A 60,948-nucleotide genomic window follows, 5' to 3' on the forward strand; every position below is an offset into this window, starting at 1 on the left:
CTTTGAGTGACTGTAACACATCTGTGCATTCAGGAAAATATTTCACCTTTGCACCAGGACCAGGAATTTTTCTTATCTACATGAGAATCACCTAAACATAACCAAGTTTCCCTCCATTTAACAGCAATTTCTCCAGGCTTTCTCCATGCCTGGAATGCTGTAGCATCTTTTAACCTCCAAAATTCTTTTCATTCACGCTGCAACAATGTCACATGGAGTACCCCAAATTCATGGATGCTTTTAACCTCACACTTTGCACCTTAAATCCAGGGCTGAAATTCTTGGTTATTTCCTCTCCACATGTGGGATAGGCAAAGGAAAAGCTCTCACACCTTCAGACCACTTGGGCACCCTTGAAATGAAGGAAAAACTGAAAAACTGAAAGTTCAGGATCTTGCTGTGGAACAAAGCTGGGAGCTCAGCAACAGGGATAAACCTAAATATTGAATTGTTACTTTGCTGCGCAAGCACTGTGCATCCTGTGCACTTTGGGACACTCAGGCTTTAGTGGGGAGAGGCAGAGCTGAAATGAACCCAAAAGCCTGACAGGGAATGTACACAACAGAGTCACATCCTGAGTGCTGGGGGCCTGGCTCTGCAGCTCACACCACGTCCCTTTCCCCTCATGTGTGATACACATAAAAAGCAGCTCAGGGTGACTCCAGTCATACAAGGGGCCTTTTCAAAATGAGGATTTACTCCAGGGCCAGTGGAGCTCACAATAAAAATGTACATAGAGACAGCAGCATTTACTGCCCTCAAAACCAAGAGCAGAAATCCCTATTGCAGGACATTTTATCCCGCTGGAACTTTAATCCAGCTAATGCTAACAAGTGGTTCAGAATAAATGTGCTGGGAATGAGGACGGGAATGGGAACAGGAATCTCTTTCCATTAGATCTCCACCATGGAGTTATCCCTGTTCTCCCACCCAGCACCAAAATCCTGAGCACCAGGGAGGATCAGCCTGCAGAGCTTTCCCATCCCTGATGAAATTCAATTCCCATTGGGATTTTCTGCTCTGTTCTGCCACAGCTTCCCTCACCTTCAGTGCAGAGCGCTGCCTGAATGTGAACTACTGGATCAGGTTCATATTTTGTAAATATTATTGTTCTTCCATGAACTTTGGCATCAATGAGAGTGAAGCTGGAGAGGCTGGAATATGACACAAGGCTTTGGGGCTTGGCGCTGTTACTTGTCCATTTTTTAAAAAGTGGGGAGGGAAAAGGAAAAGGATAGTTTAGAATTGTGGTTAAACACTTTTTTTTTTTTTTTTTCTTTAGAGACATTGAGGATTTTGGCTTTGCTTTGTTTATTCTTCCCTGGGACTAAGTAAAGCCGTATTTTTAAACATAGGACATCGCCCCCTTTCCTTTTATATGCTGAAATCCTGAGAGTTGCTCTAGACAGGGCTCAGGCTGCTCTGGCTACTTGGAGCCAAATGCATCTTTCAGAGTGTTTTCTTGTGGCCTAAGAACATATTTATTTTTTCAGTCATTCCACTTTGATGTACCTTTGTTCACTTTCCAGGGGCAGATCAGTTTCAGGACTTTTTTTCTTTTAAATCACAATATGTCAATAAAATTTCTAATTTTCCACCTCAATTCTGTTATGAAAGTTCAAGCACATGAGAGATCCTTGTAATTCAGCTATTTAAAATTTGATCAGCACTTTAGGATCTCATTGAATTAGTGCTTCAATATTTCCTTATTTCTCTTTGGGGTGTTTATGATCTTTTTACTTTTTTTGAAAGTGGATGCCTGGTCTTACTCTGACACACAGAACTAAGGACACATTATTACTAAAGCATGTTTTGACAGTGAAAATAATGAAAAAGCATGGATGTACCCCCTCATTCCAGGATGGAAGCCATGGAGCAGCTAATCCCGAGCTACACACACAGAGGCAGTGATGGAAACAACTTCTGTTGGACACAATGAAGGGAAAAAAACCTCAGAAAATCATTCAGGGTGGAGATTTCCCCCTCCCTGGGCTGGCTGCGCCTAAAATCCAAACCCAGGGAGTGAAGATGCAGGAGGAGTCAGCCTCCCTGTGTGGACAGGGTCGAGTATCCCTGAGCTGGAGCTCGGGAATTCCTCGGGCACCGGGGCTGTGCTGGGGAAGGCATCTGGGAAGAAGCACAGCAGAGCCTGACAGCTCAGAGAGGGCCAGATGTTTTCATCATTACGGAAAAAATCTGGTGGTGCCTCTTTGCCCAGAGAAACCCTGGAGGAGGAAATGTCCTCTTGAGCTCTGATCAAGGCTGAACATTAAAGCTGCGCTGGGCCGGGGTCAGGAAAACAACAGAAATCAGAGGGAAGGATCTTTGGTGACTCCAGCTCTAACCTCAAATGTGAAGGTGCCCCAAAAAGCTGCAGTGCCTGCCCAGGGGCCTTTTCCCAGATGGGGAAGCTGGAGAACAAGGCCTGGCCGTGGGGTCCCGGGGGTGTTTGTCCAGCAGCATCATCCCCGTGCTCCCCTCCCTGCCCTGCAGCAGGTGCTGCGATGTGCACTCCACACAAACCCTGGGGATGCTCACGGACCCCGAGCACAGCAAGAGCGCTGCAGATCCCCGTGCTGGCCCCAAACCCAGCTCTGAGCTCTATAAACTCCCCCTCTGCCCCTGGGGGACACAATCCCCCATCCCACGGCCGAGAGCCACCCCAGCCCCTTCTCCGGGGCAGCTCCCCGGGGTTGATCCCTCCTTGGCTCAGATTCCTCCTCTCCCAAACCAGCGCGGCCCCGCCGGCTCCCCGCACTAATTTTAGCTTCCAGGCACGGCAGATACGATGTCACTAAAAACCAAAAGTGACTCCAAAGCACGGCCCGGGAGGAGAGCGGACAGAAGTGCGAGAGAGTGGCAGCAGCCAACCCCAGATCCTTTCGATTCTACAACAAATAAACCCTACCCGCGAAATTAAATGGCGATTTACGTTTTTTGTGTGTTTCACTCCGAATTTTCTTGGGTTTTTTTTGTTATTTAAATGACAAATAGAAAAGGCGGCAGCGGCTGGGCTTGATCGGGGCAGGGATCGCTCAGAGCTGGTAGGGAGGAAAGCACAGAGGCACCCGGGCGCTTCTCCCTCCATTCTGCCAGGTTTTTGGGGGCTTTTTGTTGGATTTCCAGAACTCCGAGAAAAAAAAAAAAAATAAAAGATGCCGTTTAAAAGGTGCTTTCCCCTCTACCGCTGAAAAACGGGCTGATAATTAAGGCAAAATTTAGGGGAACAATTCAGACCTGGTTTTATTTATGAGACATTTCTTTGACAAAAGATATTATTATTATTATTATTATTATTATTATTATTATTATTATTATTATTATTATTATTATTATTATTATTATTATTATATTGTTATTTTATTATTATTTGAACATTTCACTCAGAATAGGAAAAAAAAAGAACTAGGTAAAAAGTTAGAATAACTTTTACAAGATTTTCGTTTCTTTCTACCCTTTTGTTCTTGCCATGCACTTGAGATATTTGTGTTTTACGTACGGTGACTTATAGATTCATCACGCTGATGAAAACCCTTTCTCCTGTGTGTATTTACCGGTTTCTCTTTCTTATATATTTTAATTTTGCAGGGATTTCTTTTCAGACATTTACTTTCTATAAAAGAAGCCGCGGTAGCCCCCGAAATTTTTGCTTTCCGGAGAAGACGTAAAAATGAAACAATTCGGAGAAACCGATCCATTCCCCGTCAGACCTTTGCAAAACCCAACAACGGATAATTTCCCCGCTTTCCAAAAAAAAATAAAACCGGCTCAAAGCCCTGCTCCTGCTCCGGCAGGGCTGAGTTTTTCGCGGTGCCTCCGTTTACGGGATTCAGGAGTGGGGAAGGAGGAGCCGGCTCTGCCAAACGCATCTCGGGGCAAAAATAATCAAATAATCAAATAATCGCGGCTCCGAGAGCTCCGTGGTAGCAGAGAGTATTCCTTTCTTTTTTTAATTTTTTTTTTTTTTTTGTAGTTGTTGATTTGTTGAATTCGGAGGGGATGTTGGTTTTTGAGGAGGGGTTGTTGTGATTTTTCGGAAATTATTTATTATTACCGGAGAGAGGCGCGGCGCTCCCAGCAGGAGCTCACCCCGGAACATTCTCAGGACAGCGGGGAGGCTCCCTCGGGACAGCCCAGAGCCAAGTGCGGCAAAAGCAGCGGGGCCGAAGCGAGAATTCGCTTTTCTGGAGCGAAGGGACGGGCAGGAAGGGCAGAGCGGCCATCCCGGGCCGGCCCCGCGGGAGCCACGGGGATGGGGACAGGGACGGGGACAGGGACACACAGCCCTGGCTCGCCCCAGCACAGCCCATTTCATGGGTCACGGGCTGGGAGCAAAGGGGACACGGCCGGGAGACGCCGGAGCGGAGCCAGGGGTCAGGGCTGGTAACTCAATTCACCCGGGCTCATCCTGCCATCCGTCCGGGGCAGCTGATCCCTCGGGAAGGGCCTTTTCCAGAGGGTAGGGACAGGGATGGATCCTGTTTCGGGAGCTGATCCCTCGGGAAGGGCCTTTTCCAGAGGGCAGGGACCGGGATGGATCCGGGTGCTGCTGCGGGAGCCCCGGGGGAACGCGCAGTGCCCGGCCGGGCTGATCCAGCACTGATGCCGGAACGCGGCCGGTCCCTCACCGCTGCGGGTGTGTGCGGGCGAGGACAGAACGCTTTTAGGACAAATTAAAGCCCGAACAGCCGCTCATGTTAAACGTGGCTCCCCCTGCCCGGCCCGGCCCCCCCAGGAGCGCCGAGCGCGCACGGTGACACCGCAAGACGGATCGGATTTTACATGGCCGGCAGGAAGTACCCGAGCAGCCAGACCTTGATCTCCTCTGGAAAACATCGTGCGGACAGACAAGCCGCAAACACCCTGAAATCTTGCGGCAGTTTCGGGATTCCCGGCCGAGCGCCGCTCCCGTTCCCAGCGGAGCCCCCTCTGCCCGAATGGGGACGAAGCCCCGCCGTGTTTAGAGCTTTTTGTCCTTCCAAGCAGCCCAGACTTCCCAGTGCCCGGAAGGTATTTCGTTCTTGAAACTCTTTTCCTGTCCATCACCGCACACCGGCGCGTCCCGGCGGAGGGACGCGTGTGACAAAACATTGTCACATCAAAATCCCTTCCGTCGTTTAATTCCCCATCCCTAAAAATCACAGAATGGCTCTTGCCCTGAGTGTTTCCCATGGAAACATAACGAACAAGCGCTTCGGGGATTACCTGGACGGGTAAAAAAACTTTTTCAGGAGCGCAGAAAAGCGGCGGGTCCGAAAGGAGCGCAAATAACGCGAGCGCTGCCCGGGGACGGGGAGAGGGCGGCGGGAAGGTCGGAGAATTCCCCCATCGCTCTCTGCTCACCAGCGAACCCAGCACGGTTACAAGCAGAAAGAAAAAAAAAAAAAAAAAACCAAACCTACAGGCAGGGTAAAATTAAAGCTTTTCATTTATCTGCCCAGCTTTCGCTTCAGCCTCGGGGGAAAACACGTCCAGCACCCGAGGTGTAAGGAGCGGCTGAATTGTCAGATTCCAGGCACGGAGCCCAGGGCAGCAGGGGAAACTCCACGGAGGCATTTGCTCCGCAAGAGCTCCTGCCCGAGTCACCGCACCCGAATCACCGAGGGAGGCGGAAAGAGGGGCCCGGGCCAGCGGTGCCCAAAGCGAAGCAGCACCGGGGAGCTTTTACCGGGGGTTCACCGGGGCTCCGCGCCGATTGTGCTGTAATGCAGGGATGCTCCGTGGTGCTGTCCGGCTGCTGTGCCCTGACACCGTCCGCGCTCTCCCCGCGGTTTGCACGGAGGGAAGGGACGCGGTTATTTCCGAAACGCCCGGCGGGGCGAGCTGGGGCTGTGGCAGGGCCACCCGGCTCCCCTGGCTCCGGTCCCGGTACCAGGCTGGTACCGGAGGGAGCCCCGGGCTGGCAGCGCAGCGCTCCGGGCACAGCAGAGGCCCCGCTCCAAGGCCGGCTTCGCATCAAGGTCCAAACTCTTTTTTTTGACGGCCGTTAGAGCTTGAAAAGACCGGGGGAAAAGAAGAAAATAAAAACAAAATATTTTTAAATGGGGGGGGGAAAAATAGGAAGAAAAGGAGGTTTTAGCTGCTGCGGAATGAAGTGCCTGGACAGCTCCGAAGCGTTTTTTTCCCTCTGCAGAATTCCAGAGGAGTGAAAGCAAAACCTTCCCTGGCCCCAGCCATCCCCACTACCCCCAAACCCCCTCCCGGAGCCCCGGTGGGACCCCGACAGGCACGGCAGCATTTATCCAGCCAGGGATCGCCGGTTCTCAGCGCCTTCCCAATGGCTTGGGAAGAATCCCTGCCCAAAGGGCCGTGGGGAGCCCTCGGGGACCCGCAGGGATCGCGGGGTCCCGGCGGCTCCCGGCGCCACGGAGGGAAGCGGGAGATTGGCACCGGTTCCCGCAAGGAAACCCTAATAGGCTATTTCTGGACTACTGGCTCTTAACAAATCTATAGCACCTGAAGTGTTAGCACTCAATTAGTGACAAGGTTTCAAACCCCAGCGTTTACTGGCGAGGTATAAACAGAGTCCTCGGAGATAGCTGGGAATTAGAACGGGAGGGGGCCCTGGACATCTTAACCGGCTGGGATTAAGAGGAAAACTTTTTTAAAAGGTACCATCTCTCTCTCTCTAAACAGTCCGAGGTGTCGAAAGCTCCGAGGGAGAGAGGATGTGCCCTCTGGAGCTAATTGCGGGGTTGGGGATTTTTTTTCTCTTTGTTTGGTTGGTTTCAGAAAGAAAAGTTTTTGGTGCCCCGTTTTTTTTTTTTTTTTTTTTTTTTTTTTTTTTTTTTTTTAAGAAAAAATAGAAAGAAAAAATTACAAAAGCACACTAAACCTAGCATTAATCACATTCAGCAATCCCGGAGAGAAGCAACGGGCGGGTGTGGACGACGACCCTCGCCTGTGAGAGGCCGGGGCAGGCTCAGTCCCGAGGGCGCAGCGAGAGCAACCTGCGAGCAGAGTGAAGGCAGGGGGGGCCAGAACAGGGCACCCCCACTTTGCCCTGACAGCCAGAAAAAACAGCAGCGGGTTTCCGCCCTATCGCCCCCAGTTACAGCCCTGGCTCTACAGAAAGTGTTTCAGGGCCCTCCTCGGGGTCCTGGCTCTCTTTATCCCTTTTTTTTTTTTCTTTCTTTCTTTCTTTCTTTTTTGAGTTATTTAAACGCGGTCAAAAGCGCGTCCGCAGAAGTTAAAGCGATGCGGGAGAGTTGGGGATGCCCCCGGGCTGGGCAGGACCTGCGGGCTGCGAGCAGTGTCCGGAGCTGGGGGAAGCTGTCCCTTTGTCCCTTACACCGGACAGCTGCTGGAGAGCCCCGGCAATGGGGGAGGAATGGGTGCTGAGCCCCGACCCGGAAAGTCCGTGAGCTGCTGTACGTCAGTAACTTATTCATCAATCAGCCGGACACAGAGCAGACCTGGCCTCTCTTTGCCGAGTGTTTGCTTTTTCACCAATTATTGCGGCCCTGCAGCTCTTTTTGTTGATACAGTAGTTCTAAAAAGTGCTAATGTTCATTTATCAGGGGGCCGAGCCCGGGACTCCCACTAGTTGTGATTCTTCCAAAAATATAAACACGAAGAGAAGGGCTGAGGCTAAAGCCCCCATTTGTTTCTAAACCGCAGTATTAAAAGTGATGCATTGTTGAAGATAAAGCGGAGATAACGCTGTCTGTCTCCAATGAATGTCTCCCCGACGCATTAATGACATTCCAAATGATAGCTCCGGCTTATCGTTCAATTAATCACTTCCACCCTGTGCAGCCGGGCCCACATCGATGGGCAGCCGCCGTGAGACCGGGGGGCAGCGGGGAGCCCGGAGTGCTCCGTGAGTGCCGGAGCGGCGGGATGCGCTCCGGGCCAGCCCCGGGGCAGGAGCGGCCGTGCGGGCTCCGAGCCTGACCCGGGAAGGAGCGGGACGGAGGAAGGGAGCGCTGCAAGGCGCTGCTCCCACCCCGCACCACGGGGATGTCGCCAAGGCGAATTGGAGCGGCGGCTCTGCGTTTGGGGAGGGTCGGGACCGCTTCGTTGTTTATCTAACCTACCCCTCTAAGCTTGTAATAAAAAGGAGGCAGCGAGGTTCAGAAAGGCCGCGGAGGGCCAGGGGTGCCAAAAACACTCTGCAAAGCCCCTCCACAGGCCCCTCTCCCCAGGCTGCCTCCACATTCCCGGGGCACTTCACCCTTGCTCCTGCAGCACAGCAGCATCCATCCCCTGCAGTTATTTCCCAGCGAAGCCTGCAGGAAACGCGGCCGCGAAGATCGACCCCTCCCCTCATTAAATCGCAATATTTCAGGCCTCCCCGTTCGCAGGGATCGCTCCGACTGTCATCGCCAGATCCGGGGCTGGCTCGGCAGCAAACCGCTCCCAGCAGCGGCTCCCGCAAAAACATCCGAAATTCAGCTCCCCTGGGATCCAAAACACCAAATCCCGAGGGCAGCGGCGGCTCCGTCCTGCTGGGGGTGGGCAGCGCTTTCCGCCCGCCCCGGAGGGTCCCGTCCTGCGGGAGGAGAAAGGATTTGCACGGCTCTGACCCCGCCGCTCAGCCAAGGGCCCCCCAAACTCACCGCAGCCCTTCGGGGTTTCTCTGCTCTGCTCCCACCGAGCCCATCCCTGTGCCTCTCTCTTTTAGCGCTCCAGCGCCCGGCTGAGATTCTTTATTTATTTCTAATATTTTTTCTCGCCCCCCTAACCCACCAAGCCCCGAACCGCCCCTCCGCAACCTGCGCCTCTGCAGCCGAGGTTTATTTGAGCGGCTCCACGCGAGTTGAATGAACGAGCCCCACCTCTGCTCCATGAGCCGGGGGCCGTGCGCCCACCCGAGCTGCGGGACCCGGCCGGGCACAGCAGCCCCGCGGCCCCTTGCTTTACTTACTCCTCTCTCACCCCTTATATTTGCAACACCTTCACCCGCGCTTGTTTTGATTGATTTTTAAAATTTTTTTCCCCCCAGACAGTGTCGCATTTTTTGTTTGAAAGCTTTACAAACAAACGAGAGGAAAACCCAGTCGGCATTTCCCTCTCCAAAGTCAGCGCAGGGTCTCTCTGCTGTCAGCTGGACTTTGCAATCACTGTGCTGCCTTAGAAAATCTGTATAAACCCTGAGCGCGGATTTCCCCTTCAGCGCGCTTCGCACAGCGGTGAACTCACGTTTTTTAGTTCCTGCCATCGGATATTGCAGAATACTAAAAACGAAACCTCCGTTCTCTCACTTAAAAAAAAAAAAAATCAGCACATATTTGGTTGATGGTTTCCTCCCGGCCTGTTTATTTAATGTGACTGTATGATAGATAGCATCAGATAGTGACTTTGTACGCATTAGGCCATTCTCTTTTTTTTTGTTTCAAATGGATGAACAAACCCTCCGCTGCAAAGCTGGATAAATGCAGTGCCGCCCCTTTAAAAGAGCGGAGCTGTTTTTGAGATGTATTACTATATTAGGTGACATGGAACTTTGCATCTCTCATACCATCACGGCAATGTTGGCCAATAGAAAGCTAAAGTCACCCAAAAACTGCCTAGTCCCTCCTTCCCCGGCCTTATGGTCCGCTCCTACCTGGCGGCAGTGCACAAGGCAGGGCCGCTCTCGGGAATGCTATGTGCCCCCTCCGGGAGCCCACGCTGCACCGCTGCTGCACCTCGGCCGCTGCCCATCTCCTTTTCCATGACCCTGGGCTGCGGCCGCTGCCCCGCTGCCCTCCGCAATGTTCCCTAGCCCTGTGACCAGCACGCCCTTCTCGGTGAAGGACATTCTGAACCTGGAGCAGCAGCAGCAGCAGCACAGCCTGGGCTCCATGGAGCTGGCCGCGCTGGCCTCCCCGTCCTGCATGCTGGCCACCTTCAAGCAGGAGGCGTTCGGCCCGGAGCCCCCGGCCCTGCCCGACCTGCGGGACGAGCTGCCCGAGCCGCCCCCCGGCAAAACCGCGGCCGCCTTCCCCGGCTCCTGCTACGGGAAAAGCTTCGTGGAGATGGACTCGGCCAAGGCGGACAAGAAAGGTAAAGCCGAGTGGGGAGCGAGGGAGGGCAGGGGGATGGGGATCCCCCAGCAGGGTCGGCCGGGGGTGCCCAGGGCTGCGGGGACAGGGGACAGCGCGGGCTGCGCTCGGTGTCGGGGCTCGGGGAGCGGCAGCATCGTTATCAGCGTTATCATCCTTATCCCGTGCGGGAGTGGGGCTGAGCCCACCGGGGAGGGTCCCACTGAGACCCCCGGGGATGCGCCCCTGTCCAACGGGACGGGCACAGCTGTGACACGCGAGGCCTCGAGTCTGGACACAAACCAGGTGACAAATGCGATTCCTGACCCGCTCGGCGGCCGGGATGGGGTTCAGCACAAAGCTACGAGCGATAAATCCAGGCTGGGGCACAGGCGGGCGGCACTCACATCAGCGCACAAGGCACCGCTGTTTTCAAACAAAAACCGCGGAAAATTTGCTGCAGAGGAACCTAAAGAGCGGGGCAGGGCAGCCACAGCGGCCTGCGAGGCCGAGGAAGAGGCAGGACTCCCTCGCTCTTTATTAAATACATATTTATAAATTTTTGCACGTTTTTTTTCTCCCTCTTTTTTCCTTCGCCCCTTGATTTTGCTGCAGAACTGTGTTCCCTACACAAGAGCCTGGAGCAGGAGAAAAGAGACCTGGAAGACCCCGAGCGCCCCAGACAGAGGAAGAGGAGGAAACCTCGCGTCCTCTTTTCTCAAGCCCAAGTGTACGAACTGGAGAGAAGGTTCAAGCAGCAGAAATACCTCTCGGCCCCGGAGAGGGACCACCTAGCGAACGTCCTAAAGCTCACCTCCACGCAGGTGAAAATTTGGTTCCAGAACCGGCGGTACAAATGCAAAAGGCAGAGACAGGACCAGACGCTGGAGATGGTGGGGATCCCTCCCCCGCGGCGGATCGCCGTGCCCGTGCTGGTGCGCGATGGGAAGCCGTGCCTGGGGGAATCCTCCCCCTACAGCTCGCCCTACAATGTCAGCATCAACCCCTACAGCTACAACGCCTACCCCGCGTACAGCAACTACAACAGCCCCGCCTGCAACGCCAACTACAGCTGCAGCTACCCCTCCGTGCAGCCCATGCAGCCCTCGGCGCCCGCCAACAACTTCATGAACTTCAGCGTGGGGGACTTGAATTCGGTGCAGGCGCCCATCCCGCAGGGCAACGCGGGCATCTCCACCTTGCACGGCATCCGAGCCTGGTGAGCCGCCCCGGGCTCGGGACGCGGCCGGGCTGCGGGCTGGGATGGCTCAGGGCAGCGTCCCCGCGGATCTCAGAGTGCGGCGGCCACGGACGGGGCGGGTTTTGGTGCTTTTGGTGTTTCGTGCGGGGACAGACAAGCACCGGCGGGGGATGCCCGAATTTCCCGGCTCAGCACCCTGATAATTCCCCTCCTTCCTTCCTACAAACCAACCGGTAATTTCGCGTGACTTGTTCCCAACAACACCCAGCCAAGCCCTGCGACTCTCTTTTTTTTTTTTTTTTTTAACTTTTACTCTATACTAATTATTATTATTATTGACGTCCACATTTAATTTTTGCACTTCCCGTACGGTCCCCGCTGTTCGGTCAGTTCGGCATCTCGGCACCCCCAGGTGTCCCTTGCGAGGCCGCTACCGCCGCCTGGGCAGGGATACGGACAGACAGACAGACTCCCAAGGGACACGGACACTCCGGCCCGCCAGGTCCCGTAGGGTTCTGCACTGAAACGTGAGTTAGCATGGAAATGCACTGTCCGCCCCTTGGAACGCGTTGCCCTTTGCTGTACGAGCTGAGAGATCAGCGAGTTGTCATTAAAGAGAGTGGCTGAACCTCGCGTCCCTGGCGTTCTTGCGCATCCCGGACAGCCCGGGGGGAGCGGGGCCTCCTCCCCCATCCCGGAGCCTTTCCCTGCCGGTCCCCCCTCCCCGGCTGTGTGCAGCCCTCCCGTGCCCTCGGCATCCCCGTTTTACCGCTTGCAAATAGTGCTTGTATTTTAAGGAGTTTTTAAAATTATTTTAAAGCCGCTTTTCGAGATCCCAGCCTGGCTGAGCACCGGCCCCGTGTCCCCGGGCTGGGATCGGGACCGAGCCCATCGTTCCCAGTCTCCGGGGGCGCGGGGCTGATTTGTCATTTAATTATTTAATTCCCTGAACAGAAATCACTGCAAAGAGTTCTGTGCAGGGAATTACAATAAATAAATAAATAAATGATATATAATATATAAGGTACGTATATTATATATTAAATATACATAATGTACATATATTTATATATAATATAAAACGTACGTATATTATATGTATATATATAATGTACATATATTATATGTGTATATATATATTATATATATATAATGTACATATATTACTTGTATATATAATATATCTGACCCCAACCCATAACGCAAAGCCCCCGAACTGCCCCCAGCCCATCCGCGGGATATTTCCACAGCCCCTGGCCATCCTGTCCCCACGGGGGGAGGCACAAAGGACCCCCCGCCTGTCCCCAAAGTGCCCGGGGACAGCGCCCAGGGCTCCCCACTGCCCGGTTCCCGCCTCTCCTGTGCCGCAGCCCCAGCCCCTGGGCCGCTTTCACGGTAGTCGCTATCAAATGTCAATTATTGGGAGTGAGAAACAACAAACACCGTAATTCAGCGCAGTCACAACATCCTCTGAGAGCGGCTGAGGCCGCCCGGCCGGTGACAGCGCGATGAGGGGGAGCTGCCACCCCTCCTGCTCGGCCCTATCGGCCCCATCAGTAAACAGGGATGGAGACAGGGTGGCTGCGGCCCTGGGACACAGCAGGAAAGGCTGCCGGGGAATGGCAGCTGCCTGCAGCCTCTGTCCCTCGTTCCCAGCCCCACAGACCCCTCCCAGGTGGGATTGCACAGATAAGGAGCTCCCAGTGAGTGCCAGAGCAGCGCTGGGTGCTGCCCACCGAGCCCCCAGTGCAGAGAATGGAGTACAAACACCTGTGTGGGGCTCGGGGCTGGGCAAGGAGGGACCTTCAGCCTCGCCCCGAGGGGAGTCTGCCTCGGGGAGCTCACCCCGCAGAGCCGCACGGGCTCTGTGACAAAGGGACACGAGTCTGCCAGCCTGGAGCAGGGGACGGGGCACCCGGGCAGGCCAGGGGGAGGCAAAGCCACCTCCCCTCACCTGGAACCATCCCCAGGGCTCCACGGGGGCTTTGCCTTAGGGGGACACAGGAGCCAGGTGGGACAGAGGCAGCAGAGCAACAGGAAAATGCCCTGAGGAGAGACAAGGTGTCCCAAAACTCCGGGAAAAGATTATTATTCTAACATCAGATAACAATAAAACGTTAAATTAAATAACGTGCCTATGACAAACCTTTCATACCCAGGAGTGAGTTTGGTTATCAGGAACAGTTCTGTCATTTTTTCAGATAACTCCTGAATGGAGAATCTGACTGAGAGGGGCAGGAGAAAGTTGGGTTTAAGCTGGTGAGGGGCAGACACAGTTTGGGGCCACGGTTTGCCTGAGCTGTCAAACGGTGACGGTGGTGCCACCGTGCCACTCCTGCTGCCACCAGCACAGAGCTCAGCCAGGCTCAGAGCACACGGGGAGCCCCAAAAGAAGGACAAGGCCTGAGTTACATGGGGGCAGGAACGGAGAGTTAGCTAAAACCTGAACTTTCAGAAACCAGCCCTAAGCAGGGCCCTTTAAGTGGGCAAACAGCAGTGAAACTTCAGAAAAAGCCACAGGAAAAAGTAACTCCCCACATCAACACAGAACCCTTCTCACACTCTCCCCACATCCTTTCCCTTCCTCAGACACTGTTATTTTCTCCAAACAAGTTGATTTTCCTCCCATAACAACTCAGAGATACAGCTATCAAGAAATCTGCCTGTCCAGTGGGATTGTCCCTGCAGGGGCTGCTCTGGACACAGCTTTGGGGCTCATTTCCAGGGCTGTGCTCATTGTCAGCAGGGATGAATGTCCCACAGCTCCTGCTCACCCATTCCCCTCCTCCTGCGGAATTGCAGCACGAGCAGATGCAGGGCAGGGTGAGCCGGGGCTTGGAGCAGCAGCCGGAGCCTTGGAGCCGGCTCAGAAAGCGATTTAGGAGCGGACACGGGCACAGCAGCCTGGGGCAGCCACAGCTGAAGATCTTCCATCAGCTGGGTGAATGGAAGAGCAAGGAGAGACAGGAGGAACGACCTGATGCCTCAGGTTTGGCTTTTCTATTTTTCACATTCTGTGCTGCTTTAGTGTGCAGTTCTGAGCTTCACATCAGGGGATGGTGAGCTCTGATCACAGAGCAGAGAGACAAAACAATTCCTGCTCCAGCTGGGCACCAAGGACAAATGACCCAAATCTCAGCCCAGGAGCACAAACCCCGTGGGCTGCAGAGAGAAAAACAAGCAGGGTGGGACTGCCTGGGCTAAAGCTGGAATGGGACAATGAACTGCAAGGTGCAAATGGAGCAGAGCTGATCCCAGGGACAGAGCCCGTGCCCGGCCGTGCATTTTGGGGCCATTTTGGTTCATCTTGGGTGCAGCCCTGGCTGGGCTCTGGTGCTGCCCAAGGTGCATCCATGGAGGAGATCCTTTTAATGAATCTCTGCTTTATTCTTTAGCCCTCTCCAGCCTCTTCTCTAGCTCAGCATTCCCAAGGCACCAGACACCAGCCCAGGGGGCTCCCTGTGCTCACAGACCCCGTTTCTCCTGTTCCTGCTCTCCAGCACAGCCTCATTTCCAGCTGCAGCCCCACATCAGCTCAGCCCACAGGGTCAGGCAGGGACAAAAGGCTCAGAAAAATCCCACGTATAAAATCTGACCTGGTCGTGCCTGAGCCTGAAGCGTTTCCCCTCTCTGGAACAGCACAAAAATCCTGTGCTTAGGAAAGGGATCCAGAGGGAAGTGCAGGATCCTGGCATTTTCCCAGGGAACCTGAAATCAGGGATCCTCCCAGTGCCCGGGGGCAGGCCAGGGGGTGTAGGAAAAAAGCTTTTAATAAGATTTGCACTTGGATTTCATCTCGCGCTTTCCTCGGTTTTTTTGAGGGGGATTATGCAGCCTGGCACTGGCATTCAAGGCCCTGTTCAAACCCAGCTTTTTGGGGGCTTTTTTTTTTTTTTTTGTCTTTTTTTTTTTTTTTTTGGTAATTCAGTGCCCCAGCTCCACCTGAAGGTGACAGGCTGAGAGCAGCTCAGTCTTCTCCAGACAAACTGCACAAGGCAAGTTTATCCAAACCCTTTGGAATTCACAGAATTTGTACAGGAACGAGTTGTCAGCTGTAAGGGACTGCTACCAAATCCCTCGCCCATGGCAGTTTTGTAGGAACTGAAGTAATTGTTTTCCCCCCAAAAAAAACCACCCGTGCTGTTCCTAGAGTGCCAGAATTTTATTCCTTAAGTTCAAGGAGATTTCACATCGGAAGTTATTCTCTGGAGTCTGAAAACAAGATAGGCTCCTGGCAGGAATTAAGTGTTTCAGTGTTCCTGAGAAGCTCGGCAGGAAAACAACAGATCAACAACCCCCTGTGCCCGGCCCCAATTCATCTCACTGACATCAGTTTAGATCGGTATCAGCGGTAAGCGATTTCTCGTTAATGGGGATTATTAAGAAGAATCAACACCTTTAAAATGCCACTCCAAAGCCAGAAAGGGATGGGCTTTCAGGCTGGAGCCCGATTTTTCATTCCTAGAGGTTTGTTATTGCCCAAAACACGAAATTACCGCTGCGTTTTGACACAGAGAAGGGAAGCAGAGATTTCTCCCAGCAGATCAAGGAACGCATTTGTGAAAGTTCATCAATCAAGGCTCAGCAAAGTGACACAGAACACATTAATTGAAGGTCTCTACCTGTCTCCTGCAGTCATTTCAAACGCTGCCACTCCAGCATTTATTGCAGCAAGAGAGACCCATTTGGAGACAGGAACGTGCAGCAAAAAAGACCCATTTGGAGACAGGATCACCCCGAGCAGCCCATCAGCCACATCCCCCCTTGTTCTGCTCAGTCTGGGCTGGAGCTGATGGGGTGAGGAAAAGCAGGTGTGAAAAACGCCAATCACTTGGGATTTTTTTTTTTCAATTTTAAAGGTTTAATTGTAATAAAATTGTTATAAAAATAGTAATACAATTAGAGTAATAATAATTTGGACTATTTGAATTAGGACAATATGAGACAATAGAACCAAAGAGTTACGGATGTCACACAGGTGAGTTTGTCTGCCCCTACATGAAGGAGCTGCTGGAACCTCAAATGAAATAGAAATTATTCCAATGGAGACTGGATCAATATGCTGAGACAGAAAACAAGCTATTTTCAAGAAACTGAGTACCCAGAAAGAGAAATTCTTATGAGAAGAGCATTTTGAACCAGCTCTGTGTGTGAGCAGTTGGAGCACTGACCCCACTGATGTAACACATCCTTTAGCTCATCCCCGCTTAAAATAACACAGTTTTTGGTGTCAGCAAAGGATCACGGTCAAATGGGTAAATCACAGGTCTAAGCCAGGAGATTGGGCATTTTCCCAGCCCATTACAGAGGGGCATCGTGTTTGCAGCAGGTTGAGCAGCCCAGGGGTTCTCCCTCCAACTTTGAGAGTTCACTCAATACCTGCTCGGTTTGGAGGGCTGGAAAAATAAGTTGCTGTGCTCTGCCCCTTTGATCAGCTCCTGCAAAAGCCCTTTCATGTCCTGCTGTCCTTCATTAGCTCAGGTTTTAATTGCCGGCCCTGCCGGGGACAGACAGGTGGTGCAAGGTCACAGCAGGAGATGATGGATGGCCCGGGCAGTGCCTGTGCAGATGACAGCCACCAAGCCCTCCTGCGGGGCACAGCCCTGTCCTTGGGACCAGCAGGGCACCGACAGCATCCCACAGCTGCACCCCACAGCTGCAGCCACCCGGACCGGCCCTGGGTCCTGCCAGGGACAATTCCCCAACCTCGCTCAGAAAGGACCTGCCCTGGGTCCTGTCAGGGACAATTCCCCAACCTCGCTTCCCCACTTCCTCCTGATTGGATTTTCTAAGCCACACACACACAGAGTTATTGATGTGAGCATCATATCCCTGCAAGCCCCTGGGACCAGCATTTCACCCCAAAACACCCAGAAACAGGAGCTGAGCTCAGGTAAAAGCAGGAATCAGGTTCAGACTGAGGCACAGGGGGCTGGGATTGGAGAGATCACTTAAGCAATTAATTCCCATTTACCCATTAATTCCCCATTAATTAATTCCCATTTACATCATCTTGTTATTAAGATAAGATCACAAATTTTGCAGATTTTTGCCTTCAAAACTCCCTGGCCCATTGCTTTCAAAAGAGATCATTCCTGTTTTATCACCCAAGATAATATCCTATTCACTCCTGAGGGGACTGAAGATAGCTGAGAGAAAAGTGTGGGCTCCAAGTCTTCATTCTGTATTTTTATTTTTTCCTTAAATACAGAATGGATAACTGGATTTCTTTTTTTCTTTGAGTCAATGACAATTTGCCAAATTCTTCTCTTGGGGACAAAAAACCCCAAAAACCTTAAATAAGAATCAGTCTGGGAAAATCCAGCTCTGCAGAGTGCTTGTCATTGCTGCAGCATCCACTGCTTGTTGCTTTGGATTTTTGCCTTTTTTTTTTTTTATAAACTCAAGAATTTTGAGGTCTTGAAATCGAGAAGCCAATTTTAATTGTAGCTCTGACATTTGTGGAATATTGAGATTATAATTTTACCTCATGCATGGCATTACAGGGGCAGAGCTCAAGTGCAGAACAAGGATCCTCCATCACCTGGAAGGCTGAAAAGCCAGACAGAAATCCAAAAAATGGGTGGAAAACCTTTGCACAGAGAAGAACTGACTTTTCAGAAGAGAGAAGGCTTTTGCTGCCCTGAGCTAAAGATAGGATGAGCAAAGCAGCAGCTTTTTAAAGCAGCAGATCCCTCCTTATCACAAACCCTGCGAGGGAGCAGCATTTCCCCAGAATGTGCAGCTCCACTGAGCTTTTCCTCCGCTCCAGCATCACCCACAGGGTGAATCATCCTTCCCTGAGCCTCTCGCTCGTTATTACCCCGATTTTCTGCCCGGGTACCACAGGTTCAGCCCTCCTTTATCATTTTGACTCCTGACCTTGGGCTGGAGGGCTCTGCAGTGCCACCAGCGCTGCTTCCTCCCCAGCCCAGGATGCCTCACAGCAAGGGCTCTGTGCTGATGGATCTGTCCAGACCAAGGGTCAAGTTTATGTTGATCTACAGGTGTCAGCAGAGTATTGATCCTCTGGCGAAGGTCCCTGAGAGGTCACCATAAATCCTCAGGGGGTGAAAATGCCACATAAGCCGTTTGCAGAGGCTGCAGGGGGAGGAGGATGAAGGGAAGCAGCTGCCCAGCCAGTGTGAGCAGACACCCCCAGAGCAGCAGGGGAGGCATCCTGCCCCGAGCCAGGGTGGCCAAACCTATAAAAGGTGAAAGCATCAAGCAATTCAGGCCCCTGTCAGGGTAAATAAGCTGTTTTGTTTGAGCTGGAGCTGGGATGGCTTTGTTTGCCCAGGACTGGAGGCAGCCCCAGCACAGACACTGTGCCCTCTTTGGTCAGCGCTCTGCAGTCATTCCCCTGACAGTGGGGAGTTGTACCCACCTCAAAAGGTGCTTTTTTTGTACAGCCACAGAATGGTTTGTGTTGGAAGGGACCTGAAAGATTCTCACTCCACCCCTGCCATGGCAGGGACACCTTGCAGTGTCCCAAGTGCTCCCAGCCCTGTCCAGCCTGGCCTGGGGCACTGCCAGGGATGCAGGGGCAGCCACAGCTGCTCTGGGCACCCTCTGCCCACCCTCACTGGGCACAATTCCTTCCATGTACCTGAGCTACATTTCCCTCTTTCAGTTTTTGCCCATTCCTCCTTTTCCTGGCGCTCCTGTTCCTGGGGCAGGGTGCCTCTGCTCCCTCTCAGACCCTGCAAGGTGCTCTGGGCTCTCCACACCCTTCTGTGCTCCAGGCTGAGCATTTCCAGCTCTCCCAGCCTGTCCCCAAAGGGAAGGTGCTCCAGTCCCTTTATCAGCCTCGTGGCCTCCTCTGGACTCGCTCCAGCAATTCCATGTCCTCCTGGAATAATTTTAGAATGGGATAACTGAGCTGGAAGGGACCTACAAAGAGCATCTCATCCAGTTCCTTGATTTTGCAGATAGAAAATCCCTTGCATCAGCCACAGCCAAGACATAAAGGGAATCCCCCCCTGTGAATGTCCGGCTCCTCAGGCAGCACTGAAGGTCCCCAAAGCCTTTGGCAGTGACCAAGACCCCCCTGTGACCCCCGGGGCCAGGCAGGGCCAGCCCAGGGCTCCTGTAACCGGAGGATTTAAGCCCAGCAGCCCTGGCAGAGCGCGATGCTCGATCCCTTTATCATGTCTCCTGTCCCTGCAGCAGCCAAAGCCAGGGCTAATTTTAAAAAGCAGCGATATGGGGCTGCTGCAGGAACACACGTTGCACTTGGCTGCTGGGAACTGGAACAGAAATGGGCACAAACTGCTCTGCTCTCCAGCCTGGGTGCTGCGCCCTGACCCTGAGGAGGTAAAATGCAGAAGGATAACCTGCGAGCTTGGTGAAGCCCAAAAGTTACAAAATAAACCTGACAAGTCACCTTATTTGAGGAATTTTGGGGGATTAATAAGTCAAAGACTGAAGTAGGTTCAATGAAAATCAATTAATGATCAAAACCAAATTTTTACCCAACTCTGTTCCTTTGGAAAAATAATCCTTTCAACATATGAAATCAAGAGAAGATCAGAGCCTTGCATTTCCCATCTGGTGAGCAGTGACAGGACCCAAGGGAATGCCTGGAGCTGTGCCAGGGGAGGGTTAGGCTGGATTTTGGGAAAAGGTTCTTCCCCAGAGGGTGCTCAGGCACTGTGAGTACAGAACCTTATCCTAAAATCCAGCCTAAACGTCCCCTGACAGCTTCATTTCTCCCACACCTGACTGTGAACTGACCGGAGAAAGTTTCAAAGCCTCCCGTGCTGCCTCTGTTCCATTTTGAGCCCAGCCACGCTGGAATTGGCAGGGCTTTGTTCAGGGAAGCAGAACTTTATTTCACAGTGCTACCTAGTGGTTCCTGCAATAAATGGTCAGCTCCTCAAAATGCTCCTCCAGACAGAGCCTCGGTGTGGAGTAAATACAGATCACAATAAAAATCTAAACTTCCATCACTGCCTGAAAGGAGTTGAATCGCAGGGGAGGGAAAGAAAAAAAAAAAAAAGGGGGGGGGGGAAAAAGGAAAATAAACTAATCCCAAGGGTTTCTGAGTGGATATCCACGCACATCAACAACCCCATCCCAACCTCCCACAGCTCTATCCGATGCCAGGAAAGGGATTATTACATTTATTGTATTTCCACCAGGATTTTTCCTCCCTCTGGCACAGGAACACAGAGCAAGGGGCGCCCTCAGCTCTCCAGAGCCATCCCTGCCCCTCTCCTCTCTCCCAGCACCCGTGGGGCTCCAGCTCAGGGCTCAGAATTTCTGCCACCACAGGGACACCCAGAGTGACAAATCCTCCTCCAAAACCCTTCCACACCTTCCCTTTGCCCCACACCAGGGGCTGCTGCACCAATTTCTGCTCAGCATCACTTTCCTGCTGCCTGTTTGGATTGGTTTTCACACTGATCCACACATTTTGCAGCTCCACAGAGGAGCAGCTCTGCTGCCCTGTGTATGCCCACACCAGACGAGGTGCAGCAGCACAAATCAATAAAATCCTGTTCCAATCTGACAGGATCCAGTGGAAGATGTTAAATCCAAGCCTGAGGCACTGCTGGACCTGACAGTTTCCCTCTGTTTAAAAAGTGGAGAGCAGCCCTTGCTTCCCTGGGATCACCAGATGAAAGGAATCATGTAAGTACTAAGTAGTATTAATAGTCCCAGGCACAAAATATATATATGAGAATAATAAGGCCAAACAATACTTAACAGTTATTTCCTATAGCAGCATTTGTATAATGCCATCGACACTCAACTGCTGATAAGCTGGACACACTTAAGGAATTTTAATAAGCCTTTGAAAAGCTTTAACTGATGTGAATTAAGCTCTGAGATAATTCCGACGCAAGGCTATCATTCTCCAGTTAAAAATAATTGATCTTGGGGTGTAAACGTCACATCTTGTGCCCCGCAGTACAAAGGCACAGAAAATGTCATTTGTCACCAGCAGTGCCCGGGGCTGATGGACACGGTCCGAGGGACCCAGGGCTGTGCTGGCCTCGGGAATTTCTGCCGGGGGGTCAGGGATGAGGAACTGCCAGGGAGGAGGCTGAGACTCCCGAATTAACAACAATCATTGCTACAATTCACTGAGACAGCCGAATTAACAACAATCATTGCTACAATTCTGAGATAGCCAAATTAACAACAATCATTGCTACAATTCACTGAGACACCCGAATTAACAACACTCATTGCTACAATTCACCGAGACACCCGAATTAACAACACTCATTGCTACAATTCACTGAGACACCCGAATTAACAACAATCATTGCTACAATTCACTGAGACACCCGAATTAACAACAATCATTGCTACAATTCTGAGATACCCAAATTAACAACAATCATTGCTACAATTCACTGAGACATCCGAATTAACGGCATGGGGGTGCTCATTGCTACAATTAATTAATTTGCCCGAATTAACACACAGTGCTCATTGGTACAATCCAGTGAGACACGTGAGTTAACAACACAGGGGTGCTCATTGCTACAACTAATTGAGATACCTGAAGTAACTACAATCATTGCTACAATTCACTGAGGTACCCGAATTAACAACACACGGTGCTCATTGCTACTATTCATTGGGATTCCCCAATTAATAGCACAGTGGTGGTTATTGCTACAATTAATTGAGATACAAATTAACTACAATCATTGCTACAATTCACAGATACCCGAATTAACAGCCCAGGTGTGTTTATTCCTACAATTAATTGAGAAACTCGAATTTACAGCACATAATGCTCATTGCTACAACTCACTGGTACCCGAATTAACAACACAGGGGTGTTCATTGCTACAATTAATTGAGATACATCAATTAACAATACAGGGGTGCTCATTGCTACAATTAATTGAGATTCCTGAATTGACTGCAATCATTGCTACAATTCACTGATACCCGAATTAACAATACAGGGTGCTAATTGCGATAATTAATTGATACCCCCGAATTAAGAGCACACAAGGCTCATTGCTACAACTCACTAATACCCCAATTAACAACACACAGTGCTCATTGCTACAATTAATTGAATTCCCGAATTAACACACGGTTGTCATTGCTGCAGTTCACCGAGCCCAGTGCCCCGGCGAGGCCACAGAGAGCTGCTGCTATCTTTTGGCTTTAATCCACCAAAATAGCTCCGCTGCCATTCCCCTCTCGCAGGGGCAGAAGCAAAGTTTTCATCTGAACATAAAAGGTTTTTCTCCGTCTATATTTACTGTTTGTTGTGGCTGGAGCGAGGCTTTCTCCACTGGCATTTCCTCGCTATCTCTTCTGGAATCCTCTGACAGACACTTTTTTTTTTTTGACAAGGTGATAAGACCAGGAAGCTCTTGTTGAGATCTGCAAAACCTAAATATAAACCCCCATCTTCACAGAAACGAATTCACTTTCAGTAATGAGAAGGTAATTTCCCACTTGCTGTCTCTCAGCATGAACATTACCTTATTAATTGCTTACAAAGTTATTTACCATGAATGTGAAAGATCAGGAACAAAGTTTGGGTCAAAGGCTGCAATTACCAAGGACAAAACTATTTTAAACAAATCTACAGATAAAGAGATTGGTTGTTTGGGTTTTCTTTTCCTCAACCAAAAAAAATAAATTATTGGTTTGTTTCGAATAAGCAGGCTACTGGTACAAGCCAGTCAGTGAAAGCCAGGAGCTTTAACTGACATTAAACTAGTTTCTCTTTTGCTGTAGCTACTTTCAAACATCATCCCTGTCATTCAAACAAATGGGAATAATACAATGAAGAAATTGGAAATGCTGCTAGGAACATCCAAATGAGAAGCAGCAAAAGCAACGTCTTTTAAAAACATTCCTGAGAAAGGAATCCTTCATTATTTAATCCAAACACTGCACTGGTGTATGTATTTATAGATAGATATATTTATAGATATATTTATAGATATATTTATAGATATATTTATAGATATATTTATAGATATATTTATAGATATATTTATAGATATATTTATAGATATATTTATAGATATATTTATAGATATATTTATAGATATATTTATAGATATATTTATAGATATATTTATAGATATATTTATATGTGTAATATGTATATCAGCATACAGAACAGGGGAAGCCTTGCTTAGATTTGAAAGTGAGAGTTATCATTTTTTATATATATATATATACTATATTTCTGTGAATATACTGAGCAAGGGGAGACTTGTTTCTTTTGGAAACATCAAGTTATCATCAGACACAGGACAGGAGGCCGACCGGATCAATAGACATACTCAATATAGCAAACTCTTATCTCGCTTTCAGGCTGGCTGGCCATAATGTCAGCACCCAGATGCCTCTGACAGCGTTATCTCCCATCAGCAGCGGCAAAACCCGCTCGGAGCTGGGGTGACACCTACGGAAAGCCAATACCCCGAGCAGGAGAGCCGAGTCCCGCTGTCCGTTTGGGAGATGAAGGGCAGCGAGCCGCGCTGGGCGCTCCCGGGGCGTTATCAGCGGGCAGAGCATCGCTCGGGCCCGGGCTCGCAGCTCCATCCCCGCGGGACAGCGAGCCCCGAGCCCCCGGGTGTGACACTCGGCCCTGCCGCTGTTGAAAAGAAGAAAGCGAGAGGCTTTCATGTGGTTCTATATATACTGGCTCTATCTGCAGGCGCGGGTGTGCGCTGATGCCCGCGGAGCCGCTCTCCCCGCCTGCCCTCCGCGCGCTTATCGCGGCCCCGGGGACACGCGCGGCGCTATCGGCGGGCCGGGCTCGGAGCGGCCGAGTGGCATTTTCCTTTCATGCCATCCCCGACACCCCGAGCGGGGCAGAGCCCGCCCGGCACAGCCCCGGCCCCGCACGATAAGCGGGATGCGGGAGCCGGCTCTGATGCGGCAGCGATGGCATCGGATCAGCCTCGCCGTGCGGGTCAGAAATAAAAGGAAGCACAAGTGGAAGCTGTCTGGGGCTCGGCAAGGTGTCACAGCAGGCTGGGCGCTCACGGGAGCAGGATCACTGTCCCCCAGCTGGCCAGAGCAGGATCACAGTCCCCCAGGCAGGGCTGGATGGGGCTGGGGACCTTCACCAGGTTTGCTTCTCAGCCCAGAGCCACAGAATATTCAGGGTTGGAAGGGACCCACACAGATCATCGAGTCAAATTCTTGAGTAAACAGCCCAGGCATCAGCACCAGCTGAGCCCACCAACTCTCTGACCACCAAGCCTCCCAACTCTACCCAATTATTTTTAGTGGTTTTGCAAGGCTGCAGGAGCCTCATGACCCACTCAGCATTTCAGTGCCCAAGGCAACACCTGGAGGTGCTAAACTGAATGGAGATCTCTGAACACATGAAGAGCCTGGGTCTAAACCCAATTTAGTTAATAAAGATCCCAGTCCCTTCCTCAGATTGCAGCTCTCTTTATGTGGGAGAGGATTAAAACTTCAAGGCACAGGTACAGGCAGCCACCACCTCTCTCAACCCATCACCAAAGAAACTGGCACATAGTCTTCATCACAGGTTCCTGTGAGAAAGCCAAACCTCAACTCAGTGGAGCTGTCATTCCCTTTGTGGCACAGTCCATACCATTTTGTATAAGCTAGCAGATAATAATAAAATTGTGTTTATTCAACAGCTTCACCCTGAACAAGCCCATAATCAGCTTTGGAGAGCAGCAGGATGATTTGAGAGCCTGGCTGTGGCATTTGGTTGTGGTACAAAGCACCTGCAGCCTGTTTGGAGAACAATTCTCACCTTTGTGGGAAGGAAACTCATCAAGCATTCACTCAATGACAGAAAGGGCTTTGCAGCAATGTACAATCACCAAGACACTACACCTGGGGAAAAGACTTGCTTCGGATTCTCTTCTGTGAGAATCACACCATTACAAACAGAGTGGCACAGCAATATTAAAACTGATTACAAACAGGGTGGCAAAGTACTGTTAAAGCTGATTTCCATCCTCCCCTTTTTCTGAGGGAGAGCCCCGCATATTTGCAGACAAGCATGCACATGTCCCCTGGATATTCTCAGCCCCCAAAGATTCCAGCCTGGCTTGCTCTGGGCCACTTGGCATGTGACAGCAGCCACGCACATTTGGCAGAGACATTTTTAGAAACCTCCAAGCTATGAATTCACCTTTCCATTTTGGTAAAGTCAGTTATGTGGAAAGCATTTTCAAAAGCACAACTTCAAACACAAACTTCATTTCCTCTTGATTCTTGGAGGGGAGGAGGGAATAAATAGGATTATCCTCTTCATTTGTTTTCCCAGAGTTATTCTGCAGTATTTCTGCATTTGATAACACTATAATCAATAATAAAATAATTATGAGTCAAATCAAGTCAGTCTCTCTCAGCACATTTACAGTGTATGTTAAATTTCCAATGCTCCTCAGGCCCACGTTTATTGCAACCATTAATAAAAGGCAACTTTCCAAGGAAATACAAACCTAACTGAATGCTCTGGAAGTGACCTTCATGCTGCAGATTTCAGGGATGCAATGGCACCTGCTCCTGCCCACAGCCTTCCCACCACGGCCACGTGGGAATGGAGACCAGGACTGGATCTACACCCACAGCCAAATATCCAACAGCCCTGCCTGGCTCCTGGCACTCCAAGGAACAACTTCCAGGCATTTTCCCTTCTTTCCACAGGTGCTCAGACAAAGCAAATTGCTCCCAGTGGGTTGGACTCCCCAGCAGGACCTTAAATTCACCACAAACCTCCAAGTTCCAAACCTCTCCAAGTGCTGAGGCATCAGAGCTGCCTTGTCCTCATCCCTAAGTGGCTCCAGCTGCTCAGCCAAACACCCCCAGTCCCTTCAGGGGCTGCAGGACACAGTTAATGAGCAGGCGTTCATTAACCCACAGTTACTTGATTGCTGCCAGCTGTGTCTCAGCTCTACAAGTCCACAGCAAGACTTCAGCCTTTTTTAAGCTCCTAGTGGTTCCTTAGTCCTTGTTTTAAAGAAGTGTTGTTCTTCAAAGAAAAAATACTTTTATTACAACTGTTTTGTAACAGTAAATTCCACCCTCCACTTGTAGGGAGGGTACCAGGTTCCTTTTGGAGGGGAATGGCCCAGGAGAAACAGGAGCACTCCTGTTTGCTTTCACTTGTGCATGAGCCCTCCAGCAAAGCCCTGAACACTTCTCCAGAGCCTGTTTCTTCCTTCTTTCCCAAACTCTTTCTACTCCTGGACTCCCTGGTCTCAGAAGGGCTCCAGCCCTTGGCCCCCAAGCCATGCCCAAGACCAAACATGCAGAGACCATTCCCTTCTCACCATCCCTGATGGCTCTGCTGACCTTGGTAATGCAGATACCCAAGAAAACGCCACTCCTTTTCAGAAAACCAACACAATGCCATTTTCTACCCTTCACAACACGACCTCAGGCACACAGCAGCAAGACCCTGAGGCACAACACCCTGAATGCAAATATAAAACCTCTGCAGGCAAAGAAAAACTGCCCAGGCACAACTTTCCACATTCCCTGAATCAGACAACAAAAAGCCAGGCACAACCACTTCCTCTTCCCAAAAATTTGCTCACTTTGCCAAAATAAAAAGAGAAACCAAGTCCTACCTTTGCTGCAGGACCCGAGCCTGTGACCAGGAGCAAAGCAACCACCAGAGTGAGTCTGCAGGGAGGGTATTTGAGCAGCACCCTCCAGCCCCAGCTGGGCATTGTTAGGGCTGATTGGGGCACCCCACTGTGCCAGGTGGGAGCCAGGTAATCGCCCTCAGCTGTGCCAGGAGCCAGGCAATCAGCACCAGCTGTGCCAGGATGGACCTGGGCAATCAGCACCAGGTGGGCCAGGAGGGAGCCACGCAATCACCACGATGCCACCTGGCTGTGGCATTTGGTTGTGATACAAAGCACCTGCAGCCTGTTTGGAGAACAATTCTCACCTGTGCCAGGAAGGAGCCAGGCAATCAGCACCAGCTGTGCCAGGTGAGACCCAGGCAATCACCATGAGCTGTGCCAGGTGAGACCCAGGCAATCAGCACCAGGTGTGCCAGGATGGACACAGGCAATCACCAGGAGCTGTGCCAGGTGAGACCCAGGCAATCAGCACCAGGTGTGCCAGGATGGACACAGGCAATCACCAGGAGCTGTGCTCTGCTCCAGGGTGGCTGCTGAGGCACCTCCTGAGCTGCTGCACCAAATCACCCTTCTCACCACAAAGACAAATAAAATTTATCTCATTTATCTTGCTGTCTCCACTGATTATTTCCTGCCAGGTCTGTGGCCCATCAGGAGCCTGGGTGATTCCTGGCTGCCTGTGGAAGGAAATTATTCAAGTACCTGTTGCGTCCCCTTTTTGAGAGAGGGGAAGGGGAATTTCTCCCCTTCCCCTCTCTCAAAAAATCCAGTAGTCCTTGCTATTTTCCCCCCAGTCCCTTTATCTCTAATTGTCTCTAATTGTCTCTCTGTAAATTGACACGTTATGCAGGCAGGCTTATTTACAAAGATTAGATTTTGAAGCTGAGTCATTTCTCTTATTCAAACCCCCAATGTGCACATCACCAATTTAATTCATTCTTGGTGCAATTCTGTATCTCGGGAAAGGCTGGGAGGAAGAACTGCCCTGAAACACAAGGAATGATCAATATGGAAACCACCTCCACTCTGTCCAGTCTGCCTGTTCCAGGGCCACAAAATAGGAGTAAAACCCTCCAAGTTCCAAATGCCCCCCTTGGCAGTAATACTGCAAAGATAAAGGATGAAGTTATATAAAGAAAAGGAGGAAAAGGGGTTTTGATTTTAGTAGATTGCCAATCTAATTTTCTTAACTGTTGTTTGAATTCAGAGTAACAAGTGGGGTTCCCATTTTTGCTTTGCTCAGAGCCCTCCCAAAACCAGAGGGACAGAGCAAGGCTGTGTTATGCTCCCAGAAAAACAATCCATAAGCAACCACTGCTGCTAAAGAAAAAACAGAATTTTTACACTGAAAGGCTCTTTTAAACAAAACTCTGTTGACATGAATACAATAAATATTTTATTAATGGAATGTTGAATTTTTCTCTTCCATACTTCCTCTTACTCTCAGCACCTTACACACAGATGGCAGAGCAGCTTCCAGTCCAAGCCAAGGACAAAACTTCATTTCAAGGCAGAAATCAGTGAGAGGCTGAAAGTTCAGACTGGCACCTCTGAGTGCCCAGTCCCTCAGGTGTTTGCTTCCCCAAACCCACGGGCAAATTGGCATTTCTTCTTTCCAAGCATGATCTATCAATCTCTTCTGAGGCAGCTCACCAGCTCCATGGGGACAGCACAAATTCCTGCCTACTCTAACTGCTCCTCCAGCCATTCCAATATCCTTTTATTATTTCATTTAAAAGCCCCACCGTTATCAACCATCTCCTTCTGATTATTTTTTTAATAGTTCAGTGATTGTTGGGATTTTACAGAAACGGGAAGAGTCTCTTTTTGAGGATGTAGAGCACAGTGGCCAGGAAGAGGGCGAGGGCCAGGAAGATGAGCAGCTTGTCCGTCAGCTCCCGGCGGTTGTACTTGGTGATCAGCTTCCTCCCCAGCTGGATGGTGCCAGACATGGACTTGAATTCCTCATTTGCCTCCAGGATGGTTCGGGAAGAATTGGCTGAAATTAAAGGGGAACAGAAAAAAAAAATTAAATCAGCATGTTGTGCTTTAAAAATACCCAGCAAAGTGTGTAAGGATATTTGGTAACACAGTGCCTGAGAGATCCTTCTGGGTCAGGCGGACTTGTGGGTGAGACTGACACAGAGTTCTCACAGCTCAGGAGTGCAAAGTGAAATAAGAGCACTGAAAGGATTAAAGATACTACTGAAGTTCCTGAATTTTGAATTTTTGGGTTAGCAGGTCAAATCTAGTTCAGGTTTTTCAGGCAGCACTGCTGGAAGCAGAGTGAAATAGGAATGGTGCTAGAAAGAGAAATCACCAGCAGCAGCAGGGCAGGGAAATAATTGAATATATTAATTGCACCACTGAAAGTGCTCCACCAAGCCCCAGCAGTAAATCAGTGTGGGCTTGCAGAATTATTCAGCTCAAACAGTTTTTAATAGGCATTTCTGAATGAGCAATTCACACAGAGCAATTTTTTGCCTAATAAAAACAAGAAGGGTCAACTAGAAGTGTGTGAGAAAACACACACATGTCCCAAACTCCTCAGCCTTGCTCCTTTCAAAACAAAAGCAAAAGCCCTGGAAATGCCCTTTTTTCTGCTTTACAAAAAGCACAGCCTGCAGGACAGTGCATTACCCTACACTGCCCTGGCTGCTCACAGAAAGGTCAAATCCAGCACTGTCTGGTTCACAAAAACAGAGCAGAAGCAGGTCTGCAATATTTTGCAAAACACTTTGTCCCATCCCATTTCAAGAGGCATTTTGATCCAAGTGAAAACAGAAAACTTGTTTGCCAGAGTTAATGACAAAGCAGAGCTTCCCTGCCTCAAACCCTCACTGCATCCTAGGGAATGCTCGGGAAGCAGGAATTCCCATTGCTAACTCAGAATTTGCAGCTGGGATTTGTAAATGACCTTGGGTAGTTTTTCCCTTGATGAATTCCAAGTGCTGACCATTCAGGAACAGGGTGAAAAAGTGCCTGCCAAACTGTCCTTTTAATGGGAGAAGAACAAACTGTGCCCAGCTGCCAGCCTCACATGGGGCAGAAAGCAAGGAGGACAAACTTGAGTTATTTATCCTTGTCTTTAAAGTTCCCTCCTGCCCAAAAGCACAGCTAGGAAGAGGCCCAGGCAGCAACTTGTGAATGCTCCATGAATCACCAGTTCTGACAGGTCACTTGATTTATGGTTTGGGAGTTGAAGCCAAGGACTGGGTGAAATCTTGGTTTCACAGTCCCTGATGCACTGCTGACAGAGCAAGTGACCTCAGGTTCAAGGCACTTGATCTTGGTGTCTCAGCCATCCCAGCTGGAGCCTGGCTGGAGCAGCCCTGCAGACACTCCTTGCTCTGTGCAGGGACCTGAATCCCTTTGTTCCCTCTGCTGTCCCCAAATCTGTGCCAGGACAGTGGCACAGGGTAACACCAGACTCACTCTGGGCACTGTGTGAGCTCAGTTTGCTTTTACAAGAAACCCAACCTCATCCTGACCCCTTTTCCTTCTCATGATCATGACACAGAAACTCCACACAAAGTACACTGATATTTCCTGTTGATGTCCAGCTGCTAGAGGAGCCCTGCTGGCCAGTCTTTAATCATCATTGCAGCACATTGTCCCACTCTGCTCCTCTCCCCAGGCTGACAGAGCTGAGCAAAGGTGCTCCCATCACCCTCCATGCCCAAACTCCAGCTGTACCTAAGGTCTGCACAGTCTCCTCGCTCTGCTGCACCTGCTGGGACATCATCCTGCTGATGCCCATCAGGCTCTCTGTGATGTTGCTTGCACTCTCTGCCAGGCTTTCCTTTGTGGTCTTCCTGAAAAGAGAAAAAAAGCAAAGCAGGAAGAGATTTTTTTTTGATACTCTGGGAAAATGCTGTTGATAGGGAGATGAGAGCAATACTTGGCACTAAACATCTCTGCAGTGTACAGTGTACTGGTTTTCACTACATGAGAAATTCAGATCGTTTTTGCTAAACAATAAAGAATAATCACAAAATATGAAACTCCTGAGCCCAAATAACAGCCTAGAATTTCACAGGGCCCTGTATTTCATCACTTGTTCACCCAGGACTGTGTAAGTCCATGAGCTGCTATGGGAGCACCAACATAAACCCATTTTATCATCCTGAGTATCCCAGCTGTTGCTTTCAATACACACCCCCACACACTCACATCCAGTTCTGGATGTGAAAACAGCTTGGATAATGACCCAGGTCTTATTTAGAACCTATCTGGAATTAATGTAAAAGACTTTGTAAAGAATTTGTAAAGCTATGAAGGTTAATTTATCCCCTTTTCTGCTTAGACATGCCAAGAAAACCTGAATTCATCACAATCCTTAACAGCCCAAATCTCCACAAAAGGGAAATGCACTTAAAAAAGAAAAGCTACACTTGATATAATTAATAACTTAAAAAGACTATGTCACTTCCATTTAAAATGAGTGAATATAGGAGACACTGCTTAAATCCCACAGTACAGTGGGACAGTCCAATACCTTTGTCTCAAGACATCTCTTCCCTGCAGCAGCTGATCTTTCTCAGAGTTGTCAATAGCAATTTTGCAGGCCAGATTTGCCTTTCTCCAGGCTGCCTGGTTGCTGAAATCACAAGAGCAGAGTGTTGTAATGTGATGGCAACACCTTGCAAGCGCAGACAATTTTCACAAAGCAACCACCACTATAAGTGGGCACCCCTGATACATGCAAGGACCCTCAGAACCCAATAAACACTTGGGCTGGAAAATACTTCCAGGATCATCAAGTCCAAGCTGTGCCCCATTCCCACCTTGTCCCCAGCCCAGAGCACCCAGTGCCACCTCCAGCCCTTCCTTGGACACTCCAGGGATGGGCACTCCAACCCTCCCTGGGCAGTTCCAGTGCCTGAGTTCCCTTTCCATGGGGAAATTCCTGCTGTGCCCACCCTGAGCCTGCCCTGGCACAACTTTAGGCTGTTTCATTCTCTCATCCTGGATGCCCCACCTGGCTGTCCCCTCCTGTCAGGAGCTGTGCAGAGCCAGAAGTTCCCCCTGAGCCTCCTTTTCTCCAGGCTGAGTCCCTTTCCCAGCTCTCTCAGCCCTTCACCTTCTCTGTATTCCTACACGCAACAAAAACATTCCATCCTGACATTCCCGCTCCTCAGTGTAGCATTTAAGAACCAAGGGAAGAAGAAAACTGAGCCAGACTCCTAAGCCACCTTCTTTGAGCTCAAAGGGTCAGACCAGAGTCAGGAAGTCAGGGCAGGAGAAGGGAGCTGAACCCTTTCTGTCCCTGACCTCTCGGTCTGGCACAAAACACGTGGCAGGGGCTGGGCTTCCAAACCAGACGCTGCACCAAACCCAGCCAATCTCTGCTTGCAGCGGGCTGGGGAACAGCCCCAGCTGCCAGACCCACCTGAGCATTTGCTTCTTGTGGTTCTCCACCTCCCGCAGCAAGGCTTGTTTCTCCGACTCCTTGTCCTGCTCCTTGGCCATCTGCTCCAGCTCCTTCGGCGGAGAGCACAAACACCAGAACCTCAGCAGCCACCCGCAGCTCGCACGGCCCAGCCCCGGCCGGGGAGCGGGTTCGGAGAACATTTATCTGATAATCCTGGGCTGCGACTCCCCAGATCTCAGCCGGGACCCCCAAAACATTCGCAGAACAGCCCCAAACCCCGGCAGGAACCCACAGCCGAGATCCTCCAGCCCTAAACCACAGCCGGTGGGCCCGGAGCACAGCTCGGTGCCCTCAGCAGCCCCGGCCGGGCCCCTCACCTGGATGCGGCCGCGGAGGTGTCGGAACTTCTCCTTGACGGCGGCATTGAGCTCCGTGAGGGCGCTGAGCGGCCCCGGGCAGTCCCGGATGTCCTGGAACACAACGGCGCGGTCAGCGCGGGCCCGGCTCTCCCCGAGGCCGTGCCGGGGTGTCCCGCGGCTGGCGGCGGTACCTGCACGGCCGCCTTGATCTCCAGGTCGAACTTGACGATTTCCTGGTGGCAGACCCGCAGCGGCACCGCCGCGGCCGCCGCCGCCATCTTGGCCGGGCAGGGCCGGGGCGGGCCGGGCGCGCGCGGGCGCCCCCTGCGGGCGGCGGGCGGGGACGCGCGGGGCTGAGGGGACGTGGCGGGGCCGGAGCCATGGCCGAGAATGTGCAGCTCCAAAGGGAGAAACAGCACAATTCCAGGATCTCTGAGGTTATAAAACACCTCCGAAACCCATCGAGCCCAAACTGTGCCTGATCCCCACCTTGTCCCCAGCCCAGAGCACTGAGTGCCACCTCCAGCTCTTCCTTGGACACTCCAGGGATGGGCACTCCAACCCTCCCTGGGCAGTTCCAGGGCCTGAGCACCCTTTCCATGGGGAAATTCCTGCTGTGCCCACCCTGAGCCTGCCCTGGCCCAGCCTAAGCCATTCCCTCTCCTCCTGTCCCTGTTACCCCCGGCTGTTCCCTCCTGTCAGGAATTACGCAGAGCCAGAAGATTCCCCTGGAGAAGTTCCAGATTTACATCCAAGAGCCTCCTTGGGCTCCTGGCCAGGCTGACACTGGTTAGGAGCAGGGTGGGGGAACGCAGGATCATTTCTGCACCCCCGAAATGAGAATGCTCTTTGCTTTTCTCACACACGCACCCCTGGGGCTGTTCCTTCCCTCTGCCCTCAGGCCATTTCCACAGGAGCTGCAGGGAGCAGTTTCTCCAGGCACTAACCCAGCTTCTCCAGATGCTCCCACACCGACCCAGCAGTGCTGCGAGGCAGCTCTGAGCATGAGGAAGGAAAACCCAGATATTTCCTTACCTAGCCGTCATCCCTTCCAAAGGAAATTTCCTGGAAATACCAAGATGTCAGGGACTCAGTTCAAGGTAGCAGAAGCCATTCACTATCGTTCCACACAATGACTCGAGACAATATTTCCTCCACAATTTTTATTTTAAATTACAAAGGATGTTGCATACATTGATGAATTTGTATCTGAATAGAAGTGCTAGGGATCAAGGGTGACAGAGTAAACAAAGTCAATAGTTTAATTGTGCCTCTTTTCAAAAAAATAAAACTGCACAACTATTAACCAACATTTAACATTGCAACTCTTAACAGATCATGCTTTGAACAAGGTAAATTTATTTTCTAACAGAGACAAGACTTTCAGTAAGTTTTTCTGAGCTCCAGTTGGAAGTTGATTATAGAATATCAAGGACAGCATTACAATCATGACCCCAAGCATAGGCAGAACAGGATGCCATGTTTTATGTTTTATTTAAAATGCCTTTTTTTTTTTTTTTTTTTTTTTGCATCTGCATGTGCCATCAGCCTTAAGAGTTCACCCAACCACAAATACTGAGCAAGAAAAGTTTTCCTTGGATATATAATACTCTGGTAAGATAGGTGATTCCAATCAGAATGTATGAATAGCCATCATTATAAGAGAGATTAAAATTAAGTTTTTGTACTAGGTTTTGTTTCCTAATCAGAAGATTTTGATAGGGTGGGATGTGCTTTTTCCAACACCAGAAAAGTCAATCCAGAAGTTAAGTCACGCAAATTTGGCTTTAAATATATCCAACTAAAAATTATTTTAAACTCTAGAAAAACTCTGAACAGTGATCTAAAAAGTTTGGAATTTTGGTGTTTTTTTTTAATGGGGGAAACAAAAAAATGCAAGTGTGGCTTAAAAGAGCTCTGGTTCCACTTTTAGTTCCACAGCTTGTCAGAAAGACAATAAATACAGTCAGTATTTGCTCCCATGGAAGTTCATGGATGTCTAAGAGGCTGAGGATTATATTCAGAGTGCAAAGACACCTTCTTGAAGCACTGGAGGGAAAACATGGCATATTGTGAAATGCAAGTTGTAGAAAGACAGAGATTTTTGTTTGCTGCAAAGAAGATACAGCCTGAAAGTGCCATCTTTGATTAATGACATTGAAGAATCCCAATTTACATTGGGAGATATTCAAGAGTGGTGTTTTCTCAACAGACTAATGCCCTTAATACAGTTACAAGAAGGATCAGTCACTGAGGCAGCAACTGTTTGAAATGTACTTCACACGATCCCTGGGGTAAACAAAATAAACCTCAGCTGTGTGCAAGGCTGTGTCAACAAGCCAAGACCACATCTAGCAGCACACTCCACTAGGTGATTCCAACTGAAGCCTCCAACTTCAAAAGAAAATCAAATCATGCTTAGATGCACTCTTGAAACTCGGGTCTCAAGGCCAAATACAGATCCTGACATTCACGGTCCAGAACTGGGTTGTGCCTCAGCAGAATTTCAGGAAGACGAGCAAGCACGTTTGAGGAGCAGAACTGCATTTGCTATTTCTGCTGGAGGCAGCTTGGATACAACCCTTGGAAATTCTCCTGATAAAACCTTTTAGAGCTTCTTTAAAGAAAAAAAAAAAAAAAAAAGCTATGTTTAAATGATTTATGGAAAAGCACATCCAGTCATTATAGCTGTGAATAAGTTGTTTCATTAACGAAGGCAAATATTAGATAAATATTGGGGGGTGTCTTTTAAAAATAAATTTTAAACTGACACTTCTACATTTCCAAAGTGTCTGTTTGCTTTTAGGTTAGTTAAAAGACCTTTCATCCGTTTTAGGTTGGTTTTTTGTTTGTTTGCTTTTTTTTAAAAACCCCAACTTTTCCCTGGCCCTCTTAGTATGGAAAAAAGTCAATCTATAAATTAGGAACTGAACACAGCTGAGCTTGACTCTCACATCAGCTTTACAGCAATACAACTTTATTAAATCACAATGATTTCAACTGGTATGATAAGAAAATCCAGCCCGTAAACATAGCTTTAGTAGTAAGTCTCTCTCATCCCAAAAAACAAAAAGTACTCACCAAATATCAGTAAATGTGTTCAATAAACCATAAAAGGAAGCGTTAGCAAAAGGGGTTTTGGGTTTAAAAACACCCTTCAGGAGCACCCCCACGTTTTGCAAGGCCATTCAAAAACTGGTCTTCCATAGAAATACAAAAGGACTACTGAGAGAAGCTGAAATCAGCCCTGTCCGCACTCGCTCCAGCACGCCTACATCAGCTCTGATTCCACCTCAGAAGCTTGGACGAGTTCAGAGGGAATGAAAAACACTTAGTTCTAGATGTACAAGTAAGGCACAATATAAAGCCACATCATCATCTGTCATGAAGGGAGGGGAAGGACGAGGGTCATACATGGTACAGCAGAACAAGCAGCCCATCGATTCCAAGTGTGGCACCTACGTTCAGACTGACGAGATCTCGACAAGAGCAGTTATGACAGCATGCTTTTAATATGGAAACAAATCCTAGAGAATCCAGTGTATCAGAAAAAGGAAGAGCTTTCTGGTTGTATTAAATCAAAAAAATAGATCATTGTTTTTGGATATAGGATTAAAAGTGAATATTCACAATGCCTACACTCAAAAACAAACAAAAAAAAAACCCCCAGGACTTCGTTAAGATCCACATACTATGTATGAACACTGAAAATCTTTAGAAAATGGTCTTCTCTAAAGATCACCCCAAAACGCATGCCACAATTGCCAAAAAACAGAACATGTACATTTGTTGGTTTTTATACCCTATAAGATTTTTGTTTGTGATAAGTATACACTAAATGTATATATTTTAATGACACTAGAGGAAGCAGATTGTTACTGGCATTAAAGTACAACCATTTCTAGACGGTTTAAATGCCACAGAGTCCCCTGGTTAAAATGTAAAGCTGCACAGCTTGCCTATGTCACCTTTATGATAAAGTTAAACCAGCAAAAGGTCTTACCTTTACTCTACATTTTACTGCCAGGTTTTATTTATCTCAAGTATCGCTGCAGCATTCTGACCAGCCCAGAGTTAGCAGCAAGTGGCAGGAATCATATAAAACGCAGTTTCTTTTTTTTTTTCTTTTTCCTCTTTTTTTTTTTAAACAAAGTGCTTTTCTAAGATATACATACATATAAATAGTTACAAAATAAAGTGTCAACATTAAAAAGCTCAACTATTTCAAAGCTTTAACTTAAAATAATACATAGGAAACACTGAAATGCGAGGGTATGGAACTCACTAAAGATTCAAAGTCTACTTTGAAATGCGAGACCAAAATCATAGTCTGGTTTTCAGACAAAAATAAAAAGCTATAAAGTTGTGTGTTGCCCAGGATTCCCAGGCAGTAAGAAAAGGGGGGGCTTTTAAATACCTTGTCAGTTGAATTTGTCCCAGAAGTTTTTACCTGATTTCAAACTGCTCTCTCTCCATGCTGAGATGCTGCCTGGCCTGCAGGGTTTGGCTGGAGCACAGGGACAAGCTCCGTGCTCAGCCCTGCTCAGGCACAGCCTGCACCTCACAGGACACATTCTCTGTTGGGGTTTGGGGGGCCCTGGGCAGCTCCACAAGAACAAGAGGAATACACCAGACCCACCGTGGGAAGCAGCAGCCAACTCTCACCTCACCTGAACAACAACAACAACACCACCACAAACGCCTCAAAGGAAAACACCCACATTCCACTCAGATTTTGCAAGCCTTAAGTGGATTTACAAACTTTTGCCTAAATTGCCCTGGGTATTTGTTCAGTCTCTTGTAGGAAAGACTTTCTGTACAGCTCAGTAGTGGTATTTTGGCCTCCTCCTCCCTTCTGAGTCTTCCAAAATATTTAGGTACAAAGGAAGCTGTGAGCGTGGCAGGGCCACCACTTTCACCGGCCACTGTTACCAATTCAGGCTTTTTTCTCTTATAGTACAAGCTTGGATACAAAAATAATCTACTTATAAACAAAAAGGAATCACAGTACAAACAAACTCAGACAAACTAGAAACGAAGTGGAGAAGTTCCCCAAAGGGAGTGGGGAGAAAGCCTTCATGGACTTTTGCATTTTTTTTTCAGCAGCTACATTTGAAAATATTTGGTATTTCTATTTTCAGTAAACAGTGTTTTGTCATCTTTAAATAGGGAGAGAAAGAACAGGGAGGAAAAGAAGGGGGGGTCCATGAAACCAGAGAATGATCTTGCCTTGAGATAAAGGACTTTCTCATCAAAGGCTAAAGCTTTTATCTGTACGTTAACACTGACTACAAAGCCAACTCTTATTAGCAGAAGAGCAAATAAGAACTTTGTGTTAATATTCTTCAATCATAGAAACTACTGAATTAACAAGAATAAGTCACATATAAGTCTGAAGAAGCTAGTTTCGAAATACCTGTACAAAAATATAAAAGTCTATAAATTTTTTTTTGTTTTGTTTGAAGCCTGTGTTGATCCTTGGAAACATCACATGCATAATAATACATCAACTGGAAAAGTGGCAACTAAGGAATTAGATATTTGTAGCTCTTTTTTTTCCTCTTTACATATATACACGTTACAATAAAAATAATTTTATTTTGGTTGTTTGGTGGAAGTATACTACAACAAGCTAAATACTTCTTTTTGTAAATTCTCAAAGTCGAAAACTATTTTACCAATAGCTTACTAAAATCCAAATATATTAAAATCTCCTACAGTAAGTGCAGAGAAAAAAGATTTAAAGACTCCAAGACGGCCACCAACTTATCTACCATGGAAGCGAACTACAAGAACAGCAAAATAATATTGTTATGTATGAATGCTCCTTCTGTAGATAATTGGACCCAAACAAAAAAATTCACAGTTCAGTAAGATCCCTAACCCTGACCTTTAATTTTTTTTCTTTTTTTCTTTTGTTTTTACATTCAGTACAGTATCATATAAGCTGTGCAAAACTTTACTTAGACTGGCAGTTCGCCATATCAGTTGCATTTGTCTTTGGTACAAAAATAAACAATCGCATTAATGTGCAAGTATTTGTTTTCTTCCGGCCAAAGTACCGAAATTGAGTTTTCTAGAGCCATCTTTTATACAATACATAGACTCTGTGGCATATATCTACATTTTCAACATATTCCTATATACATTCAAAAATTTTTAAGAGCTGGAACAAATACATTAAAACCTAAAATCTCACCATCTATACAGCTCGGTTTTGCCCCTCAGGGTTTTCTTCATACAAAACTTTACCAGCTTATACTGATAGCTCTCCCCACAAAATACAAGGCACAAAGAATATACTTTTGTTTTCTCTTGCTTGCACGGACATTTAAATACTCTATTAAGCTCAGAAAATTAAAATCTTATATGGCACACTAGCTCTAATGCTGTGTGTGCTATGTACAAGTTAATGGTTGCAAAGAAAGCTTACTGGTTTTTTTAAGAACAAGGAAAGAAAATCCAATTATTTAAAAATAAAATAAAAAGAACAAAAAACTCCCTACATTGACAGCTTCACCAAAAAAATGCTTTCTCTTACTTCACTTGGACCATAAACCTGTCACAATGTCTGGCAAATGCTAAAATATTTTTTTCTCTAGCAAATCCATGTTTTTGCTTCTAAAACAAAAGTGATATATTCTGGTCCTAGATCATTTGAAAGAGAACTCTCATTTCTGCCCTTGAGCTTGAAGCAGCTTTGAAACTATCTGGTTTATGGTCCAAAAATGCTCTGCAGCATTTTCTACCACGCCGTGATTTGTTTTCCTACACTGTTACTTGAAACCAATGGAACCTACAGGTGAGTGTTTACAGAATGCTAAGCTGACATGCAGACCAGAATGCCATTTACAGCGAGAAACTCGGCAGCACAGGCAGAACCTGCCCCAGGAGCAGCTCAGTCCTGCCCTACACCTTGGCCATGGGTATCCTGAGCCCCACCAGGCCGCCCGTGGGGTCTCCCTCCGCCGTCTTCTCCAGCACCTGGTTCACAAACTCCGACGTCTGGCCAGCTACAGGGAGTCCTGAAAGGGAGGGAAGAGAAGCTGCTCTCAGCTCACTGCTCATGGCACATTCCTGCTGATGCCTCAGGTTTAGCTTTTCTATTTTTCACATTCTGTGCTGCTTCAGTGTGCAGTTCTGAACTTCATAGTAAGGGATGGTGAGCTCTGTGCACGGAGCAGGGAGACAAAACAATTCCTGCTCCAGCTGGGCACCAAGGACAAATGACCCAAATCTCAGCCCAGGAGCACAAACACCATGGGCTGGAGAGAGAAAAACAAGCAGGGTGGGACTGCCTGGGCTAAAGCTGGGATGGGACAATGAACTGCAAGGTGCAAATGGAGCAGAACTGATCCCAGGGACAGAGCCCGTGCCCGGCCGTGCATTTTGGGGCCATTTTGGTTCATCTTGGGTGCAGCCCTGGCTGGGCTCTGGTGCTGCCCAAGGTGCATCCATGGAGGAGAGATCCTGTCAATAAATCCCTGCTTTATTCTGGAACTCTGTCCAGCCTCTTCTCTAGCTCAGCATTCCCAAGGCATCATTACAGGTGACCAAAGCCAGGGGACACTTTGGTTGGGACAAATGGAACCAGGAAAGGGTTAATTCGTTCCTCCAGATCAGAAATTGTTTGTAATCAAATATAGCAAGCCCAGAGGAGGCACCAGGATGATCAGAGAGCTGGGAGAATTGGAGTTGTTCAGCCTGGAGAGGAAACGCTTTGGAGTGACCTCACTGTGGCCTCACAGTGCCTGAGTAAGACAAGATGGAGAGAGACCCTTTCCAAGGGATGGAGGGACAGGACACAGGGAATGGCTTCACACTGCCAGAGAGCAGGGTTAGATGGGATATTGGGAAGGAACTGCTCCCTGTGAGTGTGGGGAGGCCTTGGCACAGGTGCCCAGAGCAGCTGTGGCTGCCCCTGGATCCCTGGAAGTGCCCAAGGCCAGGCTGGACATCGGGGCTTGGAGCCACCTGGGACAGTGGAAGGTGTCTCTGGTGGAATGGGATGAGCTTTGGGCCTCCTCAGGACATTGATGATTCTCTATCTCCATGCCCAGGTAAATACACAAAGCTCAATGCTTACCAAGAGTGTCTTTAATAAGTATGTTCAACTTTTGTTCCATGTTGATTCCTCTGTCATCTTTAGGCACCTGCACCCGATTAACTATTTCTTGTTTGATGGAGTTGATGACAAAGAGTAAATTATCTGCAAAGAAACAAAAAGGATTAGCTTTACAGCACATTACTCTGGAAGGGATTCACAGTTACCCACACACAGCTGTGTCAAAGGTGTCACATCACACTTACTGTAAAATTAAATGTAATAGTTTACATCAAATATTACCAATATTTTCAAAAATATTTACAGAACACGCATACATCTACATAATTCACACCTGCAAAGTAGCTCAACATTGCAGGTAACCCAAGTTCATTTCATGCAATGAGCTGGGTTTGTACCAACTCTTTTCTCTATGAGCCAGTTTACATCATGGTGTAAAACACAGACTTGCCCAAACAAAAGGAAAATGAAGATGTGAAGAGTTCTATTTACCATATTCCGTGTTGAGACCCCAGAGTTTCACTTTATTGGCTTCATACTGGGCTTTCTTTTTTAGTCTACAAGCCCTATGGCAAGAAGAGGGGAAGAATTAGAGCACTACCAGAAATGCCAGAGTAGTAAGAGCCACATGAACTCATCAATCAACCCTCCCAGAGCTGTGATGCACAAACTCATCCATCCTCACTCAGCTGCTCTGAAAACACTCTGCTACCTGCATCTGCTCACATCTGACACTTGTGGAATTTGCCACTGTCCCAGCTGTTTGCCCCACAGCTATGGAAACCAATTCCAGTGGAAACATGTCCTTATCTAGGGGACAGACAAACCACAGCTCCCAAGGTGCCAGCTGCTCTGCTTTTTGATAAACTGGAAATTCCCATTGGATAAACTACAACTCCCATTTGATAAACTGGAAATTCCCATTTGATAAACTGGTAACTCCCATTTGATAAAATGCAACTCTCATCGCAGGAGCTGCCACATGAAACAGAATTTCTTTAGGCAAAAATTATTTAGATCTTTATCACTCACTTGTAGCAATCCAAATTTTCTCATCCCTGCAGCTTCACCCAATGCATACCTGGAAGCCAGCTTGTTCTTTTCTTTCCTTGACCTGGGTCTGGCAGTTAAGGGCAGTTCACTGACGGGTGTCAGGTCACTGATCACCTTGTTCAGCTTCCTCAGCTCATTACCAATCTGGAGGAGTTTTCTGGGGTTGGGAGTCAGGTCTTCTACATCAGTCCTCCGTGACTTCTTTGCCGCATATTTTCCTGTTTTAAAGATGAAGAAAAATGGGTAGGGAAGTGACATAATACATACACAAACCTGTGAGAAAACACTCTAAAATAGGAATTTTTTGGGTGCAGTTTAAGTTCCTTTGTTCACTGCAGAAGAATGGGCCGGAATCAGGTGATCCCCATGGCCTCTCACAATAGAAAAAGCATTTCCACACAAAGAGCTTTGTACAATTCATATTCTATCCAGATCAGATAAGAGCAAATACTGCTGGCAAGGCCACTGGATGTGACAGAGAGCATACACACAACCCTGCTGAAAAATGTATGTCACAAGTTCAAACCCTGTTGTTTTGCTGCAGCTGTAAACTTGTTAACTCATATGCAGCCAAAATATCCTTCTGCACACTCCAGTGGATTAAACTCCTAAATAATCTTATTGCCAAAGCCCTGTACTAAGAAAGAGTGCTGAGGCCTGGTGCTGAAAAAATCTTCAGCAATGCTGAGATGAAATCATCCACATAAATGCCAGTTAACCCTTTTTATTTTATGTATTTGAAGCTATTTAAGGCCTGGTTTTGCACTTGACTTAAAGGTCAAGTGGCCAAGTGTCTGTGGGTTTGAGTCCTTAGAGCACTTTTGGTTATTTGGTGTTGGATAACAAATATAAAATAATGGAATCACAGAATGGTTTGGGTTGGAAGGGACCTTAAATTCATCTTTTTCTCCCCCTTGCCACAGGCAAGGACATCTTCCACTAGACCAGGCTGCTCAGAGCTCCATCATGAGAAAGAGCAGTGATAGGGACTTTAGGTACTGCTATTTCACTACAGGATAAAGAAGCTTTCAAAAACTAAGGACATTCAAAGAAAAAAATGTTTTCTTTCCTGAATAAATCTACAGGTAACAGCAAAAAAATTGTATGATTTAAGAGAAGGCCAATTGCCATGTTAAAGGCAGTAATTTTCAACTCTAAGGGAACATTAACCTTACAACCAGGGAAGTTGGTTTAAATTGCTCCTTCAAAGCCAAAATCAAATGGAGCAGCCTAAAAGAGGTCCTGTGAGAAGAAAACAAAAATACCCCTAAGAGTGGTTTGTTTAGGGTGATGTTAATCATGTTTGTGGTGCAGTAATTGCTCACTGGGAATAAATCAGTTATTAGAGCAACTGGTTTAAGTTTCTCAGAGGGTATCTTAAGGAAATAGTTTATTCCCAGAGGAGTAACTGCTTCACTGTGCTGCATTCACAGGGGGAAAACAAGGAGAGAGACAGCTGTGCCTTAGTGCTTGTCCTCAGCTCATACCAGTCCCTGAACTTGGCAGCCCAGAGCCCCCCCAGCCTCCTGCTAACACAGGCAGCACTGACAGCAACAGCCACGAGCAGCAAACATCAGTCAAGTCCCCATCCAATATTTACAGTATCACACTGAGAAAGCTTTGAACTCTCGGGGTTTCCACTGAGAGCCCTTGCAAGTCACAATTCTCAATTCATCCACACTCCTCTGGAAGAAACCACAGTGAAAGTCCCTACTGTGTGCACCCTGTGCCTTCCCTGGGCACTGCAGAGTAACAGATTTACAGTGCTTGAGCTTTCATGGCCAAAACTTCCCAGCACTCACAGGGAGGGGAATTTGGCTGCTGACGGTGTCACAAGGGGAATACAGTGATTTGTGACCAGAATGAGGATTTCTTACCATGGTGGAGCCCATTTTTCTGGTACATGTTGCTGGGCAGGGTGTCCCTGTCCCACTCCGAGGGCCTCAGCATCCTCTCCTGCTGGGACGGTGTCAGTTGCTCGCTGTACTCCCAGAAGTATCTCCGCTTGCCTCTCTTCCGAGAGGAGATCGCAGTCATTTCTTTCAAATCCTCCACAGAATCGTTTTCATACCCTAAAAGGATGCAGGGGGTTGTTTACATACTGCTGACAGAATTGTTTGTAGCCCTTTAGCAGCAGACTGAGGATTCAAGTTGAGAGCAAAACCACAGCCAGCTCTGTTTTGCATTATCTAACACTTGGTTTCCAGCACTGACTGCTCTTAGGTACTGGCCTGAAATCCAGGACAGACACTGAGCCACTGATGGGCCTTCATTAGTTGAAAAAACCAAAATTATTTACGTATTTAAAGTCCCTTTATGTTCTCTGACCCCCTAAGCTGTAGTTCCCCACAATCCCAGCAGTGCCAAGTACAGACAGCAGATGTTGGACCATGTTCACCCATCCTGACAATTTTCCCCATGAATTGGCAGGAACACAATCCTAACTCACCTCCACATTTGACAAAAGGCATGGAAGAGAAGCAGATTAAATAAAGATGGATTAGCAAAAGACAGTAAAGAAAAAATTATTCAATTATAGAACAATCTGAGTTGGATGAGGCCCAGAGGATTGAGTCCAACTCCTGCTGCTCCTGAGTCCAAAGACCTGCAGGGAATAAATGATCCCTCCCAGGCTGGAGAAAGGGGCTCTGTTATCAGGACAGATAACAATCTAAGCTGAAAGGATCTGGACCCACTGTTCAACCTCCTCCTCCTCTTTAGTGGGATGAGAAGAAATGACCCTCAGTAAAGCTGTACAATGTTTTAGAGGTGAATTATGATGCACTTGATATCATGAATTGCTCATGGAGGACATGGAAATTGTAATGCCACTGCCCCCATCACAGAAATATTTTACCATAACTATGTAAACCCAAACCACAGGTTTTCAAACCCCAGATGTGCTTTAGAAAATAAAGATAATCTATACTAAGGTTAAAAAAAACTCTCAAACCACTGCATGACCTTTTGTGCTAAAACGCTAAATATTAGTTTACATTTACTCAAAAAGGAACATTTCTAAACATCACATTCTGTGATGGAGCTGAAGGAAAAGCAACCCATGCATGGACTGCAGGCTTAGCAAGCCTTGACCCCATATGCTTCAGCTCTGCTTCATCTTCCAGCAGCACAAAGAACACTTTCTTCCTTTTAAAACAGTCCATTCAATTAGTCTGTTTGCACTTGAAAAACCAGTTGAAAGAGGAAAAACAAACTTTCTTGCTTTGGTCTGTCTCTCACATCATAACCCAAAGCATGAACAGAAGTCAGGTATGCAGAAGGATGAAATCCATCCTGAAGTTCTGTTTCTTATAATTTCATCAACTCATTTACTTGGGTTCTCTGGTTTGTTGGAAAGGCAGGGTTTTAAAGGCACATCAAACAATGAAACACACTTTATAAAACATTTGTGCTGTATAGCCAAAGTTATTGAAAATTTACATGAAATACAGTTTCAAATACCATAAATATTTGTAACTGTAGTTCCATTTTACTCAAATGCTGGTTGACTTAAATATCAAAACACACTCAAAAAGCCCACTGAGTTTCCACCTTATAAAAAAGCTATGGAACTCATTATACAGAAATATATAAATGGAGCCCATCTTCATGATAACACAGAATTAATCCAACCAATGAAAACAAATCTCTGTAAGAGATGAAGTGTACAAATGTACAACAAGGTTAAAATCAGGACTTCCTGTTTGCTTATTCAAACTGTAATTAAGTTAGAAACTTCAATTACATTGACTTAATACATCCTGCCTCGCAAGGCCCACACTGACCTGCTGCCATTATAAAGTGACATAAAAGAACCCAGAGCAGTGTCCTAAGCTAACACACAAACTTGTTCAGCTGCTCTGCTCTGTATTTATTCCTCCTCTTAGCAAAGATCACACAGCAGGGCAGGCTTCTAAGAAATCTCAAAGGGTTCTTGTACTCAACTCTGAAGCCCTTCACCCCTTCCTACAAGTCTTTCTTCACATCCCTCCCTGTGGTTTTGGGTTTAAATTCACCAGGGTTAAATGAAGCAGAACAGAGCGCAGGGTGCACGTGACTCTGACCAGGTGAAACCCAAAAATAGCCCCGTGAACAAAGGCAGGAGCTGCTGCTCTGCAGCCCTGCACCACTGAGTGTCACTGCCAGTGCTCCCCAGCTCAGCTCCAGGGGCTCACACTGACCCCATGCAGCTTCTGGAAACAATCTCTGCGTCTCCATGAGCACTTTGCGCTCATTTCTTCTCCACTGCTACCGACAAATGAATAAATTGCTGCATTTCCCATTTCTGCAATCTCCTGACTAACAGTCAATGAAAAATCTTTCTATGAAATGAGATAAGAAAAATATACTCAGTAATAGCAAAACCAAATGCTAGAAAAGGTCTGGGCTGGTAATTCCCATAATAAACTACCTTTGCAGGAGACCAAATTTGCTAAATCTGTGTCATGGTAATAATAAAAACACTGTTGTCCAAACTTGCCTGAGAGCCAGTCACATTTTTAGCTATTTTTCCTTCACTATATCTAAATATTTTCTCAGATAACATTTGAAGAAAGCATTTCATTCACTCTAGAAGAAGAATAAGCAAAAGTAAATTATGTTAAAAAAACATTAGCGGGTCAGCAATAACTAGCAGATTTTTGTCTTTCCAGTAAATTACAGCCTCATTCAAAATACCCAACTGATTTTGCTTTCAGACCTGTGGAAGGTTTAATTTTTCTGTGCTGTGCCTATTTTTAGATCCTTTACCCACAGTATTTACCTTTAGAGGTAAAAAAGCAACACAAAATGTAACAGTGGCATGATTAGAATACCTGGAGATGTTATTTTGTAAAATAGATGACAAATTTTTTAATATCACCACATTTGAGGTGAATGGTTTTAGGCTTCATTCATGGAAAGGTTTGGCAAGCTTGGATAAGCCCAGATCCTCAGCTACTGCTGCAGAATGTGGATTGCTGGTCAGTAAAATCATTAATTAATTAATTCCACCCACAGCATTTAACACAACCTCTCTTTTTCAGGGATCTCAGGCTCCCAGTGCAACACATCCCCCATGGGCTGCAGAGCTGGAACAGCTGCTCAGGGCCCCAGAAAGCAGAGGGAGTTCACTCCAGAAGGGAGGAAGAGGCTTCAAAATGTTAATAAAAATGTGTTGTGTGCATGTGAAAGTAGCATAAAGGGCAGAATGCTTAACGAGTTTAATGCCAACGCAGGAAATCTAATTAGAAAATAATTTCATCTGAGAGTTCATTATGACAAACACTGTCAAGCTTTAGGGAAGCTGCTGCTCTCAACAAGGAAAAATTTCAGCTGCTTTATCCCCCTGAAGTTACATATTGCCAAATGTCTGAATACTTTAATTCTTATTCTCTACTACAGGGCATTTATAAGATGTGAATATTGTAATACTTTATGAAATTAAATTAATACTTGATTACAATCCTGTGCAGATTTTATTTTTATACAATATTACTGTTTTGCTGCATTCTAGGTGAAGGTTAAGTCTTATTCCTGCTCTTAGAACTCCATTTTTAAAGGCGGGAGAGAGGAATTCAGTATCTTCTGAAGCCCCTAAGTGTTGCTGCTGAAACCACCCAGAAATGATTCTATTAATTTCAGTCATTCCATGGATTCTGTGGAAAAACTGTACCTGAAAGTAGGACTTAGATAATTATGAAATCATTTCACTCAGGCTGTGATTTCCTCCTGACAGATCCAACTCTGGGTAAATTCACTGCTATGAGAAGTGCTAGAAAGTTCTGCACATCCTACCAGAGAGCTACAACAAGAAAGAAGGCCACACTTGCAGGCAGCTGCTCTAACCTCAGGCTACAGCTGGGCTTCCTGTATTCACTATCTTTATTTTTGTTGCACAACCACAGTTTGTGCAGTTTTTCATTAAATAGGGCAACAGAGACTTTGCATACTTTGAATAAATTGCATTTTGCAAAGCACTTAGAAAATGTGGGAGGAGAGTTCACAACCTAAGATCAGCGCTGCTCATGTGTAACTACCAGGAGTTCAAAAGCTTTCTTTCCCACTCAGAGGACAAACCCAGCAACCCCCTGGTACCTGGTTCTGAGAATGTGTCACTGATGTCATCGTCCTTATCGTCCTCATAATCCTCCTCCTCATCGTCATTCTCAGACAGCTCGTGCTCACTGCCAAACCCTTCATCGTGGTCCTCATCTTCAATATCATCCTCATCCTCCTCCTCCTCCTCGGGCTCAGCTTTGGCTGACTGTTCACCCAAAGTGTCTGTTACAAAAAGAGAATAATTGTGCTCTTCTTTCTTCTGCGAGGAGTCGGACACGGAGGCGCTGGCGGAGAGGCTGCTCTCCCCCACAGCCAGCCCCGGGCTCTCCTGGGGGGGGCTGAGGAGCAGCTCTTGAGTCTCTTTAAAAGGCAAACCAGGAGTTGTGCTGTGAGCATGGGGGGACTCAAGTCCTTTCCTGTCCTGTCTCTTTGCCACAGCCCCACAGTAGCAGGTGTTTTCCTTGGCCGCGTCAGCGTGCGCCTGGCTCAGCATCGGCCTGCTCTGCGGCAAGGGGTTGATCTTTACTTTTGCTTTTTTAACATAGTCTTTACATTCAACGTGAATGTTCACCTTTTCACTGCTGTACACGCTGGTCTTGGCCATGATCTGTGTGCTGGAAGCAGGCTGGCTGCCAGCCTTGCTGGCCTTCTGGGCACAGTCCGACAGCGCGGCCTCGGCCTGAACGTTCTTGGAGGAGCAGACCGGGGCCGCTGCTCTGCTCGCCATCTTTTTGCCAGGTAACAAAGGATTTAAAGGGTTTTGTTTCACACTAAAGAGCAAATCAGGGTAATAGAGTGAATCTGAGACAGGCTGGGAGTCCTCGCTGTTCAGCTGAGCCAGTGTGGGTGTTTTGCTTATCACCTCTTCATCCTGGTACGGGCTTGAGAAGTCATCGAGGCCCAGGTAATCCACCTCTTTTGTTCCCCAGATGTCACAGCTGGTTAATTTAGTGTACTTAGTTAGGTCTTCACAGTAGGTATCCCACTGCTCCCACTTGGAGGTGAAAGCAGCTTCTTTGTCCAGGATGTCTGTAAAAGACTCCAAGTTCTCAAGGTCTTTGCAGTCCTCCATGAAAAGCAAGTTGTCCCTGGAGCTTTGCTGATAGTCCATTTCTCTGTCCTGTGCACAATAAAGTAAGTTAAAAGTTAATACAAAAAAAGTATCCATCATCTCTTTCCCCTCCTTAACCTGGTAAGGAGAGCTCAAGTCCATGAGTATGAGAGAGGGCTGACATAGTAAGAGACCTCAACTTTCAACTAAAATCTTCTTCTAAAGGTCAGAATGAAGTTCAGCTCCTGTGCTTCAGCAACAGATCTTTCTAAAGACACTGCTTTTCCTATAACACACTATTTTCCTGCTATTACAAATCCATCTGCTCACCAGGAACTAAACCAGTACCAATATCCATGTATTTAAAATATGAAAGACATCACAGGCATCTCTATAATCTGGGTCAATCTTTGCTGTGTGCTTAACACAATACACTTGAGTTCACCAGTTCCTGGAAAACCTCATTCTAACACAACCAATTAATGACCATAAGTAACATTCCTCCTTTGATGCAGGGATAAAATGAAAAAGGAAATGCTCATACAAGCAGCTTGTGAGTCAACTTTTATTTCCCTTGCCCCTGCATTCACAGCTTGGGTGAAGCAGAACATAGCAGGGGGAAATTCTTCCTTGTGAGGGTGGGGATGCCCTGGCACAGGATGCCCAGAGAAGCTGGGGCTGCCCCTGGATCCCTGGCAGTGCCCAAGGCCAGGCTGGACAGGGCTGGAGCACTAGTGAAGGTGGATTTGAGCCTGTCTGAAGAAGTGCCTGCTGAGGAACCATCACACTTGCTGGACAAGCAGTCCAGCTCTTCCCTAATCAGCAGCCAGCAATAATGAATAATTTTCCAGCATTCTTAAAGCAACAGCCCTTTATTCCTACAGGAACTGGTGAGGAGATGAAACTGTGGGCACTCAGAGCTGACCTACCAGTTCATACATGAAGTCTGGATCCGAGCTGCTCGCCAGGAGATCCGTGCTCATCAGGGTCTGCTCTGAAAACAGGTGGCTCCGAAAGGCATCCCCAAAAGGAGGGTCCATTCCACTCACACTGGGCTACAACACAGTGGACAGACATTTCAAACATGATATGAAAAGGCACATTTTCACCTTCCACAAACAGAAAGAGAATCACCATTCCTCCTAGTCTCAGAAGGATTTTAGCACCACAGATAAGCACATCATTCCCCAGAGCCAGAGAATGCTTCAGGAGCAGATGACAACATGCAGGAGCAATCAAAGGACACATTTCCATCCACACAGAGCTGCAAGAGCATTCACTGCTCCCTCATTCTTCCCTGCTGCTTTGAAAGTCTTATGTTAGCCAAGTTTTGGCATATGTTGGCGTTTGTGGAAGCCGAAGGCCAGTCCTGGCAAGATCTGGGAGTCCCTCTAATACAAATAATTTTGTACTAAAGCAGTGTGGACTGTGTTTAGAGCCATTAGAACTCACAAAACTTCCACATAAAATTGTAAGGAAAGCAAAATTTACGACAACCAAATCTAGATTGTTACCTCTCTCTCAAGAACGAAGTGAAATTTGGCAAAAAAAGCATTATGCAGGATGACTGGGCATGCAGGGAATGGGCAGCAAGGCCTTCTGCTACATTTAATTCCAGCCCTCCATTTCTCTCCTAGACGCTCTCCCCCTGAGGGCTGGGAAGGCAGAGACACTGCTGCTGAAAGTCACTGAGTGTGCTCAGGGTGAATCACTGCAGTAATAAAAGGCTGTTCTGCTCTCCAGGCATCCTCCCTCACCCACAGACAACGTGGCTGGAGCTTGAACAAACACAGCACCCAGAGCAGCACCACAGCTTCCACCACAGACACTACAGGGACCCCACAAAATACACATCCTTTAATCTCCTACACATCTTCCCTCCTTGTGCTGGTCAGATTTGTTCTTAAACAAAGGCAAAATTATTTACAGAAGCGAATAAAATCCTAGCAGACTTACCTGAGGCATTTCCAAGCCCAGATTCCCCAAATCCAATTCCAAACTTCTTGTTTTATTCACTTGTAGATTCCTTTCCAGCTTTACTTCAGTCTCAGGGAGTTTACACCATCCATGCAATGAAATTTTTCTTTAGGATAACTTCAGTTCACCCTGATGGAGCTTTTCTATTTGTCGACTTCTGTGAAGAATAAACACAGCAAACCCCCAAGGAGGTGAGTAATCCTTCACCAACAAGGTGAAAGCTTAAAAAACAGTCAAAGGCAAGAATTTCCCCTGAAAATTGATTTTCTCTCATGCTGGAATGTATAGAAAATTTCTTCCCCTGCCATCTTTCATTGAATGAAAAGCCACAGATGCTACAGAACAGAGTTGCTGCAAAACCATTTTTGGCCAAGTTACATTTTGTTGCCTTTTTTCCTCTCTGCTGAGACCAGCAGCTCTACAGACACACCTGAAGAGAAAACCCTGCCAAATTTGGAACAATAATCAGCACACTGCTGGGTATCCAAGAGAGAAACAACCTTTATGACTAATGTAACAGGGCCAATAAACTCTAAAAATGTCTCAGGCAAAAGTCTCAAAATGCAAATTTCAAACAGGCAGAAATGCTGTTTCCAGTGGTATCTCCTCCTTTTCTTCAGGGATGAATCCATCCAGCATCAGATAAGATTACATCAATCACTCACACAGCAACATCTAGTGGTAGAGGATCACAGGAATCATCCAGCAGGAGTGGAAGAAAAGATTTCCCCAAGGGAGCAAATTAAAAACTGCCAAATCCACAGCTGTCTAATAAAATATCTTCTCTATTAATTCAAGTAAGGCATAGGTTGTGATTGGACCAATTTATTTACTGGTAGTTTTACCAGTTTAGGAGTTTCTACAGACCTGCTCTACTTCAGATGTTTGTCTAATGACTCTTCTGAGCTTAACCCAGCATTTTGAACAGTGTAAGGAAAATCCTCACAGAGCATTGCTCCTAAGTCAGACTTGGGTGCAATCTGCTCAGGCTGTGTTTATTCTCTTGTTTTAAAAACAAATAGTAAACTGGAAGTGTTCTCCCACAGCTCAGAACCCTCCCCCAGCAGCACATGACAGCATCCCCGTGACTATTCCCACTTTCAGATGGTATCTCAGCCACTTTGGCCTCTTTAGCATATGGACTATCAGACTGTGGTAAAAACAGACACTATGCAAAGAAGTCTTCACTTATCAAACAGCCTGCTTTGCAAAGAGCAGCTGGAATATAAAGAACAACAGTTCCAGGTCCAGTGTCACAGGAGTTCTCAGCTGAACCCTCACTGGCCCTGCCAGAGCAGCCATTCCTCACAGGGCTCTGTGGTGAATGCGGTTCCTTGGGAGAAAAGCTCCTTTCTGCTCCAAAACCTCCAGGGAACCCTTTACTTATTTAAAAGTGACATTTAAAGTGAAGTTTGTGCCTCAGCAAGCCTGTCTCCCTTCACCCAGCAAAGGCCACACCACAGCAGGATGGTCCTTCCCAGGTGGGGACGTGGCAGCAATGACTGAGTCACTTCACTGGGCTAGGAGAAGGGGTCTGCTCTTTAAAACAAACACAGGGATGTTCTCAGACAGAGAAAGAGAGGCAAGGTTATGACTCTAAATACCTGAACACTTTCTTTCCATGCACATGGATGCCTTTTTCATCAGCACATGAGATGAATGCCTTGACATCACCTCCAAACCACCTCCTGCATTCACAAGGACACTGCCAGAGCTCTCCATGATACAAAGGGCAAAGAAAGGAAACATTTGCTGCTTCTTCACTGCTTATTCTTTGTTGTGTTTTTTGTCAGAACACAGGCCTCAGCTGTTCCACACACAGCCAGCAAAGGGGGTGAAACTTCATCTCTACTGACACTGATTTCAGTATCAACCACCAACACTTCCAGGTGCCAGACTCTGGATCACTTCCAAATCCTCAGAGCAAACATTCAAGGCTCAGAATACTTTTACCATCTCCAAGACTAGAGTGATAAACTTCTTGCACTATTTAAGAATGCCAGTGCATGTCCTCTCAGGTCAAAGCAGCGCATCAGCTAACCCAATTAATCCTATAATTCTCTTTATATTTTATTCCTGATACTTTATAATATTAATATTTAAATGTGACTTGAATCCCAGTAGCATCTAGTCAACTATTCCACAATGTAGGATTTTTCTCAGCAGCTCTGTGGAGGAGGAAAACACAGTGAGGCCATGAAAAGAAAGACATTGCCTCAGGGAGCTGCACAATCCAGATATCCTTCACGCTCCCAAAAAGCAGCCCTGCCTCCAACTGCTTTCCAAATTTCCCAGAAAGATCAAGGTCACCATTAAAAGCCTCCTGCTGTTTACACCTACCTACCAGTGATCTTCACAAACTGGTAAATAAAGATGTATGGCACAAGTCAATGACACATATGGGAGCACAGGTGTCAAATCAGAACTTGCTGTGAAGGAAAGTCATTTGTAGACTGCAGTTAAAGTCCCATTCTTACAGAATTTATCATTATTGGCACTTTCAGCCCAAGACTGAGTTAGAAAAGAATAGTCCAGCTGTTGTGTTTTCTATAATGAATGCAGCTCTGAATGAACTAAAAGAGCTGTGGCAGAGCTCAACTACAGCAGCACAAAGAATTACTGAAGATAAATATAGCAGGAATTTCTACTTGAGGACAATTTCCATTAATGCCTTCCATCAGCCCTCCCCAAATGCAGAGACAGGTGGAACACAGAGCCCGAGCAGCGGGCAGGGTGCCTGCTCCTCTGGCAACAAACAGCCTGCAGGGAAATCAGATTAAGGTGATTAAAGAGCCAGGCCCAGAGCTGGTTCTGTGCCTGCAGCTCTGGAGTCACATCAGTGCCCAGCTCTGCTCCTGCCTTCACTGGGGCTGAGGAAGGGCAGGACCTGAGGGGAGCCTGTGACACACATGGTCAGGGACTCTACAAGGGATGGGGTGACAGGACAAGGGGAATGGCTTCAAACTGACAGAGCAGGGTCAGATGGGATATTGGGAAGGAATTCCTCCCTGTGAGGGTGGGCAGGCTCTGGCACAGGTGCCCAGAGATGCTGTGGCTGCCCCATCCATGAAAGTGTTCCAGGCTGGGCTGGATGGGCTTGGAGCAAGCTGGGACAGTGGAAGGTGTCCCTGCCCATGGCAGGGGTTAAAATGAAATAATCTTTAATGTCCCATCCAGCCCAAACCATTCCATGAGTCTGTGATCTCAGGAACAGCTGTGTCCCTCTAACATTTAAGAACTTGGGCTGCTGATGGAGGCATGCACATGTACATTGGTTAAAATCCCATCACTCATCAACAAGGACCCAAAGCCTGTTCTGTAGAGTTAACATCTAATTAATCTAATGACAAATCCTAATTAAAAACGAACTCCTGTATTTAATATTTACTTTCTGAAGAGGAGCAGTGGTTCCAGGATGCCCAGGAAGACTGAGTTTCCCACAGGGAAGCAGCAGGTGCATTACCTGGGATTACTGGTGTAACCCAGGCTGCAGCAGGAGCTAAACTCCAAACACAGCATTTAGGGGACACAGTGCAGCTCCTGTGCATGGGCTGCCTCTTGGGCCACTAAAACATCCCCCTGCCACAGCACAGTACCTCCAAAGAAACCCTTCAAAGAGAAAACCCCAAAATTCAGCTTTTAGCTTAGCACCTCTGAAAGTCTTCCTCAGCCACCTGCATGAATCATTTGTACCATGGCTGTAGGGAAAGCTGCTATTTCTGGCCCAGTTCAGCTGTGTATTCTGAACACTGGGAAGGCACATGGAGCATGGCTGGGCTGTTTTGCTGGCTGCACAGTGCTCATTATCCCAGCAGCTAAATGCCTGCTGTAAGTGCATTACAGGAACAATTACACTTTCACGATGGTGACTGCATCACACAGCACAGCTTGTCAAAGGCACACTTTTGATGCAGGTATAAAAAAATAGCTCACAAGAGCCTGCCAGTACTAAACCTAAAAGCTCAGGCTGAAACATTCATGGCCAACTCTGAATTTCAAAGGAAGCACAAAAACTACACCATGTGCTTGGAGAGAACCATTAGGTACCTTGCATTGTTTGTGGTATCTGGATATTTTATGGAATACTGGAGCTGGAGATGCAAGAAGTTCTCCTGCACGTCTCTTAAAAACATTTTTCTCCTTCCACAGTTTGTGCCAACTTGTTTTCTGTTACAGAACACCCTCTGCTCAGGGCAGTCCTCAAGCTGAGAACGTGCAGAGTGCCTGGGGTCCATCCCTGGAGTGTCCAGGGAACATCTGGAAATGGCACTCCACGCTCTGGTGTGGGTGCAAAGGTGGGAATCACACCCAGGCTTGATTCAATGGCTTTGGAGGACTTCTCCAACCTCAATCAATGCTTCTGTTCCTTATTTTTGTTTCTGAATAATGTCCCTTTTTTTCTTTCTACATGATTCTTCAATTATAATCCAGACTTTAAAAAATTATTTTACTTTTCTCCCCCAGCACAAAGACCTGAAGTTTATTAGTATTATTATTAATTCATAGCAGTGAGCAAAGACACGCTTTTAAAATGTCGTCTTGTATTTCCACCCACCACAGTCTCATTCCTGGACTCACAAAAGCAGCCAAGTCCCCCTTGTTGGTGCAGGATTTCTATTAAAATGCCAGCACAAGCATCTAAGGCATTATGCTCTTTGCTTTTTTGTCCTGGAGAGAAAACAACACCTGCTTAAAACCCCAGACCCTGAGTCTGATGGAGCACTGCCACTTAAAAGAACTAAAGATACTCAGACTGTTTCACTTCTTCTAAGCCTCTTCCCTTCAGGAGAGGGAAACTGTTACTTCACTGTCTCTGTTCCTGTTCCTGCACTGACCATCCCTTCCCCCTCCAGTGGTATTTTTCCAACCCTACTCGCCCACAGCAGATAGAATTCAAGACCTGGAAGTGACAGCTCTCAGGAGAAGCTCTGGTCTGCAATCACACACACAACACCACCCCAGGCAGCAGAGCCCGTGAGCCCCCAGCACAGCACAGAGCTCATGGACCCCCGATGCCAACGCCAGTTCCCGGCTCTGGGGTGCCCCAGCTGTGTCAGCCAACAGCAGATCCCAGAAAATGACGGAATCCGAGTCACAGAATGGTCTGGGCTGGAAGATAAAGATCCTCTGGTTCCACTCCTCTGTCATGGGCAGGGACACTTCCCACTGTCACAGGTGGCTCTAAGCGCCATCCAACCTGGCCTGGCACACTCTCAGGGATCCAGGGCAGCCACAGCTGCTCTGGGCACCCTGTGCCAGGGTGTGCCCACCCTCACGGGGCAGGATTTCTTCCCAATACCCCATCTAACCCTGCTCTGTCATTGTGAAACCGTTCCCCCTTGTCCCGTCACCTGTAAATTGTCTCTCTCCATCTGTCCTGTGGGTTCCCTTCAGGCACTGCAAGCCCACAGTTGTGTCACCCCAAAGCTTCTCCTGTGCAGCTGAACAACCCCAGCTCTGCCAGCTCCATCCCTCTGATCCCTGGGGCCTCTCTGGATCTCTGCAGCAGCTCCAGGTCCTGGCTGGGGTCTCACCAGCTCTGCAGGTGGGGTCTCACCTGAGGGGGCACAATCCCAGCCCCTCCTGCTGCCCACGGGGACCAGCCCAGGGCACGGGGGGGCTCTGGGGCCAGGGCAGCTCCAGCTCTTGGCCACAGCACCCCCAGATCCTCCTCCAGGGCTGCTCCAGCTGTGCATCCCCAGCCTGTGTTTATGTCCCAGCCTGCACTGATATTGACCATCGTGCAAGGGGAGAAGCAAAACAAAGTGATTATTTTTATACTAACAAACATTCTGCATCCACAGATTTTGTAACAACTATGCCCAGATTAATATATTCCTGCTAGAAAACATTTCTGTATGTTCTGGAACAAAGACTGAGATTTTTATTCTTATTTTAGTGCTAAGAGTGGGATGTGCAGCATGTTAAACTTATTCTAACTATTTTAACAGATTTAATTAAAAAATATTAAATTTAAAATATTCATACCATAAGCCTTATTAAAATAACACTGCAGAACAAGGAGAGTTGTTTGCACATGAGAATTAGTAGTAAAACTAACATTTAAAAATTTTTTAGCTTTATTTATAAAGCTAAAAAACCTTAAATATTTATATAAAATAAAATTTATAAAAATTTTAATTTTTAGTAGTTTTCCCCTGAATCAGAGTGGGGTGAAAGCAAAGGCAAAAAACAAAAGCAAAATTAAACAATTCAGGTTCCAATCTCCAGAAATATTCTACATCCTGACAGGATGGCTATTCCTATGTTTTTTTCTGACAGAGTCTTTCAGAGTAAGAGAAAAAATAATTCTGTAGTTTCCAGGAAAAAACAAAAAGCAATACAAGTCTTATGATGAAGGGAACGGTACAGTCTGGTCTACTCTTCGTACTGTGAAATTGTGATTGCTATACTCTTGTTAGAAATGGGGCATCTGTACCAGATACTTCAAAGCCAGCAGAAAACTCGAAAAATGCATCAGTCAAAATTGTCCAAAAAATAAAAAAATCCGTAGCTTAAGAGTTTAAAACCAGGAGGATTTAAAAAAAATCAGGGAGATTTTTATAGCAAGGTCTAAACTTTAAATTTACAGTTTAAACAAAACTTTTGGTTTAACTTTCATGCCAATGCCAACTCTCGAGCACTTCTCATGCAAGGTTTGATATTAAAACATTCATCTGAACTTCCCAAATCACAGAGCACGGACACACAGGCCATGGGAATGTAAACCCGTGGGTTCTCTTATTTATCCCATCAGTCTATTAGTGGGACAAAAGCTTCTGTTTCTTCCCAATTAATTCCTGCTAATGCTGACTTCAATCTCTGTCCTTCCCAGGCTGTTTGCCTCTCTCATTATTTAAAAAACACCTGGGGAGGATGCTCAGGGAGCCTGATGCCTCTGCTGAGGATTGCTCTTATCAGGGAATACTCCCATGAGTTCAGAGTAATTCCTTCTTGGCTCAGGTGAACTATTGGCTGTGGACATGTCTGAGGTCTCTGATCTACCCTTTTGAACGCATTTTAAATGGAATCTCACCGAGATTCTTTTAGCAGGAAGGGTTTCTTGCAGAAGGATCAGACCCAGAGCAGCTGTGGCTGCCCCTGGATCCCTGGCAGTGCCCAAGGCCAGGCTGGATGGGGCTGGGAGCAGCCTGGGGCAGTGGGAGGTGTCCCTGCCCATGGCAAGGGGTTGAAATGAAATAATCCTTAAAGTCCCTTCCAACATAAACCATTCGGGGATTCTGTGATTTATTTTCCATAGAAATTCTGACTTCTCATTTAAGCAGCCAACAACAGAAATCAACAACATTTCTAAAGCACCTGCATCTGCCTCTCTGTAATTTTTATTATGAAAACACATTTAATAACTAACCTTCCCCACAAGGATGCTCAGAAGTGACCTTAGAGGCCTTTTAAACACAATCTTTAAAACATGTACAAGTTTTAAAAGACAATACGAGTATCTGATGCTGTTCTGCCTGTTACATGGAGCATGATTTCAACAAGTTACCCCTGGAGTGGCAGCGACAGAAAGATCACGATCGCTTTAAGTGAGAATCGCACATTTCGGCTGGCAGCGCTGGCTGCTCCCAGCTCCAGCCTGTTGCACGGGGAAGCCGGAACAAACCGCGAGTGTTTTACACCGAGAGTGACGGGGAATTATCCCGGACACCGGCACAGAAATGCCGTGGGCTGAGGGGCTGCCGCGCGAGGGAGGGCACGGCAGCGATGCCGCGGCTGGGGAACGACGCCCAGGGCGGGGACCCTGGGGACAAAGGTTAATATAAAGGTAAATAATAAAGATTTGAGTCCTCGCTGGCACAAGGGGCTTTAATTAAAGTGTTCCCGGCTAGGAACCGGCGTGAGCTTGGAGCACACACGGAGAGGAGTCCGACATCCGTGTGGGGACACGCTGAGAGCCGCGGGCGGCTCCTGAGGCGGCGCGGGGAACCCGCGGATGTTTCATAACCCAAACCTGCGGGGACGGGCGGGGAGCGGGAGACGGGAACGCGCCCCGTCCTCCCCTGAGCGCGGGGAGCGGGATCCCCTGAGCGCGGGCACCGCCCCGGGCCGGTGGCGACGCCCAGGTGGGACAGCCCCCCTGAGGCAAAGCGCTGCGGAGGGACGGGCACGGCGGGCGGCCCCTGCGGCCACGGCCCCGCGCGGTGGCGGCGGCCCCGCCGCGTCCCCCGGCCCGGCCCTGACCCACTAACACACCTCCGGCCAACATGGCCGCCCCGCCGCCCAGCGCAGCCTACCCCGGCCGCCGCCGCCCCGCCCTCCGCGTCCGCTCATTGGCTGTCTGCCCCACCGCGCGTGCTCCCATTGGCCGCGGCGCCCATCGCTCACCCGCCCAGCGGCCCTTTCAAGCTAGGGTGAGGCGACATGTAAACAAACCCCCTCCCGCCGCCCCGGCCGCGGCCCCGCGACCCCCGGGCCGCGCCCGCCGCTCCGGGCACCCGCCCGGCCGCCCCCGGCCCCGCCGCGCCGGACACACCGCCCAGGGAGCCGCGTCCCGCGGGGGGCGGCCCCTGGGCAGCGACCCCCGCCAGAGCTGCGGGCAGCCGGAGCGCACTCGCGCTGCCCGGGAGAAGCCCCGTCCCGGGGCCGCGGCTCGCAGCGAACAGCCGGCCCGCCGCTCTGGCATTACATAAACGCCGCGCCGGAGCGGGGACGGTCCCGTCCTGTCCTGCCCCGCACTCGCGGAGCGGTGACCCCTCTCCGCCAGCTCTGCTCCGCAGCGGAGCCGCCCGTCGGGCACCAGCACAGCTGGGCACAGAGACCCTGCACGGGCACGGGTCACCCCCGGCCGTCCTGGGCATTCTAACAGGTCGCAAACGGAGGAGGCGACTACGAGCCCGAGAGGCAGGAGTGCAGGAGCTGCCGAACCCTTCCCTCCCTTCCCGGGCAGCCCCTCCGCCCTCACGTCCAGAGCGGCCGGGCTCCCCCGGCAGGACGGCGCTCTCCTCTCCCCGGCGCTCGCTGCGAGAGTCGCTTTCCTTGTAAAGGCACGGGCCGCTCCTGCCGGGCGGAGGCTGGAGGGGACAACGCCGACAACTCCCCGCGGAGCCCGCCCTCTGTCCCTGCAGCCCCCTCCCACCGCCCCCAGCCCGGCCCCGGGCCCCAGAGCCCCGCTCCGGGACCGGACACCCCCCGCGCACCGCTGCTGCTCTCCCGCGGCCTCGGCAGCCACACCCCCCCGGCGGGCGGGCAGGCGAGCGGAGCGGAGGGGCCGCTGGCACCATCCCCGTCCCGCTGTCCCCGGCAGCCGGGCAGACACCTCCGTGCCGCTCTCCCTCCCTCCCTGCAGCCCCCTGCCCAGCGGCACCGCCTCCTCTCGCCGGACCACCCGAGCCCCCCGACCCCCGGCGCCCTCGGTGCCGCGCAGCCCCCCCGGAGCCCCGCGGTCCCCCCGAGCCCCTGACTCACGGCGCTCAGCGGGGGCCGCAGCCCCGCGCGGCCCGGCCCGGCCCCTCCATGCGGCCCCGGGTTTGTTTGTTTATGTCCCTTCCTGACGGGTTCCCGGAAATCGCGTGACTCGACCCTCACGTGGCCCGAGGGGGCGGGCGCGCGCGGGAGGCGGGGGGAAGGGGGCTGCGCCGTCCAATAGCAGAGGGCTGTGTCTGTCACGTGACGGCGGAGCGGCGCGCGGGGGGTATTTAAGGCGGGGAGGCGGGTGCCCGCGGGCAGAGCGCGGTGGGGCCGAGGCGCGGCCCCCGCTCCTGAGGCCGTGCCGGGCTCCCGGCCCTCAGCCCGCTCCTGCTGCTCGGCGGCATCGCTCTCACACTTGCCCCCCTCATTCATCCGTCCGTGTCCTACCTGCAGCTCTGTCACTTGTCCCACTGTCTTCAGCTACATGCACAACCACCTTTCACACTGACAGGTGGCTAGCCTGGATTGCTTCAGACACAACTGGAGAAATTATTAGTAATAAACATAATAAAAAATAGAGTCACCCGTTCTTATCTTGCTATTTGTAAAGAATGTCTTCTACTCTTTAAAAAAGTTTTTGTATTTTGCCCCATTTATTCTATTTTTGCCCCGGAAGAGTCCATGACATTTAATTCTGGAAACAAGGGAGCAGCCACCCACCTCTGATAACTCAGCCCTGCACAGCAGTAAAATGCTTCCATGATTTCCGCTAGAGGAAAAGTAAACTTCTATAAAGTCTGCAGAACAATTTCTTGTGAGGGGCAGAGATGCAGGTATTTGCATTTCCTAAACAATATGAACAAAAGCAGTTACAAGCATTGGAATGACCCTGACCTGAATTCTTG

General features: G+C 48.4%; 3 protein-coding genes across 3 annotated transcripts; 1 reads left to right on the forward strand and 2 right to left on the reverse strand.

Moving 5' to 3' along the window:
• Window positions 1-9,542: 9,542 nt before the first annotated feature.
• Window positions 9,543-11,219, forward strand: NKX2-5 (NK2 homeobox 5). The gene is made up of 2 exons (XM_063168386.1): window positions 9,543-9,990; window positions 10,584-11,219. Exons 1-2 carry the CDS (start codon window positions 9,699-9,701, stop codon window positions 11,189-11,191), a joined length of 900 nt encoding a protein of 299 aa, XP_063024456.1. The 5' UTR covers window positions 9,543-9,698; the 3' UTR covers window positions 11,192-11,219.
• A 16,907-nt stretch (window positions 11,220-28,126) lies between these two features.
• Window positions 28,127-32,769, reverse strand: BNIP1 (BCL2 interacting protein 1). Its single transcript, XM_063169040.1, has 6 exons — window positions 32,678-32,769; window positions 32,505-32,597; window positions 32,146-32,237; window positions 31,252-31,353; window positions 30,450-30,568; window positions 28,127-28,752 (listed from the first exon to the last, which is right to left on the reverse strand). The coding sequence occupies exons 1-6, from the start codon at window positions 32,762-32,764 to the stop codon at window positions 28,556-28,558; spliced, it is 690 nt and encodes a 229-aa protein (XP_063025110.1). The 5' UTR covers window positions 32,765-32,769; the 3' UTR covers window positions 28,127-28,555.
• Window positions 32,770-35,107: 2,338 nt separating this feature from the next.
• Window positions 35,108-60,192, reverse strand: CREBRF (CREB3 regulatory factor). Its single transcript, XM_063169041.1, has 9 exons — window positions 60,101-60,192; window positions 50,651-50,828; window positions 49,624-49,749; window positions 47,680-48,763; window positions 43,482-43,676; window positions 41,633-41,822; window positions 41,044-41,117; window positions 40,573-40,695; window positions 35,108-39,511 (listed from the first exon to the last, which is right to left on the reverse strand). Exons 2-9 carry the CDS (start codon window positions 50,657-50,659, stop codon window positions 39,396-39,398), a joined length of 1,917 nt encoding a protein of 638 aa, XP_063025111.1. The 5' UTR covers window positions 50,660-50,828; window positions 60,101-60,192; the 3' UTR covers window positions 35,108-39,395.
• Window positions 60,193-60,948: the final 756 nt, after the last annotated feature.

The sequence above is a fragment of the Melospiza melodia genome, chromosome 14 (genome assembly GCF_035770615.1).
Source record: "Melospiza melodia melodia isolate bMelMel2 chromosome 14, bMelMel2.pri, whole genome shotgun sequence".
In the NCBI taxonomy this organism is placed as follows: domain Eukaryota; kingdom Metazoa; phylum Chordata; class Aves; order Passeriformes; family Passerellidae; genus Melospiza; species Melospiza melodia.

What these genes read in the sequence shown, in the direction of transcription:
- NKX2-5 (XM_063168386.1), top strand. Translation starts at nt 9,699, where the DNA reads ATGTTCCCTAGCCCTGTGACCAGCACGCCCTTCTCGGTGAAGGACATT. An exon ending in GGCCAAGGCGGACAAGAAAG is followed by an intron (nt 9,991 to 10,583) that starts GTAAAGCCGAGT and finishes ATTTTGCTGCAG; the next exon opens with AACTGTGTTCCCTACACAAG.
- BNIP1 (XM_063169040.1), bottom strand. Translation starts at nt 32,764, where the DNA reads ATGGCGGCGGCGGCCGCGGCGGTGCCGCTGCGGGTCTGCCACCAGGAA. An exon ending in AGATCAAGGCGGCCGTGCAG is followed by an intron (nt 32,598 to 32,677) that starts GTACCGCCGCCA and finishes GTTGTGTTCCAG; the next exon opens with GACATCCGGGACTGCCCGGG. An exon ending in ACCTCCGCGGCCGCATCCAG is followed by an intron (nt 32,238 to 32,504) that starts GTGAGGGGCCCG and finishes TCTCCGCCGAAG; the next exon opens with GAGCTGGAGCAGATGGCCAA.
- CREBRF (XM_063169041.1), bottom strand. An exon ending in CAGACTTCATGTATGAACTG is followed by an intron (nt 48,764 to 49,623) that starts GTAGGTCAGCTC and finishes TATTGTGCACAG; the next exon opens with GACAGAGAAATGGACTATCA. An exon ending in GGGTCTCAACACGGAATATG is followed by an intron (nt 40,696 to 41,043) that starts GTAAATAGAACT and finishes GTTTCTTTGCAG; the next exon opens with ATAATTTACTCTTTGTCATC.